Below are 72,089 nucleotides of genomic sequence, written 5' to 3'. Positions count from 1 at the left end.
GTTCAAACATTAGAATGGTGAAATTCAAACAATGCCTTGAAAGGTTTAGTGATATTGATGCATCATGTGGGTTGTGTCTTGATATCCCTACAAGAGGGAACTCAACTTACTTGATGATTAAAAGTGCTCTTAAATATCAACGTGTTTTTGGAAGCTTGCACTTGGTTGATGAATCTCATAAATATTTACCTTCAGAGGAAGAGTGGGAGAGAGTTAGAAAAATTTATAGGTTCTAGTTACCCTTTTATGATATAACTAACTTGATTTATGCTATAAGTTATCCTACTTCCAACTTGTATTTTTTACAAGTTTGAAAAATTCAATGTTTGTTGATGGAAAATGTGAAAGATGAAGATGCACTAATTAAGAACATGGCTAAATTGATGATAGTAAAATTTGAGAAATATTAGGATGAATATAGTGTTGTACTTGAATTTGGTGTAATTTTAGACCCAAGGATGAAGTTATAAACATTGGATTTTTGCTTTGAAAAAATTGATTCACTTACTTGGGAGCTGAAATTGGAAAAGATTAAGGAAGAATTATACAAACTTTTTGTTGAATATTCTACCAAAGGTTTGACAACATCATCAAATTTTTAAAAGCATAAGGAAGGACAATCTTCATCCTCGTCTATTTCTAAACCAAGTTTTTTTATGTAAGTTGCTTACTTTAATTTAATTTGTTTTTAGTTTTTGTTGCAGTTGTCCATTATGCATGTTACTAACTTATTACATCATAATAGGAATTAAAAATGCACAAGCTTCAAGTAGCTAATAAAGTTGGAAGGACACAACTTGACACTTATTTGGATGAACCAACTTTGGATTTTGACTTTTTAGAGAAAATGAATGTGTTTGAATGGTGGAAAAATAATAGTCAATGTTTTTCAGATCTTGCTTTAATGGTTGGAGATTCGTTGAGTCAGAATCTGAATTTAGCATTGGTTCTCGAATTCTTAAAAATTATAGGAATCGTTTTTTGCCTGAAAATGTGGAAGCAATAATTTGTACTTCTAGTTGGAAACATAAATTTTCTAAGGGTAATTCAATTATTTTAATTGATCCTATTTTTATTGTATTATTTTTATTTTAAATTAATTATTTCATTGTCATTGTTTTAATATGCAGATGATGGAAAAGATTATAATTATCAAAAAGTGGATGGAAGTTCTTCTAAGGATGCATCCAATGTTCTTGAAATGGAAGAATATTGATGTTTTTGAATTGGCTATGTTTAATGTAGTGGTGTAGTTGTGTTTCATGTCATTTTGGTTGAATTCCTTTATATTTTTATCTTAATTTGAATGAATTGAAACATGGATGAAATTTTAATTTTTCAGTAGCAAACATAGGTTTTTTTATAATGAATTATTTTTATAAAAAAAAAGTATTGTAATGAATATGTGTATCTCACAAGTCTTCAAGATTGTAAAAATCACCTTCATGCAAGAATAATATTATCCAAAGGTGACAAACCTCTTACTCATATGGATATGTGCAAAAAGTTAGATCTTGCCTAGAAATCTTTAGGATCTTGGAAAGTTATTCATATGGGAAAATGGTTTTATAAATTTGTTTTTTCTTCCTTTGAAGACTTGCGAAGAGTCCTAACAATGGGATCTTGGAATCTCAATCCAAGTATCTTGAGAGTCTTTGCTTGGGCTAAAGACTTTGTGTCATCTTCCATGAAGCTCACCAAAACTCAATGTTAGGTCAGGATCCACAGTCTTCCTATGGAATATTGACAACTAAAAACAATTTTCTCTATAATTAGGGGATTTATACTCTTCTTTCTTTTGATGAGTGCACTAAGGGTGGGCAAAAAGTCCAAATTGTCAAATCCAATTCATAATTATCCAAATCTATATTACTTTTAATCCATTTAAATAGATTTATCTAAAGTCCAAATCCATGTTTTTTGTATTTTAAGTCCAATCCATTTAATTGGATATGAATTAGATATAGATCGGATACATTTTTGGATTATCCAAAATCAATTTTGGGTTGGATTTTGACTTGGCCCGGGTCCAGGTTGAGTAGAGTCAATCCGAGCCCAAGTTGAACAAAGTCGGCCCGAGTCCATGTTGAGCCGAGTCGGTCAGGGCCCAAGTCGAGCCGAGTCATTCCGGGTCAAAATCTAACCGAGTTGGTCCGGGCCCAAGTCGAGCCTAGTCAGCCCATGCCAAAGTCGAGTCGGCACCGAGCCCATGTCGATCCAAGTCAACTTGGGCCCATGTCAAGCCAGACCGACCCCGACCCATGTCAAGCCCAGTCGACCCGGGCCCATGTTGACTCGAGTTAGCTCGGACCCATGTCGAGCAGAGTCAGCCCAAGCCATGTTGAGCTAAGTCGGCCCGAGACCATGTCGAGCCAAGAAGGCCCAACCCGATGTTGGCCTAGGCCCATGTCGATCCGAGTCAACTCAGGCCCATGTTGATCTGAGTCGGTCAGAACTGATGTCGAGCCGAGTCGGCCCAGGCCCATGTCGAGTCAAGTCGAGATGAGTCAGTATGTCGAGTCGAGTTAACCCAGGCCCATGTTGATTCAATTTGGCCTGGTCCCATGTCGATCCGAGTCAGCCCAACGTATGTCAAGTTAATTCGACCCAAGCCCATGTCAAGCTATGTGGGCCCAGACCCATGTCGAGCCGAGACGGCTCATGCCCATGTCAAGTCGAGTCAGTCTAGGCCCATGCCGACCTGAGTCGCCTCGGGCCAAGGTTGAGTCGGCACCAGGCCCATGTAGAGCCAAGTCGACCTAAGCCCAAGTCAAGTTGAGTCGGTCCAGGCCCTTGTCGAGCCAAGTCGGCTAGGTTCCATTTCGAGCCGAGTGGGCCAAAGTCCATGTCGAGCTGAGTTGGCTAGGATCTAAATTGAGATGGATTTAATCTAACAGATAAAGTGAATTTAATCTAATTGACAAAGTGGATTTAATCTAATTGACAAAGTGGATTTAATCTAATTGACAAAGTGGATTTAATCTAATTGACAAAGTGGATTTAATCTATATTTAATCTATTTTAAATGGATTTGAAAAAATCCAAATAAATTTGATCTAGTTAAAATGGATATGAATTTTAAATCCAATCCATTTTATTGGATCTAAATTGGATTTTGAAAAATCCAATCCATGAACACCCTTAGAGTGTAGCATGAAAAATTTAGAGGTTTTTTTGCTAGAGTGTTGGTTGATATTGATATGCTATCTATTTTGCCTAATCAAATTTTGGTGGAAAGATTTGGTTTTGCTTTTATTGCTGATATTGAATTTGAGAAGTTACCCCCATTTTGTTCTTCATGCAAAATGATAGGGCATGATATTTCTAAATTGCAAATGGCATTTTGATAACTTTAATAACATGACCAAATCACCTACTATTTTGTCCAAACATGCAACTCTACAGTATAAACATGTGATGTCCAAATAAAAAAACTAATGATGCCCCTCACAAGGAAGTGGTTGGTGTCACAGAGAAACATAATTTTGAAGTAGAGGTACAAATATATGATGTACCTGTTTGTAATGCAAGGGTGTTGGAAGTTGAGGGAACTTTTATTGATCATGATACCTTATTGAAGTTGTTGTTGGCCAGGTGGAGTGTGAATCTCTTGTTGTCAAAAGTTTAAGAAATCAGCTGAGGATATAGGGGCTGGTTTAGGATCTCAGGATGATATTTTTGCTTATATGCCCTCTTTGGAAGATGTCCATGAATTAGATGATTTGCTACAATAGAAGAATTCATTGCCTCCTTGAAATTTTGGTCTTTTAGAAGGTTTCTCTAACCTCAAATCTGCAACTAATGCAACAAGTCCTAATTTAATTGTTGTCAAACAAGTTTCTTTTAAATCTGTTTCTCAAGATTTAGTCTTACAAAGTTATTTTGAATCTCTTTCAAGGTAATGAACTGATGGAAACCAAGTAGAGGAAGCTCAAGCCCATGAAGCCCAAGCCCAACAAGGGGCCCAAGCCCAAAGGATCACTAGGAGCATGGCTAGAGCCTTGGGAAAAGAGCATCAAATGATGACTCTTCTTATTTCTCTTGTATAGTTGTAGGTGGTGTGGATATTAAATAAATAGGTGTGAATGTATAAAATAAAGTCACATTGTCCATGTGACTTAGGGGGGAGGGTGTAGGCGTATTATAAGAGGTGCAAAAACTAGAAAGTAGCTCACACCTTCTTCAAGCTCTAGTTGGCGCCGAAATTTAGTGTTATTAGAGGGAAATTTGAGTTTGATTAGCTTTACATTTCAGCACCTCTTAGGCTATAAATAGAGGTGTGTGCTCTTTTAAAATTCAGATTTGGATAATTGATATAGAGAAACTCTACTCATTTTGAGAGAGCATTTGAGAGATTTTGATCTCCTTACCATAGTCTCATCTTGTGTGCTATTGGAGAGCTACAAGTGGCAGCTTACCTTCACTCATCTTGGAACTCCATCACCAAGTGGCGTGATCATTCTCCAATTTCATTCCAGTCGGTCTTCAACCATCTAAGTCACATTCCTTTCATCTCCTTTGTTGTTTTCATTCGGTAGTTTAAGTTCCTAAGTCTTGTTCTTCAATTTGTACCGTTTAGTTTGGTTCTTGTGTTGTTCTTGAGTTTCTAATCGGTTCATTGTGTTCTTTAGATGATTTCAATCGGTAGATGGGTTTCCTCTTTCAATTTTGTTCAGTTTTAGCAATTTACATATTTCAATTGTGTTTATATTCAAGTTCTTGAAGTTGTTCTTGTTTTCCTTTCAATTCCACCATATGTTTGTGTTAAGGACATGGCACTCATTGTTCAAATGAGTTTGGCTTCTCATTTGGATGGCATTATCCTCCATTGAGATGACCTTAAGCCTCCTTGAATGTTGTATATCTTATTTAGTGTCAATCCAACTCATATCATAAAGAAAAGGCTCAATACTCATATCCGACCATCTTGCCAAGAGATGCAGTTGAATCTACTCCAACTGGTATTTTCTTAGAAGAAACAAATTTGGTCTCTAAGTTCTAAGCTGAAAAGATGGAAAGATGTTCCGACCGGTTGACCTGGGTCGTCTTTATGTGTGGCTTGTCCTCACGAGCTAGGGCACCTTCGTTCTGCCTCGTCTATGAGTACCTGAAAAAAAGAAGAACAAAGGGGCGCCCTCGCGGCCGTTTGCACTCCGACGATCAAGTCAGCTAATGAGAAACACCAATGTGATTGAAAACTGTATGATAATTTCAATGACTGGAACTGTGTGGCTAAAACTGTGTTGCCCTAATTGCCTTGTGCTCACTGTGGGGTGCTGTGAAGACAACTAGGGTTTGTGCTCTGAATGGATATGAGAATTAGGTTGAAACCTGTGTAAATGTGAAAAGCGTACCTTACTAGGGTTCTTCGTGCCCTTTATATAGGCGAAAGCTAGGGTTTACCTTCGCGCTGCTGCTATTATCTAGGGTTCCTTGGAGAAGGTCCTTGCGCCGCTATTCCTAGGATCTGAGCGTATCTGGCACATGGACTTCCCTTATCTGGAGTGCAATGAATAACCTTGTGGCCGCTTGGGTTCTAACTTGAGCGTTGTATCTCTCACCCCATCATACTTCGTGGGTGCCCTAATTAATCACGTGTCATGCATGCAGCCTTCCTTGGAGATCTTTAATGAGCACGTGGGCATTGTCACGTGCCCCTTTAACTTGATCGTTTATTCTGTGCGGAGGGTCCCACAGCGCCGCCACCCAACTTAGGGTTATTCCATCGTGTGGGCCCTCTTCTCTGCGAAATGCTTCTGTCACGCGGGTTGACTCTTCGAGTGATGTCTTATTGGGCCGACGTCCTTCTATGTGTTGATTTTGACTTTGACCTTTCGTCGATCACCCCGGGACGGTACACAAGCCCCCAGTCTTAAGCTGATGACTTGCTTCAGCGAAAAGACTAAGGCCTCGCCCTTGTTGCCCTCGCGGCGATTTGACGACGTGTCACTCCCCGATTGGTTGACGTGACATTTCCGCGTCGCCGGCGTGACGTACCCTCAAGGACTCTGACGATGTGATATTCTCTGAGCGAGAGAGGTGACACTTCAGTTCGCACCTCCATTTCGTGACACGTGGCTCAATCGTAAGACGTCCGCTTTAACGCCCTTTACTGTTTCAACTGTGACGCTCGAATCTTTGAAACCCCCGTACCTTAACTCACTGTCTTTACTTCTTTCGCATCTTTCTTGCGATATTCATCTTCTTCTCAAGAACTCCTTATCCCGTGTTCTTTCCTTGCAAACTTTCCTTCTATTCTGCTGCTAGATCCTTCTTCCTTGACCTTCAGTTTTTTCACTGACAGCTACGTACTAAAATGTCTACCAACCCTTCCTCCTCCAGAGTGGGTCACAAGGATCTTTACCCCTGGGCTTCGAGTGAACTTCTTGACGAATGCTCTAGCCTACTTTCCACCAAGGCCCTGAGGGAACATGTGGGGGAAGAGTGTTCTTATGATCGTCATGCCTTCGCAAAGATGCATGACGATGATATCGTCGTGCTTCCCTGCACCCTAGGGGAGCCGGTATGCGGAGACGAACGGGCCAACAATGGGGTCCCCTTTTTCTATTTTTATCAGGTGGTTTTTAAGCGCGTTGGCATGTGCCTCCCTTTTTCTAGGTTCGAGAGAGAACTGCTGACAGAGATGAACGCTGCCCCAGCCCAACTGTATCCTAACAGTTGGGCCTTCGTTAGGGCCTTTGACATTCTGTTTGGCTTACTTGGATGTGCACCCTCTGTAGACATCTTCCTTCACTTCTTTGAGGTGAAGAGGCAGAGAAACAACCTCTGGGTGACTCTCAGCAACGTCCCCAGTAGGATTCTTTTGACCCCTTTCCAGCAAACCTTCACAGGGTGGAAAGGAAGGTTCTTCAAGGTGTGCAGTTCCAGCCTGGTGCCCTCTGCTCTGGACGGCTTTCCTTTGTATTGGACAAAGGACACCAGAGCTTGAAATCTAAGCCCCTTAAGAAGCTGTCTTTAAGGGATCAGGAAGCTTGCAAGATCCTGGCGGGTGTTGGAGGTTTTGACGCGGCTGCCTTAATAAGCTTAGAGTATAATGCCGAGCTTCTGAAAAAATATATATGTGCGTGAGGCTTTCCTTATGACCCTCCTACTCTCTGTTTTTTTTGGATTTCTTGTATGATTTTGCTTGGAAATACTTTGTTTCATGTCTGTCTCTTACTGTACTTTACTCCTTTTTTACGTAGGTTCGAAGATAAACGATCATCAGAGGACACTGCTGACTCAGGCTTTGAGGTTCGGAGACGGGGCTTCTTCGTCGTATTGCTCAAACTCTGGGGCCACTGATGAGTGATATGTTTTTGCTTCCCGCGCAAACATTAGGATGTGTATAGGATTATATTTTCATCTTGCAACTGTTATAAACTCCATTTGTAACCCTAACGCTGAATTTACATTTTTCTTTATGTTGAATGTTGTCCAACTTGTTTTTGCATGCTTGCGCTCCTTGCTATGCCGCACGCGCTACTCCCAATATTCCCCCTCGTCACGTTTGGCATGAATTCCTTAGATAGCATTTACTCGCCTCCCCACTCCTTCCCTTTGGGCTGCAGTGCACACCCTGCTTCTGATCATTTCATTCATGGCTTCGCTTGGCCCTCGTATTTGTGAGGGATGCTCGTTCGTTTGAACCTTCTTATTTGAACCTCCAGCATCTTTGCCTCGAGCTTTTTGGAAAAGTTGGCGACGTGCTGCTTGTAACGATGTCGGACCGCCTGGTCTTTTACTTTGGTGACGACACAACCAACGGTCTTGTGTGTTGCAGACTGCCATCCTTGCGATCGGCGACCATGCGCACTTCTTGATCGCGTCATTGCTCTTGATGACCTGATCGGTACGCGGGCTGTGATTCTTCTAGTAAAGAAAACAAGTTAAACTTCGACGATCTACGTGGCTTCTCGCGCTAATGCCCGGGTCATCTACTGATTTGACACTTCACCAGCCCCCTTTCGCGAACTGACATGTGGACTCATCAACGGCCAACGTTTCTTGTCGCTTGCGCTTCTTGTAACGTTCGAAATTATTAAAATTCTCGCGCCACTCCACTGTTCCATTATCTTCTTCCTACTTCCAAACTCTCGAAACGCCCTGGTGGACTCTTCGACTTCTTCGATCCCCCCTTTGCTGTACGCTCCTTCGATCGTCTAAAGGTACCTTTTTTATCACTCTTACCGGTATTTGCTGCATTTTGATCGGTTTGCATCATCCAATATTTGTCTGGAGCATACGTTGTGGGATGTTTCTCTGCTTCGTTTTCCTCTTTTCTGCGTTTAGGGTTTCTGGACCTTTCTCTGCGAGCCCCCCTTGTTCTTCCCTCTTCTCTTCTTCTGTCGAGTCTTTCTGTTTACGAACACTCATCCCTTTTCATCTTCTTGCAGCTTTCTCGATGACTCGTTCAAAACTCACACCAAACCCTCCTTCATCTCCTCGCAACCCTCCGGCGAAAACCTGTAGGGCCAACCCCTCTTCTTCTCGCGACCCCCCAAGGGGTCCCAATGCTTCCTTCGAACGAGTCGCGAGACCCGCGTCTTCTTATCGTAGCCAACCGCAACCAAACCCACCACAAACCAGTGTGGGGGTAGAACCCTTACCAGATTACAAGCGGTTATACCCGTGGGCCTCCGCAACCTTGTTGGGCGAGCCTCCTCCGTCAACTCCGATCTTGACGTTGTTCGCCTCAAGAGGGGTGACAAGGCAAACCTCTCCTTCAACAAAGAGCATGATGATAAAGTGGTTGTGCGGCCTTGTCCTCCCAGCGAGCCAATCTGCACTGATGACCAGGGGAGCGACGACACCCCCTTCTGCTTCATCTACACCACCATGTTTAAGAAGGTCAAACTCCAATTTCCCTTTACGCGTTTTGAGAGGGAGCTCTTGACCGAGCTCGACATTGCTCCCGCCCAGCTCCATCCCAACAGCTGGGCGTTCGTGCGAGCTTACCAGATTATTTGCGCCCACTTGGGGCTCCCGACCTCTGTGGACGTATTCCTGTATCTGTTCGAGGCGAAGAACCTGGGCGATCATCTATGGGTTAGCCTTAATGGGATCGCCGGGAGGTCCATTCTTTCTATCTTCCAACAATCCTACAAGGATTGGAAAGGGAAGTTTGTACGTGTGTGCTGCAGCAATCAAGACCCTTCTCTTCTCGACAGGTTCCCCTTGTACTGGGTGAACAAGGGGAAGAAGGAGTCAAGTTTCAGGAAGGCCAGGGGGCCGGAAAAGATGGGGGCCCTTGACAAGGATTTGTGCAATTTTTGGAAAGGAGTTGCTTCCTGCAACATGGTTCTCCCCACCTCCTCCATTATTTCTTATGAGTTTCATGAAAGCCAGCTAGACGTCCATATAGGTTTGTCCTTGAGCTTTCTCAACTTACACTTGTGTCATGCGACCTTTGGACCTTTGTCCCGTGCGTAATTTTAGCTTCCCTATGTGTTGTCTTTCATTACTCATCTTTCTTTGCATTGTTAACCACTGGACTAATCATGGGCCACTATGCAGACATGTTGTTGGGAAAGAATAAGATAGCTGAGCTACGTGCCATAGCTAGGCGCCATAAGCTGGCGGCGGGCTCCCAAACGGTTCCGAATTCTGTTGCGGAGATCGCCGCCGCCCAAGGCCAGTCTCCGCCAGCCGATCCACCCGCAGCCGCCGCTCTTCCAGCCCCTCAACGCAAGAAACTACCCCTCAAGAAGGCCAAGAGGAAGGCCCCTAGGGTAGTGTCTGATGAAGAGACGGATGAAGCCACTGAGGATGGACTAATCTGTAAAAGGAAAAGGGTGGCAGTGGTAGAGCCCCCAGCAATTGAGAGTGTCGCTCCAAACTTCGTTGAGAACCCCCCCAGCGCCTCCACACCATTCGAGTCCGCTAGGGAGGTTCCACTTTCAAACGCTTCAGTTGCTGAGGCCGCCCCCGAGCAACTTGCTGACACACAGGCCTCCATCCAAATCGCCGAAGAGCTGCCCAACTCACCACCACGCCTCGAAGCTCCCCATGCAATCCAACCTTGTGAGGGTGGCGGTGAGCACCAACCTCCACCTCCTGCAGCGACCTCAAGCCTCCCAGACGCTCTTCAAGAAGCTTTGAAGTCCTTTACCGTGCGCCTAAGTGCCATGGTCGACGACTGTCTTCCTCAGATCGTCGGCGAAGGGCTCAAGGATTCTTTGGAGAGGTTCGAACTTGATAACCGGGTCTACCAGGAAGTGGCAAGCACTGCGAAGCTGCGACCGAGAAGACCAAATGCGACATGCTGATGCAAGGTCTCGAGTCTTCGCGGGTCAAAAATGCCCTCAAGGACGAGCTCCAGAGCGTACGCAAAGACAACAAAGACCTGCGCAAAAAGCTTCATGACAAACTCCAAGACACCGTCAAGTTGGAGAGCAAGATCGTCCCTCTGAGGGAGGAAATTGTCGCGCTGAAGGAGGCGAAGGTGACTGATGCCGAGAAGGTGGCCAACTTGGAGAAGAGGTCTGTCGAGAGGGAGACTCTTCTGGGAAAAGTTGAGCAAGATCGGGATAAGGCCTCCCAGGAACTAGCCGAAACTGCTGCGGAGCTTGCTCGAGCTCATGAAGAAAACACCGGTCTCAAGAAGAAAACTGACGAGCTCGATGAAGAGAACCGCGGATTGAAGGCAAAGGTCAACGAGCTTCAGCTCGATGCTGCCCAAGTTCTCACTTCCGGCTTCGGAGCAGCTCTGGAGCAGTTTGCTTGCAAATTCCCCGATCTGGACCTCTCGGAGTTTTCTGTATACAACGAGGTGGTGGATGGCAAGATCGTCCCCCCCATCGATTTATCGCCTTGAAAATTCTTGTGCTTAACTTTGGTCTGTACTTTTCATTTTGTTTGAACTATCTGATACTCATGCGCATGTGTATATATAACCTTCTAACTTATCCGTCATGCAACTTGTTTAGCTGCACGATTTTTTCTCAACTCAACATGCTTTGTATCAATCGGTACTTAACTTTCAACAAACCTTCTTAACTTAAACAAACGGTTAACTCGAAACAATAACGTCTAACACAACATCACTTACTCGGTAAAAAAGGCTTAGGTCGACCTTGATATCTGTACCCTTTCTCGCCCAATCTACCAAGGGCCAAAGGCATTTCTACGTCGTCGCCGGGAACTTTGCTGACGTGGGCCCTTGCCATGCAATCCTACTCTTTTTCATTTTCGTGCAATGGGCTTCTGGCGACGCCACCTTCTTCTTAACTGAGAACGTCCCCACGGGACCACCTCCTGATTTTATCTTTGCTCATCTGGGAGGAGAGCTGCCTTTCGGATCCTTCTCTACCTCCCTGAGTTTCAGAATAATGATTTGGGTGGTGGGGTGCCCTCTGCGAACCTCTCCTACCACCCTTTAACTTCTAACTTAACTGGTCTTACTAGGTCAATATTGGTGTCTCACTCGAGGGGACAGAGTTCTTCTCCAACCCTCCTTTCTCGTACTTGAGACTGTCAACACCTCTGACCTTTCGGTTTCATCTCGCCTGAGCTCACTCGAGGGTGAGAAGGACTTTCTCTGGCGCCTCAACTTGCCCGGGGGCTACCTTTTCCCTGGATGCACTGAGGACTTTCAATCTCATCTCGCCTATTCTCGCTCACGGCGAGTAGGTCCCTTTTAATCTCTTCTCGCCTATTCTCGCTCACGGCGAGTAGGTCTTTTAATCTCATCTCGCCCGTACTCGTTCGTGGCGAGTAGGGCTTTTTAATCTTTTCTTGTCCGAACTCACTCGTGGGTGAAAGGGACCTTTTGCTGTGCCTCAACTTGCCCAGGGGCTACCTTTTCCCTGGATGCACTGAGGACTTTCAATCTCATCTTGCCTCAACTCACTCGAGGGTGAGGGGGATTTTCTACAGTACCGGGGCTAGCTATTCATACTTGAGGAGGGGGCGTCCCGAAGGAATTCCTTAACCCCTACTCAAGGACTAGGTGCCCGGATCTTAACTCGTACTGGACATACTTGTCATGTTGCTCTTAACTCTCGCCTATACTCGTTCTTGGCAAGTAGGACTTTTAATCTATTCTCGCCTATACTCGCTCTAGGCGAGTAGGACTTAAAACTTAACTCTCACCTCCGATTGCTAGGTGGCAATGAGGGTTTAAAACATTATGCTTTAAAACCTTACACTGGATGCATGCGATTTGAACTTGCCTTAAATTAAACAAAGATGATGAAGTTTCTTTCCAAATGCTTAAAAACGATAAGCATGCAAACTTAACAACTGGGAAACTTTAAAACTTTACTAACTTTTTTGAAACCTTCTTTATTGGGTGACCTCGTTAAAAAACCCTCTTCGGGGAAAAAGAGTGCCCCCTTGAAAAACTGTTTTATTGCTACTTACAATGCTTCAACTGTAATAAAACTTGAGATGAGTGGCGTTCCAAGTGCGAGGAATCGCCCCTCCTTCCAGTGTTTCTAGGCGGTAAGCACCGTTTCCGAGTGCTTCGGTTACTCTGAACGGTCTCGTCCACTTGGGCGACAGTTTGTTCTGCATCTCGTACTGGTGGGTCTTCCTCATCACCAGGTCGCCATCTCTGAATCGCCTTGATTTCATCCTAGAGTTGTACTTACGTTCCACTCTTCTTTTTACTGCTTCAACTTTTACCCTTGCCTCCTCCCTGACCTCGTCCAGCAAATCCAAATTAATTCTCCTTTCGGCGTTCGAGTCTTCTGCCACGAAGTTCTGGAATCTTGGCGAGCTTTCCTGGATTTCGACTGGGATCATCGCGTCGCACCCATATACCAAGCTAAACGGGGTTTCGTGGGTTCCCGATTGCTCGGTAGTATGATATGCCCACACTATGCGGGGGACTTCCTCAGCCCAAGACCCCTTGGCTTTCTCCAACCTCCTCTTCAGTCCTCTCAGCAAAATTCTATTGGCCGACTCCACCTGCCCATTCGTTTGTGGGTGCTCCACAGAAGCAAACACCTGCTGCGTCCCAATATCCTCGCACAGCTTCTTCAATAAGTGGCTCGCGAACTGGGTCCCATTATCTGATACCAAACGCTTGGGCACACCAAAACGACACACGATGTTCTTCCATACGAAATTCTGAATCTTGTGTGCGGTGATCTGGGCTATTGGTTCCGCTTCGATCCATTTCGTGAAGTACTCGATCGCTACGACTAAGTACTTCATTTGCCTGATCGTTGCCAGGGCTCGACCTCCGATGTGGCTTCCGCAGATTCCCTCGTGGAGTTCAATCATAATTCTTACGCACTTCTCTCCATGCACACATACTAACAGGGGGTGTGTAAATCCGAACCTGTACAGCTCTCCATCGATTAAGGTGAACTTGCTGGAGCTTTTTTTTACCTTTCTGGCCTCTGTCGGATCTACTGGGAGGACGTCGTCTGCTATGTACCGCTGGTATGGTGTTATCCATGTATCTGGTTGGTAAACGGCGCAAACCCGCGTTGTCTTCGCTTCCTCTACTGGGTGCGCCCTAACTTTCGGCGCTCTCAAGGTTTCCTGAGTTAACGATCGATGACTCCTTGTTATCCCTTCCGTTGACTTGCAAACTTGAAGAACCTGGTGGTCTGCTGCGAACGCCCGAGGTGTCTTTAGAGTTTCTTGTATGACAGTCCTCTGCCTGCCCCCTTGCCCGAACTGGCGAGCTTGGCAAGCAAGTCAGCTCGGGCATTCTGCTCCCTTGGTACGTGCACCACTTCGAACAAGGCAAAAGAACTTCTCAGCTCCTGTACATACTCTAGGTAAGCCGCCATTTGTTGATCCTTGGCCTGGAATTCGCCAGTCACCTGCCCGGTGATCAGCAAAGATTCGCTCTTGGCCATCAGTACCTTCGCCCCCATTTCCTTTGCCAAAAGGATACCGGCAATCAATGCCTCATATTCCGCCTGATTATTGCTGGCTTTGAAGGCAAACCTCAGGGATTGTTCTATTAACACACCGTTGGGTCCTTCCAAAATGACTCCAGCCCCACTACCTAGCTGGTTGGACGACCCATCAACCGAGAGTACCCAACGATCATCACTTTCGGCATTATGCATCGTTTCAGCGGACAGCTCGACCACAAAGTCGACGAAGATTTGCCCTTTAATCGGTCCTCGGGGTTCGTACTTGACGTCGAACTCTAACAACTCCACCGCCCATTTTACCATCCTTCCAGCTACATCCGGTGTCTTTAGAACCTTTTGGATGGGCATGTCAGTCATCACCCATACTTCGAAGCTCTAGAAGTAACGCCGCTTTCTCCAAGGCTTGGTATCTCACTTCCGGACCTTGTAACACCTTACTGACAAAATAGATAGGTTTCTGAATTTGATCTTGTTCTTGTACGAGCACCGCGCTCAACACCCTTTCAGTAACGGCGAAGTATAACTTGAGGGGCGTTCCCACTTGGGGTTTGCACAGAATCGGCGGGCTCGCCAAGTACTCCTTGAGTTTTACGAAAGCCTCTTCACACTCTCTCGTCCAAACAAACCTGTTATTTCTCTTCAAACACTGGAAATACGGGTGGCCTCTCTCCCCACTGGCAGATACGAACCGTGACAGAGCGGCCATCCGGCCTGTAAGCTGTTGTACCTCCTTGACAGTGGCAGGGCTTCTCATTGCCAGGATGGCAGCACACTTATCAGGATTCGCCTCGATTCCTCTTTCAGTTAAGAGGAAACCCAAGAATTTTCCCGCTTCTACACCGAAAATGCATTTCTCGAGGTTTAGCTTCAGCCTATACTTAGCTATTGTAGCGAATAGTTCCTCTAGATCGGTAACGTGCCGATTCTTTTCCGGGGATGTCACGACCATGTCGTCGACATAAGCTTGTACGTTCCTCCCTAGCATGGGCGCGAGCACTTTATCCATTAGCCTTTGATACGTGGCTCCCGCATTCTTCAGCCCAAAGGGCATCACCCTGTAACAATAGCACGACCTTTCCGTCATGAAGGCAGTTTTTTCCTCATCCATGGGGTGCATCTTTATCTGGTTGTATCCCGAGAAGGCATCCAGGAAACTTAACAGTTTGCACCCTGCTGCATTGTCTACCAGGGCATCTATGCTGGGCAAAGGGTAGGAATCTTTGGACACGCCTTGTTCAGATCTGTGAAATCGACGCACATTCGCCATCTCCCGTTGCTCTTCTTTACCAACACAACATTAGCAAGCCATTCCGGATACTGCACTTCCTTGATGTGGCCTGCGGATAGGAGTTTCTGTGTTTCCTCCCTAATCGCCTGCCTTCTTTCTTCATTGAACTTCCTCCTTCTTTGACGGAATGGCTTGACTTGGGGGTCCATTGCCAAACGATGGGACAAGAGGTCGGGATCAATCCCCGGCATATCTGAGGCGGACCACGCAAACGCATCCAGATGTCTACTTATTACCTTGGCGATCTGGTCCCGCGTTTCGTCATCTAGGGTTTTTCCCAGCTCGAATGTCTTTCCGCCGATCTCCTTCTCGAGCCAATCCTTGACCGGCTGGGGCCTCCTTTCATTGGCGATGACCGCCCTTGCGATTCCTGACTCCCTGGTGGCCTCCAGGCGGTCGCCTTCTTCCTCTATCTCTGCGATGCTCGCCATATCTAGCATCGCCGCATCCCCCTCAGCGATTACTTGAAGTGTTGTGCATACTCGTCGGTCCTCCTGGCGAGGACCTGCACCAGGGGGTGGCGTTGTGCTTACTTGGCATACTAATCGCCTATTTCTAAGGCTGTTTTCATAGCACTTCTTTGCCTCCTTTTGATCAGAGCGGATGGTGATAACCACCCCTTCCGTCGAAGGTAGTTTGACCTTCATATGCCTAGTGGAGGGCACAGCTCCTATCCTGTTGAGCGTTGGCCTTCCTAACAGGATGTTGTATGCTGAAGGGGCATTCACGACCAGGTACCTGATCTTCTCTGTTCGCGACACTGCCCCATCTGTGAATGTCGTTCTTAACTCAATGTACCCCCTGACCTCCACTTGGTCACCAGCAAAGCCGTATAGGCAGCCCCCATACGACCTCAGATGGTCTGGGGACAACTGTAACTTTTCGAAAGTTGGCCAGAACATCACATCTGCCGAGCTCCCTTGATCGACCAGTGCTCGATGAACCATCCTTCCTGCCGTGACGAGTGAGATCACGATGGGATCGTTGTCGTGGGGCACAACGTCCCTGAGGTCTTCTTTGGTGAACGTGATGTCCACATCGGGCGAATGATCCTCAAAAGCCTCTACTGACATTATGGACCTAGCATACTTCTTGCGTTGCGACGTCGTACATCCATCGCCCGAGAACCCACCCGCTATGGTGTGGACCTCGCCGTGGATGGGCACCTCGTGGTGCTGTCCCTCGCCACTTGCCGGTTGCGAAACTGACGATTGTCCTGTCTGCTTCTCCACCAAGTAATCCTTCAGGAAGCCATTCTTCACGAGTTCGTCCAATTGGTGACCCAACGCTAAACAATTGTTAATATGATGCCCAAATGCTTTGTGGAATTCGCACCACGATTCCTTGTGGGGTCCTAGCATCTTGTCAGACTTCACCGGTGGCCTCAACCTGTCGGTTATGTTGGGCACCGCGATCAGATCTTTGAGTTCCATCACGAAGTTGTGTCTCGGTGGCCTGTTCCCTTCTCTTCTTTCCTCTGCTCGACCCCTAGGCTGGGTCCTCCTTGGCTCGTAGGCGCGCTTCCTGTCTAAGTGTTTTCTCTCCGTGGCGGCTTGGTGAACCCTAACAGGTTGCGTATGTATCTGTGCCTTGGGCCGCGCGGGTGCAGCGGTCGTGCACTTCTCGTATGCCTCACCTTTTGAGGCAATGTGCTCTACCGCTCATCGCCTTATTTCAGCGAAAGTTTTGGGGCGACTGCAGTTGAGCGTTTTACTAAAAGATCCGGGACGTACCCCCTTCCTGAATGCGTACACGATCATGGGTTCCTCCGTGGTGCCTACTTTCACCACTTGTGCCCCAAAACGGCTTATGTACTCTTTTAGGGTTTCGCCTTGGAACTGCTTGACGTCGAAAAGATCATACGAGACTCGGGCGGGAGTTCTGTTGGCTAGATACTGCTCTCTGAATAGTTGTGAAAGTTGGGCGAAGGACGTGACGTGGCCCTCTGGGAGGCTGATGAACCAATCCATAGCCATCCCCGTCAAGGTGCTCATGAAAAGCTTGCACCTCACGGCGTCTGAACCGCCTACCAGCAACATCTGTGTGTGGAACGCCGTGAGGTGTGCCTCAGGATCCTCCACCCCTGTGAAGGTCGCTTTGGGTCCCGTGAACGTATTGGGAATTGCTGTCTCCAGAATTGCCTGTGAAAACGGTGTTGTGAATTCCCTGGGTGGGGATGCGGCCTCAGGCTCGTCTCTGTTACGCCATCCACGGCGTAACTCCTCATTGGCACGGTGGAGCTCGTCGTTTCTTGCTTGAGAGGCTTCCAGATCTGCCTGCATGCGCTCCTGCTCCACCTTTGAGGCTGCCATCGCGTCCTGCAGCCCTTGCACCATACCCACAAGTTGTTGCAGGGTCATCTCTTCACTCCTGGCGCGCTCTGGTCGGGTGGTCATGGCTTTCTAGAGATCCTTTCAACTTATCTGGGTTTCGAGAACTAGAACTGAAAGCTTGTGTGGTGGAACCGATGTTTATATCGGCCCCACGGTGGGCGCCAGATGTTCCGGCCAGTTGACCTGGGTCGTCTTTATGCGTGGCTTGTCCTCACGAGCTAGGGCACCTTCGTTCTGCCTCGTCTATGAGTACCTGAAAAAAAAAAAAAAAAAAAACAAAGGGACGCCCTCGCGGCCGTTTGCACTCCGACGATCAAGTCAGCTAGCGAGAAACACCAATGTGACTGAAAACTGTATGATAATTTCAATGACTGGAACTGTGTGGCTAAAACTGTGTTGCCCTAATTGCCTTGTGCTCACTGTGGGGTGCTGTGAAGACAACTAGGGTTTGTGCTCTGAATGGATATGAGAATTAGGTTGAAACCTATGTAAATGTGAAAAGCGTACCTTACTAGGGTTCTTCGTGCCCTTAATATAGGCGAAAGCTAGGGTTTACCTTCGCGCTGCTGCTATTATCTAGGGTTCCTTGGAGAAGGTCCTTGCGCCGCTATTCCTAGGATCTGAGCGTATCTGGCACATGGACTTCCCTTATCTGGAGTGCAATGAATAACCTTGTGGCCGCTTGGGTTCTAACTTGAGCGTCGTATCTCTCGCCGCATCATACTTCGTGGGCGCCCTAATTAACCACGTGTCATGCATGCAGCCTTCCTTGGAGATCTTTAATGAGCACGTGGGCATTGTCACGTTCCCCTTTGACTTGATCGTTTATTCTGTGTAGAGGGTCCCACAACGCCGCCACCCAACTTAGGGTTATTCCATTGTGTGGGCCCTCTTCTCTGCGAAATGTTTCTGTCACGCGGGTTGACTCTTCGGGCGATGTCTTATTGGGGCGACGTCCTTCTATGTGTTGATTTTGACTTTGACCTTTCGTCGATCACCCTAGGACGGTACAAGTGTCAATCCAACTCATATCATGAAGAAAAGGCTCAATACTCATATCCGACCATCTTGCCAAGAGATGCAGTTGAATCTACTCCAACTGGTATTTTCTTAGAAAAAACAAATTTGGTCTCTAAGTTCTAAGCTGAAAAGATGAAAAAGGAGAAACCATTAAGTAAAAAATGGCGAATTAATTCAAATAAATTTATTCATTGAAATAACACTTGCATAAAATAAATTTAATACCACACATAATTTAAAAAAAACAAATAGCATCACGCTCATTCGAACATGTCCTTGTCGTTTAGGTAAATCTCGAACCACGTCTCTAAACATTATCAAGTTACTTAAAAAAAAAATCGTCTACAAACTTACTTAAGTAAAAACCAGAAAAAAATCATTATTATTACTCATTAAAAAAATAAAGCAGTAACAATATCAATCTAATATACATTTCTAGTTTTTTATTATATTAGATATTAAGGAAATACGATATTTTAGTTTGGCAGACCAAAACTTGTGTAGAATTTAGACGAGGAGATAGTGCAGCGGGTTAGTTATGACTTTGCAATGCGCATTTGGTGGTGGCCACAAAAGCACCATCAACATCAACACCAGTACTAACCACCAAGCTCAAAAGCGACACCAAGACGTGGATGTACCTACACTAGTGTAGATGGTAGGGTCATTGAATTGAAGAGTTGCAAGTGTTAGCTATTGAGATTTTTAATAATGTGGTACAATTTTCTTTTATAATTATTAAAATTAAGTAATTCTTTTCAAAAATTAACAAAATAACATGTCATACCCTATATTGATACAATTTTAATTATGTTACTCTTAGAAAGATGAGACCTAGAGAAATGTTGACTGACTTCCTCCTTCCTTCTTATCGAACAGTCTAATAGAACTTCAGTTTGCTCATTCTCGCTTAGTGCTACTCCTTTAGGTCTCAATCGCTTTATCTGAGGTGATTGTCAAATGGGATACCTGCAGAAGACACTCTGACGCTCAAGTCAGCAAAAGGGGTATTCGACCCTCGGAAGTCTACAGTGATTAATGACGTACATTGTTATTGTAATATGCACTATTTATATTATTTTAATGCACTTATCTTATTGAGTCAGATTAGTGGAGTAGATCACACTTAGAGGCATATTACCTAATTCTTAATGGTGGTTTGACTTTACTGACTATGATTTGAACGTTAATGGATTGAGTATGTCGATCGGCCTGCATGAACGTGCTGGACTCGGTCAACTCGATCAAAGAGACCAAATTATAGTATTGACCGTTTGGTCCATACCAGTATAAATTAAAATTTAATTATGTAAAAACCGTGTTAATTTAATATGATTTTCCTTAAATTATATTATTTTGATAAGATTTTGTTTTCAATAAAATTGTGAGACATTCATGTGATGTATCCATTTTAATAATTTTTATAAATTTTAATAATTAAGAGATAAAATATAATTATTTATATATTTAAGTAATGTTATGGCCCAGGTCACCGTGTGAGGATTCACCTCATTTATCATTATTCTTTTAAGCTCCAATAACTATTTTCTGCTAATCAAAATTCATTATTCTCTTACACATTTTCAATCTTTATCACATTTTTTTTTATAAAAACATCTTTTCAGGGAATATTCATTTGTAAACAAATGAAGATTAAATATATAAAAAGATATTGTATTCAGATTCAGTTGTTAGAAAACTGCAACGAATCATCACGCAGCACCATCATTAAGTCAAGTATGTCCAACGCGAGAAAGGATTGTTCACGTATGTAATGTGGTCACACATTTTTGTTCTTTTGTGTCAGGGTTCTTTTCAATTCGTTTAATCGAAGGATGTTCTAATTGTGGTACTACTTTACTACCCCACTTGATATTAATGAACCCTCCTTCTTCTTTCTTCTGTCTTCTGTAATTTCTATCGCTTCTCACCTTTTCTATCTCCTTATTTTATTCCTTTTTTGTTGCTCAGATTTTCTTCATATATTATACTATTTCACTCCACCAGTCGGTTCTTCCTGTTCCTTTCACTTTTATCCGACGTTCTATGTTTTCCTCTGTTCCTTTTGTCAGACCCTTCTGATCTCTCCCAGTGGAACAAGGAACAATGCTTCTCCTTCACCTGCAAAGCTGTCAGCCATGGATTTTACCACCAACATACACCCATCTCTCTTCAACCACTTGCAATTCCAGGTAAACCCTTATGTTCTCTCTTTCTCTCTGCACACACATATAGATATCATCAATAGATTTGCATGTCCTCAAAGTCTAATACCTTAGAATTGGTCATATAGGTTTAGATGAGTGTGTTATATGGAGAATTTTCTTTTTAATGGTTTGTGATGCTTCACAGGATGTATATGCCCTGTCACTTCAGCTGGGTCAAATCCTCAGCATTACACATGCGTGGTCCTAGAGGGCACGCTGAAGGTGAGCCTCATGAATCAACTGCTGCTTTATTGAGTTTACAAGATCTTAAACTTGTCAATTTTAAGTTTCTGTAGGGTAAGATGTTCTTGACTTGTTTATCGTTAATCTGAATGGAGATTTAATGTCCTTTGTGCCACCAAATTTCACTCAAACAAAAGCTTTAATTCAATTTTGTATATCTAAAATGGCCTAATTCCTTTTTTCCTAATCATTTCTCCCACTTCACGAGTTCTTGCTTTGTCTCAAGCTTGTAAACTCAGAGTTTTACTTGGTTTGTGTTCACTGCTCTTATGTTGCTCATTTCCTAATCATTAGTATTTCTTATAATTGGCTGATGAGATTCTTTCTTTCACTTTCTTTGACCCTGTTCTGCTTCTGGGGTCATCATTTAACTCTCTGACCGGCCGCTACATATAGTTTTCTTCCTCTGCTCTTCTCTTCTTTTGTCAACAAATATTTATGTAGAACTTTTAGTTACATGAATACAGAATTTTTTTACCAACTGATAGTTGTATTGTGATATACATAATTCATGTTTCATTTAGGAGGATGACTACAGCTTTCCAGTGTTTGCAAACATTTGAGATTAACAAGACCATTATTTGTCATCATGTGAAGTAGATAATATGTCATGATACTTATATGGGATAGAGTCAAGTCTAATATTTGTATACCGTAGGATAGAACCAAGTCTAATTATTGAATTTAGTCTGAAGCAGAGGTAGTACTTTTCTTACTTATCTGCTTACGTGCTTCTTGTTGCTCCTCTATAATTTTTTGTGAAGGCTTTTCCATGTGGTTTGATAACTTAGTTACTTGTTCTGTGACCAGTTCTGATGTATTGTATTCTTCTCCTTTTCTAATGTTTCTGAAACTATAAAACAATTGATCCAATTAGGGTCACAATTCTTAAATTGGTTACATCTCTTTTATTTTTATTCTATCTAAGGTTTCAATTGATTCCTCAACTATGTTGTACTTTAAGCTTTAGTTTGTTGTGGTTGTTTGTCTGTTTATGACGAAACAGACGTTTTTTTGCTGTTTTTACTACACATATTAAAATCTCCTGTTTGAGCCTTTTTTTTCTGTTAACAAGGCTAGCTTCATAAGAAAAGAAATGAGAAGATTACTTCCAATTGCTTTCGACTGTGCTCATGATATATACATATAACACACCAAGAATTTCAGCAAGTGTGAAAAGATTAGTGATTCACAATGCCAATACCACAAAACTTCATTTCCATCATATATTGGGCTATATTTATTTATTTTTGGTGTGTGTAGATGTTAGGTTCCCAAACAGTAAACCCAGAATCCCTCCCAAACACGGCAAGAAGAAAGAAAACTTTGTTTTATTACAGTACAGAACAGAACTCCCAAAAGAGTTACAAAGGAGAATAACTCCTTTCACACAGGTTTATTCCTGTCAACTTTACACAACAAAACAGCTAACCCTTCCCCACAACAGGTTGGTCTTTATTTAAAGACCCCCTTCAAACAACTAACTAACCCGCTTAACCCTTACTTTTAAATTTCCTTCTATGATACACCCTCCAAGTGTTGTCCTTATTTTCCTGCCTAACATTACTCCCTTATGCCAAAACAACCTTGTCTTTTAAGGTTAAAATCGGGAAATTGCTCCTTGATGGTCTCCACGTCCTCCCATGTAGCAGTATCATTGTCCCCTCCAATCCATTTAACTAAGATTTGTGGAACGCATGCTCCTTGCGTTGTTACGTCATGTCTATCCAAAATTTCTTTTGGATAGAGGTTCGCAGCCTGTCCCTGAAATTCTAGAGGCAATTCCGGATATATTTGGTGTTGTCCCACTGCCAACTTGAGTTGAGACACATGAAAAACCGAGTGTATTCAAGCTTGTTCCGGTAATTGTAGTCGAAAAGCCACCGGACCCACTTTTGCTATAATTGAAAAAGGCCCATAATATCTAGCTGCCAATTTAGGATGCAATCGACTAGGCATAGATAGTTGTCAATGCGGACAAATTTTCAAGTATACCATATCTCCCACTTTAATTGGGGAACTTTTCCTGTGGCGATTAGCGAACTTGGACATTTGATCCTGCGCTCTTCTTAAATGAAATCTGAGTTGAGTAAGGGCCTCATCCCTATTCATTAAATCTTGTGCCACCGCCTCCACCATCATTTCCCCTGGAACAAAATGAGCCAGAGAAGGAGGAGGTTGTCCATACACCACTTCAAAAGGTGTACACCTTGCTGCCCCATGAAAACTGGTGTTATACCAATATTCTGCCCTAGGAAGGAAAAGTGCCCACATTTTGGGCTGCTCTGAGCTAAAGCAACGAAGGTACGTTTCCAACGTTCTATTCAACACCTCCGTTTGACCATCCGTTTTTGGATGATACACTGAACTCATCCTCAACGTCATCCCCTGTAACTTGAATAATTCCTTCCAAAACAGACTTAGAAACGTTGAGTCTCTATCACTGACAATGGAGGCTGGAATGCCATGTAATCTCACCACCTCTTTGACAAACACATCTGCGACTGATCTAGCCAAATACGGATGCTTAAGAGGAATGAAATGTCCATACTTACTAAGACGATCCGCTACCACCAAAATCGCATCCTTCCCACCAAATTTAGGTAGTCTAACAATGAATTCCATATTTATCTCTTCCCAAATTGCTTTTGGAATCGGCAACGGTTGGAGCAAACCGTGTGGGGAGCATGCTTGATACTTGTTCTGCTGGCACATCACACAGGCCTGGAGATATTTCGTGACGGTCTTCTTCATGCACATCCAATGCAAGGACTGAGCTATTCTTCTGTAGGTGCGGAAAATTCATGAATGTCCTCCCATAGGCGTAGTGTGGTATTCTTGGAGCAGTTTGGGAATCCAACTCAAAGATGATGATAAAACCATCCTGCCCTTGTAATGGAGTTTTCCATTTTCCAAGGTATAATTCCCATGTGACTTCGGATTTCTCCTTAATTCTTCCATGATTTTCTTTAAAGTCGGATCTTGCTGATTTTCTGCCTTTACTAATTCAACATCCTGCCAGTAAGGTTTGTATAACACATTGATCTCCACCCCTCCATCCTCCTCCTCCTCCAGCCTTTGAGATAACGCATTTGCCACCTTATTAGACGCTCCCGGTTTATACAAATTATCAAATTCATCTCCCAACAATTTGGCTAACCAATTTTGTTGGTTCTGGGAGGTGATTCTTTGTTCCAGTAAATACCTTAGACTATTCTGATCCGTGTAAACCGTAAATTTCTGGTCTATCATGTAAGGCCACCAATGCTGAATCGCTAATACCAAGGCCATTAATTCCTTCTCATACATAGACTTTATCAACGAAGTCTCTGCCAAAGCCTTGCTGAAAAACGTAATAGGTTTTCTATTTTGGGACAATACCGCTCCCAACCCAATGCCTGAAGCATCGCAGTCAATGCAAAATGGTTGGCTGAAATCTGGCATCATTAACACCAGAGCATTAGTGACCGCATTCTTTAACTACTGCATGGCATTAGTACTATCCTCCGTCCACTCAAACTTCCCCTTTTTCAACAACTGTGTTAGGGTCTCGCCATTCTTCCATAGTTATGGATGAATCTTCTATAATAACCCGTGAGGCCTAAAAATCCTCTCAACGCCTTCAATGATTTGGGCGTGGGTCATTGCATGATAACTGAAATCTTCTCACGATCCATCTGAACTCCCTCTCCTGAAATTACATGACTTCTCGTTTACCAAACTCACATTTTTTGTGATTTGTGTAAAATTGGTGTTGGGTGAGAGTCTTTAGAACCTGTTTCAACTGTGTAACATGCTCCTCCCAAGTTCTGTTGTTTATCAAAATATCATCTAAGAAAACCAGCACAAACTTCCTCAAGTATGAATGAGGAATGTTATTCATGGTGCATTGAAAGGTAGTCAGAGCATTGGTTAGCCCAAACGGCATAACTAGCGATTCATAATGGCCAACCCGTAAATCCACCTTAGAGAAGTACTGTGCCCCAAACAATTTGTCCAACAATTCCTCTATTACAGAAATTGGAAATTTATCCGGAATTGTTGCCTTATTCAAGGCCCTATAATCCACACAAAACATCCAGCTGCCATCCTTCTTTTTTACTAGGATCACAAGGCTTGAATACGGGCTGTTGTTGGGTCTGATTATCCCTGCCTTCAGCATTTCATCAACCTATTTCTCTATCTCCGTTTTTAGCAAATGTGGGTACCTATACGGTCTCACATTAATCGGATCTATCCCAGCTCTAATTGGGATTTTATGATCAATCTCCCTATTGGGTGTCAATTGCTTGGTTTCTTCAAAAACCCCTACACATTTCTTCAAAACATCTTTTAATTGTGTTTTTTGCTTCCCTGTTAGCCCCATAGTCTTCTTGTCACTCTCGATCTGATATGCGTTGGGCTGGTCAGCGCTCTCTCTTCCCCATATGAGGGACACCACTTCGATCTCCGTCTCCATTTTTAAAGATTTAGGAGTCACCAAAGTCCTAGATAACTTGGGATCTACTCTAATTTGCACATGCTGGCCGTTAATGCTGAAATTCATTGTCAACATTTTCCAATTGACTTTCACATCACCCAATGTTGCCAACCATGCTACTCCCAAGATCACATCCACCCCTCCTAACTCAAAAAAGGAAAAAGGTCTTGTCAAACCTATAATTTCCCAGCTTCACCTTCACACCTTGACAGCACCCACTCGCCCTTTTCTTATGGCCATCACCTAACCTCACATTATACAACGGTGTGGACTCAACTGGTAATCCCAATTGGCTAACCAACTAGGCAAATATGAAATTGTGGCTATCCCCACTATCAATCAACACCAGCGCTATACTTTCCTTCACTTCCCCTTGTAACTTCATAGTGTTGGGTTGTGTTAGAAACCCCAGCAGAAAAAATGGATAAATCCATTTGTAGATACTCCCTCTCCTCTTCTTCTTTCTCCAAATTTTCCTCAATCTGTCCCAACACACAATGATCCACCTCTGTAGGGCCTCCTCATCTTCTGCGCAAATGATTACCCTCAAATTCTTTTCAGGGCAGCGATGCCCGAGATCGTACATCCCTCCATAATGGAAACATCTTCCCTCTCCCCTCCTTCTCCTGGCTGAAACTCTCTATTGGAGGAAGAAGACTCCTTCCTTGCAGTGCTAGCCAAACTTGACGAGATTGGCCCACTATTTCCCTTATGCAAATCTGTGTTGCCTGTTATCCCGGAACCTCCTTGATAATGCCCAAAAGAAGCATTATTCCTATACCCAATGCTACCAGTTTTTTCTTCTTTGAATGACTCCTCAACATCCAGCGCAATCTCCATGGCTCTCCTCAAGTCTTTGGGGTCATGCGGTCTGATTTGGTTACAAATCTTGGACTGTAACTTAGCAAAAAAATAACCCAGCAGTTGTTCCTTCCTTGTTTGTGGTGCTTGTGACACTAACAACTCAAAATCTTGAATGTATTCATCAATTCTTCCATTCTGTTTGATCTTTGCCAGCTTTTCAAAAACAGAACTCCTCTTCTTTCCCCCAAACCTCCTATTCACGCCATGGAAAACTCTTCCCAAGAAGGATTCTTGGAGTTGTTTCTCCTTTCTCCAAAAACTGAACCAAGGACTGGCACTTCCCTCCATAGTGATGAAGGCCAGTTTTAATCTTTCCCTAGCCGTCACATTCTGCACGTCAAAAAATTTTCAGCTTTGGCTAGCCAACCCATTGGGTCCACGCCCTCAAAAACCGGTAGTTCCACTCTCCTAGTCCACGGCTTCATCTCTCCTTCATTCTCCTTATCCCACTAGTTATCCTGTCTTGATTGTTCCTCCCTTCTTTCATCACCATTCTCCGAACTCTCTCCCCCTTCTGACCTTCTGTCTCCTTTCTTGAGATCCTGTAACATTTCTTTCAACTCCAGCATGCCTTTTTTCAACCCCAAAATTTCTGCTCTTATTTCAGAATTCCATTTCCCTTGTTCACTGGTAAATTTCTCTACTGCTGCCATCCTCTGTTCCATCTTTTCTTCCTCCCTCTCTGTTTTTCAGATCCGGCAGGTCGGACCAAACTGTTAGGTTCCCAAACAGTAAACCCATAATCCCTCCCAAACACAGCAAGAAGAAAGAAAACTCTGTTTTATTACAGTACATAACAAAACTCCCAAAAGAGTTACAAAGGAGAATAACTCCTTTCACACAGGTTTATTCCGGTCAACTTTACACAACAAATCAGCTAACCCTTCCCCACAACAGGTTGGTCTTTATTTAAAGACCCCCTCCCAACAACTAACTAACCCGCTCAACCCTTATTTTTAAATTTCCTTCTATGATACACCTTTCAAGTGTTGTCCTTATTTTCCTGCCTAACAGTAGATCTTAGTGGCTTTTTCAAGATTACTTTTTTATAAGTTCAATTTTTTTTTCTGGAATTTTTTTTCCACAAGCTTCTACACTGTCTTAGTGGAAGTTTTTTTTTTTTATATCTCTAATCAACAATGTTTATTCTTAAATCCTTCTTTTCTTTAAGGAGAACTTAATTTTGTTGGTTCAGATTTAAATATTTTCCTTTTTGGCGTCCATCTTTCTGTTTCCTATGATCTATTCTCTTTTTTGTTTGATTTGAAATCATTTTTGCGGATTAATTTTGTTGGCTTTTCTTACCTAGAACTAAAGCTGAATTGATGAAATCCATGTAGGGAGATGGGAGGTTGATTCTCACAGTTCAGAAGTTAAGTCATGTTCCAACACTTACAAACATGTCCCAGAAAATTTGGGCACCAAGGTTTTTTGGATGAAGAAAAATAATAATAGTTCTCAGGTGAGAAATGTATGATCAAACTTGGAAAATGTATAGATTTGTTATAGTAACTGTGTTATTTTCATCTGATTAACCCTTCTGTTTATGCTTCATATATACCTATTTCAATTTTCTTTTCAAACATGTGTTCAAGGTTGTATTTGATGATGGATGTTATTTATTGTTAAATTGTTAATATTACCGAATTTTCTCTTTTTCCTTATTTTGAGGCATGTTGTGCATGAGAAGAACAACTATATTTCAGTCACTGAAAGTCCTTTACATTATTCTTGTCAATAGTGCTTGACAATGGGGTAAGTAAAATCGATGATAGTGATATTGGCTAAAAGAAAATCCTTGTAAGATTGCTTGTTAAATATATTCCGTGAATCACTGTTTCGTTTGTGCAAGTAAGGATTTTTGAAATAAGTTTTCTACAGATTATTTGTCTATGTCAATATCATGGTTTTATCATGGTCAAATGTGTTGGATAAATTGATGTATTATTTAATTTGGCTGGCTAGACTTTGCAGCACTTAGTGCTAACTAAATCTCTCAAAATACAATATGTGCTGCAGGGTCCACAGGCTAGAAGCATGATACAAATTATGTCTTTTTACATCATTCTGAGATTGACCCATAAGCAGTTGTGTGATCTGATGATAAAAGCTGGCCATGCACTTCTTCCATATGTGTGTCAGACTAATATTGCAATGAGCTTGCCTCTTGCTTGTGTTTCTAATGCCTTGAATAAACCTAAGCCTCTTAATTTAGATGTGTCCTTGCCTTCTTTTCATGATATTAGATGGAGCTTAGCACGGTTGTTATACTTATTTAACATACAGCTTGAAAGAAATGTTGCCACGTAAGTCAATCACTTCATTTATTTGTCTTTGATCTTTCTGTTTTACTGGTTAATAAATTTGAAGCTCCTCACTTGATTAAAGCCTTTAAGTAGAATTGATTACATATTTTAGTGTGTTTGTCTTGGTATGAGATGAATATATATATATATATATATGAAGTCTACCATTTTATCATTAGTTTTGGTGAATAATGTTCACAAATTTACTCTAAACAGAATCCAACTTTCTCTGAAATCTTTTGGGATTTATGGTCATCTATTCTTGCATTAATTGTTAATCTTGGTGGATTTGAAATAGCTAGTTTGTTTTATATTATAAGAAAGTTTACTGGCAGCTTTTAGTAAAACCGTTGAGCTCTTAGGGGAAGAAAGCTGGATATTCTCGAGGAACATGATTAGTTTTCAGGGATTTAGTGCATATGGTTAGGGATGGAGAGGAACACAAAATTGTTGAAGGAACTATTCATTCTTCAAAAATAGGGTAGGAAATTTTGCATTGCTTCCTTGGGTGCTATGGTTTTGAACACCCTCATTACTTTACTACAGCTATCCAAAGGACTAAGGAGCTTATTTATTTGTGGCCAAGAAGGCTAACTGGAAAATTTTCTGAACACTTTCCAAAGTATGTAAATTGAGTGACTTCATTCTATGAATGGAGCTAGTGGGTCTTGTTTACGTTACAAACTATTTACAGGTATTTAAAAAACTAATGATATGTACATACTTGTTTGAAACAATCATATGGACTCTTTCAGGTTCTTAGTGGTGCTCCTAGTGGCATGCTTCTCATTTGTTATTGTTGGTGGTGTCATGTTCTTCAAGTTAAGGTAATCATAGATTGGTCACTGTTATAAGAGTGTTCTGACTTCCAAGTTCAATTCTTATTTCTCTCCTTTGCCAACAACTGTATTAGATCATGTCATGACAGCTTAAATTATGAACTGTTATCTATTGTTCTTATCTATGTTTGTTAATCTAGGTCATTTTAAATTATCCAGGGGTAATAAAAATTCTCTGGAAGATTGTCTCTGGGAAGCCTGGGCATGTCTTTGTTCATCATCTACTCATTTAAAAGTATGTTGGTTTTCTTGTGGACTTTATAATCTGAGTTTTTATTCACCCCTTTTACATTGTTTATAAGCCTTTAATGTGTAACCAAATAACATACTTTTTGTTGATCTGCAGCAATCAACACGTGTTGAGCGTGTTATTGGTCTTCTTCTGGCAATATGGGGTATATTGTTCTACTCTCGACTTCTAAGTACGATGACTGAATAATTTAGGGTAAATTCTGAAGCATTAAGCATTCATTAAGCAATATTTTTTGTGTGCTAATAGTTTTCAGTCTTCTTAACAGAGTAATATGCAAAAGCTCAGGGAGGGTGCCCAAATGCAAGTTCTGGAGACTGACCATATCATTATCTGTGGGATGAATAGTCATCTTCCCTTCATATTAAAGCAGTTAAATAAGTATCATGAGTTTGCTGTTCGCTTAGGCACAGCTACAGCTAGGTAAATGGTTCAGACAAGGTAGTTGCCCATTGCCCTTATCTTGTGTCCTGATTGCTGGCTTCTGCAATATGGTTTTTCATCTCTATGCAGGAGGCAGAGAATCCTTCTTATGTCTGATCTTCCAAGAAAACAGATTGATAGAATAGCTGACAATATTGCAAAAGATTTAAATCATATTGATGTCCTTAGCAAGAGGTATTCATGCTGGGTAATTTCGTATTTTAATCATGGAAACACCTTTTGTAGAATTACAATTTGTTTCTGCTCTTAACCCAGCCAAAGGCTTTTCTGCTCTATTTGATTGATCTTGGTAAATGTTCCATTTAGAGAACGAAAAGTAGAGTGGGAAAGTGTGTGTCTTAAGATTATAAGATTATTATTTGTGTTTAATTCCATATTATTATGAGAGCAACTTAGTTCCTTTAGCAACAATTTTCAATTAGAGAAGTCAAGGTCATAGACACAATAATATTCTGCCTTTTGCACTTCCACTGATATCTGATTGAGAGATTAGAGCACCAAAGAGAAGCTATTAACATTATTATATCTCATCACCACAGTAAGAAGAACGAAGTACCCTAGAAAATCCAAGCAGTCTGCAATAATCATATGCACCAAAGAACCACAGAAACACTGCACCATCATGGAACGTTCCTTTTCTGGCAATTCCAATTCAAGCCTTTCAAAGTTAATTAATGAGTATTAAGAACTGTATTAAACAATTCAATGGATACTTCACAAATCGTACATTTAGAAAAGCTCTCAATTTTGTCCACATGTGGTCACAGAACTACGTAAATTTGTGAGTGTTTATTACTGTTATGTAAAAGCAAAAGTAATGAGTCGTCTATATGTTGAGTTGATTTAAAACTTATTTTCTTTCATGTCTCAACTCAAATGTTAATTAAACTAATGAACACATCATAATAGTTAAATTTTACTAGAATAGTATGGTTTATATAGACCACATTTCTAGAACTTTAATCATTCAGACCCCTAACTTCCTAAATAACTACCTAAAGACAAATATTGCACAAAGGCTAATATTTTGGGCTTACTGAGTCTTGGATTGCTTCTTATCCCTTCTCACATAAATTTTTATTGAAAGTTTTTGGCTTTACAGTTGCAGTCTTAGTTTAACAAAATCATTTGAAAGAGCAGCAGCCAACAAGGCACGTGCAATAATTATACTGCCAACAAAAGGTGATAGGTAAGAGTTGATCTACTTAGCTTGTTATTGTCAGGTGGTTATAGAGCAGCTTAAATTGAAATCAGTAGATTTGTTTCCACGAATTTATTATTGAAAAGTGTTTGGGTAGATAATGATGTTAGAGAAAATTGCTATTTTTAATTTTACCATAATTATCTTAGGCATTGTGGTTACTGGTTTGAATTTTAATTATTAGTGACTGCTAAAGTAATTATTGGGGAAAGGGTGAGAAAGATCCGAGGGAGAGAGAGAGACATCTGAAAGAGGGAATAATCACTAATTTGAATGATTAGGCACCATGGGTATGTCTTACTTTATGCATAGAGCTAGAGTCACTAGTTATATGTATGCCCAGCAGCACATATCCTGATGAATCAGGGACTAATTTGAACATTTCTTCCCAAGCTAGATCATAAATGTTGGTCAAGCATTGCTTGTTCCATCTAAACTAGTTCTAATTCTAGAGAAAGACTTTGTAAACAATTTTTTCAGTTGCTTGATTGCTAGATATTTTTTAGCAGCCTGATTATCGCTGCATAATTACACTTGTAAGGTGTTGGAAGAAAATGAATCAACATCAGCTCACAAGTTGTTTTTGCCATAGTATTATATTCAGCTTCAGCACTATACCAAGCACTGATTTTTTTGGTGCACAGGATATGTTACTAGTGAGTTCGAGATTTTGACTGGGTTGTCGATGGTGAAGACGTTACTGGGAAAATAATGTCTGACCAGATAACTGTCAAATTACTCAAATTTTTCTTAAGCCTTCATGTATTTCTTTTGGTCACTAAGTTCTGTCTCATTATCTGCTGTAAGTTTCACATGTGGTTTTGTTAGTATCTCGGAAACTATGTTTTTCAAATCATTTCAACAATGTGACATAAGCATGGTATTTATTCTTCATATTCGGCTACAGATACAAATTTTGTTGAGGAGTTTGTCAATGGATCTTTAATCAATGAGAAAATAGTGAGAATTGAACAGTTTGTAAATTCGTTTTGTTAGATAGTTATATTAAGAGTGTTGTACTTATTTACCCAGACTTGTACTAACTGTAAGACACTTGTACTACACCTTATTTATTAGTATAAATACATACATGGTGTACATTAACTATCAAGTTACTGCATCCTCCTGCATATGGCGATTCTATTCCTCTTTCTAATGTGCACACTTCAAATGGCTAAGCAGGTTAACCTTTGTCGTAGTAGTTGAGAAGCTTTTTCTCTGACTTTTCTATCTATTCAATGCGGACAAATTACATGCCACACAAAGTTCATTTGTTCATATAGATAGCACCATTTTAGTAGAATAACTACTTTTTACTTGGCTTTTGTCAAGTGCCGAGTTTCACTTTAACAAAGCTAATGGATTTCAGATTGTTTGTATGTTAGGTATGAAGTTGACACAGATGCATTTCTTTCTGTTTTAGCCCTTCAATCAATTCCGAACATGGATTCTGTCCCCACTATAGTTGAGGTTTGTTACTTATGAGCAGCTTTGTGTGAAACTAAAAAAAAAACAGGGCATTAACTATTTGAGAATTTATTAATTAATGAATATAGGTTTCAAGTTCCAAGACATGTGAGTTGATGAAGTCAATCACAGCATTGAAAGTAGAGCCAGTAGAAAATGTTGCATCCAAACTATTTGTTCAATGCTCTCGGCATAAGGGACTTATAAAGATCTACAGGCACTTGCTGAATTATCGAAGTACTGCAATTATGCTCTCTAAATTTCATGCTTGTCATGTTCATACAGATTGCTTCTTTTCCTATTTCTTTAATGTTTATTTTGTATTTTTTTTATGTTCTGCCAAAATAATTCAGAATAGATTTTTACATAAATTAAAAATGTTTTTTGATAGTTTGTGAATTGGCCTAGCAACTACCAAATTATACATTTAGCAGGTTTCTATTTTTTAATTAGTTGTTATCAATGAAAATGAACTGTTGGAAAGTTTCCTGCATTGTTGGTACTCTTAATCTTCCTAAATTGAGGTATCTTTGGGGATTGCTTTAATTGCAGTTTTCAAGGGATTTGTTTAGTCTAACCATGCTTAGAGTATATGACTTAAATAGAGTGAATAAAGTTTAAGCTATTATCACCTTATAATCCAATTTTATGGAGTTAAGCTCAAAACCCAAATTCTAAGATGATATTGGAGTCTATATTATATCCATTGCTGGACCACTCATATTGCTATACCCCAGCTTCTAAGACGATATTTTAACATGAGGTGGTAATTGTGGTTTCTTTGGGTACCTTAATTGCAGTCTCAAGGGAGGTGTTTAGTTCCACATTACTAAGATATCCGACTTAAACAGAGTTTATAAAGCTCGAACAACCCTTATTTTTTATAAGTTGGTTTTGAAAATTGATTTTGACTCTAATTTCAAATTCTAAGATAAGATGAACATATTAAAGTGTATTTTATTTTTTTTATTTTTTTTTCCTCTAATTTGGTTTGGAGTTCCATTTCCTAGTTTACTTGGTATTGCACTAAAGTAGACTGAGATATTTTCCTTATATTTGAAAAATGGTTAAACCTTCTATGATATTTTTCAGTTGATTTACATGTGTTTATTCTTAAATTCTGATTTTTAGTTCCACTTGCAGAAAATGTATTCAATCTTTGCAGCTTGCCTAACCTAGAAGGAATGACTTATGGGCAAATAAGACAGAGTTTTGAAGAAGTAATTACTTTATTCAAATGTAATTTCTTGACAGAAGTAATTACATTATAGATTGTTTAAGCTTTTCTACCTTGATACTATTTCAGGTCGTTGTATGTGGTATTTACCGGAGTGGGAAAATACACTTTCACCCAAACGATGGTGAAATTCTGCAGCAAACTGACAAAGTATGTAGACTAATACATAACTCAGTCTAATTCTCGTATATATGATATCTTTCCCCTTTTTGTGATGAAATTTATGAGAGTTTCATGGTTAATGGCCCATTTGTTATTAAAGCTTAAATGTGACTCTGATACTTTTTCTTAAACTACTAATTTTCACTTATGAGAAAACACTAAGCAAATTATTTTTCTTAAAAAAATTATGCAAGCATTATAACTACTTTTAAACATATCCTTTTGTTGAAAGAAAACTTATTCTTCAAAAAAATAACTTTAACAAATGGTTGTTCTTCTAATAAACAAGAGTGTTAGAATATATAAATTATGATAGAATATATTATATTTTTCTTTAGTATTAGATTTTTATTTCCTATCTCCTAGGATTGGTAACCATATTTTCTGATCTCACAATTTGCTTCCATTTTAGTTAGGATTGCGATTAGAACAAATAAGAGTTAGTGCACTAGGTTTTACAATCTTATCATGGCATATTGTAATACATCACATCATATCAAATCAATCTCGTGGTATTTGTTCTCTATTCTCTCATTTCGCTTCCTCTTTTCTTAAAACTACATAATTTCAACAAAAGGGACAGGTTATTGTTCCATACCTTTTTCACCAACAATTATGCGCAGAAGTTGCAATAACAAGAAATTCAATGATCAAACAGCTGGTAAACTGGAAGAAGAGAGTTGGCGTTAGAAATTGGACTAGTTTAGGACACAGTGCATTTTATGTCCCTGACTCCTTGGTATGAACGAAAAATTTGTTAACTTTTTTGACAATTTCACCTAGGTTGGCATGTTTATTACAAATTAACTTTGCTCTATCTATATTGTATAAATATGTAAGGAGAGTGGGAGAGTGTTGACTCATTTATATGTTATGATTAGAGTTGTCAAATTGGTCTGATCCAAATGGATCAACGTTTAAATTTTTAAACTAGAAGGAGCTAAACTCTAATTATGTCTAAGTTACTCTGTGCATGACAATTTAAACCCTAATCTGTCTTTGGGTTTTAGAAATGTATTTTTGTGAGCTTCATGTCATTTTACTATAGATTTTTCTTTTTCCAGTACATCGCGGTCATATAGAAGTGAAAAATAATTGAGTTTATCTTAAAAATTTATTTTTCCTAAATCTTCATTGCTTTAGGTTACATCCTAATTCAGTAGATTCTTGCAGTTCAAACATTTTAATTCAGTAGATTCATGTAGTTCCAATCGGATAGTAATCTCTATTGATTTCATGAGCAAAGATGCGTGTTACAGATACTATTTTCAAACTTAACTGTTGCTTACCTGAAATACTGGCTGGATATCAGGGAAGGGGATAGGGAAGAGAGAATATGTAAGGGAAAAATTGTCAATGGCTGGGGCAAACCTGATCGCTCCCAGAAGCCATCCAGTCGGCTTACAGGACAATGACATGTTGAATAAATTTTATTTTACATTAGTCAATTGTCAAAGCTTACAAGCATACATTATCATACCGCTTACCTCTTTTGGTAGGTATTGTTTATTGGATCCCTTCAGAATGCTAAAAATCCAGAAGTAACCCTAAATGCGAAAGAAGGAACACGTGTAATTCAGAATGAGCACATACCTGAAAAGGATGAGGAACATGCCATCAAAATGAGTAAATTTAGACTTGCTAATATTGTAAAACGTCCTAATAGATCAGGTTCCAAGGTATGGCACTTCCTGTTCTCTGTTGTGTACATTTTTGACTGAGCATGATACCATATGTACTATTTGAAATGTCAACCTTTATTGGTTATTGTCATGTAGGCATCAGAAGGGAATGTTGGCCCAAAAGAATGCATTCTTTTACTTGGATGGCGCCCAGATGCTGTAGAAATGATCCAAGAGTATGATAACTATCTTGGTCCTGGAAGTGTTTTGGTATGTCCTTAAATATCTGAGAATCTTTGTTGATTATACTTTTGTTTCTAATTTGGGAGAAAAAAACATAAATATTCTTCCCCATACCCCATCCCTCGAACAATAATAATAATAATGAATGACTAATCTTGATATAGCCTGGAATGTTTTGGTATATTCCATATATTTGAATCTCTAACATGGATAAGAAAACTGAATACAATTTTATAATATTTTGTAATATTTCCAGTACAAGCTCTAATCTATATTGATAGGCTAAACTTATTTAAGGAAAAAAGAAAAAGAAAAAACATAAAATCTATCCTGATAATAACAAATATAATTTTGAAATTTTGAATATATACCAGGAATAGTCTATCCTAAACTAATACCTATTTACAAAACCCTCTGATGGAGCTTGCTCCATACTTAGATGTGTTTTGCACCGAAGAATGGAAGAGGAATGACAGCGGAAGGTTTGGTTTGAAATGGAAGTAGTTTGCATGGAGCAAATGTAAGGTTGCTTCGTGTTGAAGCTACTTGGAGAAGAGATTCTTCTTCTCGGCACCCTAGGCTAGGAAGTGAGCTTCAAGCGAGGATTAGAATGAGACTAAGGAGTGTTTGAATCTGTATTTTGACAGAGGTTCATTACTCAATATAAGTCTGAATACACAAGTGGTATAGGACTCTATTTATAGCCATGGAGGAGGAGTGGACGTGCAAGGTAGCTTCCCTAACCCTAGCTTGCATGGCAAGTTAGGGTTTGTAAAGGTGGCTGTTCACGTCCTCTTATCCCTAGGTTTAGAGTTTGCTTTCTATTGTACTCTTCACCCAAAATACAAGGTGGAAAAGGAAATTCCCTATTTCTACTTTTTACATTTTATACAAGGCTTAAGAAAAAAAAAAATATTCTTTTGTGGTGGTTGGCTTTGTCTGAGATGGATCTCCATCACCCTCTCAAGTTGGTGAATGAATGTCGAACATTCCCCACTTGCTAGCAAGTTCTTGGAACCTCACTGTGGTTGATGAATACATCTACCAATTTAGACCATGTGATTCTAAGGTGGTGTTTGCCATTATCCTCTTCTGTTGCACCATTTCGGTAGAACTAAACAGTTCTATTTTCCAACATTTGGTCTTATTAAGGAGGAAAGAAATAAAAGAATTCATTGAATCAAGATGTATGTTTGCAGAGAAGAGAGGGCTATATATAATAGTATGAACTAACAAACTGAACTGTAAAGAAAACAGAATAATTGGTTATATATAATATCTAATTGTATTTGATTCTAGTATGTCCTTTTCGAAAAAACATATAGTATAACCCATGTAATATGTTCCAATCCCATTCTAATATGTCTGCCAAATGCTGCATGTGTTGCACATTGATTTTGCGAATCAAGTTGGAGTTTCACTTTTAAGGATCTAAGCCGGTTTAGTGCTACTATATTTATGTTAATCTAAAATGCATTATCTCTCCAAACTACATACCTGTGCTGCTGACGTGTATTCATCTTGAGATTGAACTACCAGAAGATTCATGACATTGGAGATTGTTTAGGGTGTAAGATACCGTTTGTGGTGTTATTTTTACGTTTTCCTTCTTTCTACGTTATATAGGCATTCTCTTGGAAGTTCAATATTTACCATTTCTGGCTGCAAATAATATGCAGGAAGTGTTATCAGACACACCATTAGATGAAAGGATCACTAAGGCGAGCAACATCAATGGTCATAACAAACTCAAGAATGTCCGAGTTTCTCACAGGGTATTTTTTTGTGCTGTCAATTAATGTATTCAAATTTCTTTCAGTGTGGTGCTGTTTTTTACGAGATCTGTCACTTCTTTCAATTTTGGCAGATTGGAAATCCCATGGACTATGACACCTTAAAGGAAACCATTTTGAATATTCAGAATTCTTTGAAGTATGATGACCTTCCTTTATCGGTTGCTGTCATATCTGACAGAGAATGGCTTCTTGGAGGTAATTATGCATAAAATTGTGACTGAAAATGGCCTATGATTGACCAATATGACTATTTTTTTCAGATCCATCTAAGGCAGACAAGCTGTCTGCTTACTCTCTTCTCCTTGCTGAAAATATCTGCAACAAACTTGGAGTTAAGGTGATATTTTTGCCTTCTATTTTTTGTGCTGACAGCAAATGTTCATTTTGAAATATTTGTTATTGCAAGATGGATAGTTGGGTTGAATTGGATGTTTTGTAGGTGCAAAATCTAGTTGCGGAAATTGTTGATTCAAAATTGGGGAAACAAGTAATTCTTTTGTTTTGTTTAACCTTTCAAATTTATATTGTGGTATCTTTTGACTATGACACTGTATAAAATGCTGCAGATTAGTAGAATCAAGCCATCAGTGACTTACATTGCAGCAGAGGAAATAATGAGCCTTGTAACAGCACAAGGTCATTAATCTTTAATCTCTTTTTGGTTTTGTTTGAATATATGTTATCAATTTTAAATTTATTTTTCAAACTTGAATATCAGTGGCCGAGAACAGTGAACTAAATGAAGTTTGGAAAGACGTATTAGATGCAGATGGAGACGAAATATATGTCAAGGTAATGTTTGTTCATGTTGTGATACTTCTTTTATGTAAACATTCCTCCCAATAAAGGTAATACGTATGTGATGTTGGTGTCATGCTTTCTTTGAATTTTCCTTCCTAAATAATGCATCTTACAAAATGAAATGATATAAATTGATTTTTTTCCCAGTTTGCTTACAGCATCAACCAATGTGTATGAGATAGACATTTTATTATAAAAGTATCTGGGTTTTAAATTAGAACATGAGCGTCAACCGACTCTATAAAAAACAAACAGAAAAGCAATGCAGTTGACTCTTTGTTTTTTCATTGCAGAGTATTGGCCTATACATGAAAGAAGGAGAGAATCCATCATTTTATGAGCTTTCTGAGAGAGCATATTTGCGGAGAGAAATAGCCATAGGATATGTGAAGAACAAAAAGAATGTATGCCAACAATAGTACAAATTTAATTTTAGTATTTCATTTGAATCAACATGCTACTCACAAAACCCTTTTCCACTTTCAGGTAATCAATCCAGTTCCCAAGTCTGAATCTCTCTCTCTTGAAATGACTGACTCCTTGATAGTCATATCTGAACTTGAAGGAGAGCAACCAGTTGTTTTGTAATGCTGAATCATTTTTTTTTTTTAATTCTTGTCCCCAAAATTTGGGTCCATTGATTCAGTGATTGCATCCACGTGAATGATTGTTATTGAATAAATGGACTTAGTTCATAGTTTTTGTAATGTTATTCTGATATTATTTTCATCTATAAATAAACAACCGTTTTTGTTATGTTATTTTATTATTATTTTTATCTATAAATAAATAACTTTATGTTTATATTTTACACAAGTAAATATTCTTTTATTTTTAATAATTGATAATGAGGATGATTGAATAGTAATGTGTTGTAGGATTTGACTAATAGTGTCACGTTCTAGGAAATAGAAGGAAATTGAAAAATGTCTGTTCTTTGTGTTGGATCAACTTCTTTGTGTTGGACCAACTTTTGAAGACGAACTAGTCCTATGGTTATAAATGGATCATGGAAATGCAACACGAGTTTAGGTTTGAGTTTAGCTGGAAGGATCATGGAATAACTTATTAGCTTAGATACTCAACTTTTAAGTCAGAACATCTGGGGGAATCGAATCCACCACCACAATTGGCTCGGCTCGAATTGAAGCGTACCTAAAATGGGCAATTGCAAGTAAGAAATGAAGTGAAATAGCAAAGGGTTTTGGCAGAGGAGCAAGTAAGGAAGAAGGGAAGTGAAGGGAGAGATAACGAAGCACTCAAGCAAATGAAGCAATTATAGCAATTGTCATTACTATACAGAAAAAGAACCTGGTAAGGCACGATGATTTGAAGGGTTTAAACATTGAAAGAACGGATATGGAATGTGTTAGAATGGAATTAAGCCTTTTTGCCTCGTGATTGCCTCAAGGCTTGGGACTGTAAACCTCTGTAGTACAGGATGCTCAAACTTAAGTCAATCATCTTTCTCTCCACCAACTTCTTTGTGTCCAACCAATCCATCAATATCCCTATAGGCCAAAGGTTCATCTCAGTCTTTGATTCATTATATTTGTAACAACTCATCAATTTTGTACCCATATTGTTACAAATATAATCAATCATTGAATTATATAAGGATTTAGTAAAAATTTTTGTTAATTGATTATTTGAATTAACAAATTCAGTTTTGATATTTATTGATAATCTTTTTTCGAATAAAATGACACTTCATTTCAATATATAGTCATTTCATAAAGAACTGAATTGAGCTAATATGGAGAACAAGAAACAAAGTGCTGTGGAGTGCAGAAGTAAAATATAGAGTTATGATTTCAGAATGACACTTATATGTGATGTGACCAAACATATTGAATTTGATTGTCATTTTATTTGAGAAAAGATTGTATCGAAAGAAATCAAGATTAATTTGTTAATTCAAATGACAATTTACAGCCATTTTTACTAAATTCTTACATAGATCTAGGATTGATTTTATTTGTAACAAGTTGAATACATATATAAACATCAATTTGAACGGAATGTTATATATTATAAGATATTATTAAATATTATAAATATTATCAGATATTTCTGTAATGACCTTAAACCATATATTTTATATTTTCTCTCTATATATAAACATAATGTTATGAATTTAATATATACAATAGATTTATCCTATTTCTCTTTTTCTTTATTTTAATAGTTATAAATTGATCACAGAAAGGCAATTTGTTACTAAATTTTGCAGGATTAACAAAATAAAAGCTAAAAATGTCTCCAAAAGATAAAATATGGTACCTTGGACCCTTGTTAAGTGGTTTAAGAAGAATACTCCCTTTTAACCTCTATAAATATTACGCGAGTTTAGTTAAAAGGATCATCATGGAATAAATGAGTGGCTTAAATACTCAACTTTTAAATCAAAACAATTTTAAACTAAAAATCAATTTTCGGAGAGGCATACCACGAGAGACTGGAGTCAAAGATTTTCTTATTAAAATGTTTGACTCAATAGGTTCGATTTTGTGTTTATATCGGTCAATGACTTATTATGACATGAATGGACTAATAAGGTTTATTGAAAGGTTAAAAAGAATAATTTATAAAATTCAAAAAATAAAAATTTAAATTTGGGGAAATATAGAGATTGAAGGGATAAAATTGTATTTAAGCCTAAATTTTAAAATATTAAAATATCATGAATTATTGTTTTAATTTAGGGTTTTAGGTTTTGCTTAAGATGATTTTGTTTTAATTTTTAAATGGAAAAATGCTTCTATTTTTTATTTGTAGTTTATTTTAAAAATTTTCGTAAATTTTAAAATTTTATTTATGAAAGTTCACTAAAATGATGTAAGATTTTTTTTCACTATAAATAAGGAAAAACAAAAGACAAAAATCAAAACATTTAAAAAAACTTCATCCAGTTAGGACTTTTAAAATGATCTCAAGCCTGATGAAATTCTAGGCTGTACGAGTTTTTTAGCCTAATAATTTTTTCATCTCTAAAAAGTAAGTTAAATTAGTTTAAAACCATTTAAACATATTTTATTTAATAAGATTTGTCTTTAAAGTTATATTTGAAAGGAAAAATAAGGAAACTCAATTTTATTAGTTTTTTTAATAAATTTTAATTAGTAATAACAATTACCGCGTTAAAAAATTAGTATTATTGAGATTTCTATTATTAAAAACAAAAACCTTGTAACTTATTAGGTTGAAAAAGAAATATTAAATTTGTAAAACGTTACATATAAAATTGAATCTGAAATTTCAGACCGAATCCCTCCATGAGGGTTGAGCGTGCAAGATAAGAGGGAGTCGAGACTATAAAAACAAGATAAACAACAACACTCAGAAAAGAGAAATGGCTCACGGCGCTTACAGCAAGCGGCGCGTGAGCGCAACGCGCCGATCCAACTCCAAGCCTCTCGGGGTTGCCAAGAAACCCAAGGCCTCCGTTTCCCTCAAAAACCAGATTCGATCCTTAGAGCGCATGCTCCGAAAGGTAACCCTAACCCTATTCCTATCCCTATTTCATCTTGTTGATTCGTTTCGATTCATTATCGGAATTGCTGAAGCAGAATCTGCCTCCCGAGGTGAGAGAGGCGCAGGAACAAAAATTGGAAGCACTGAAGAAGCAGCAGGAGATTCACACGCGCCTCGCCGCGGAACGCAAGATTTTTTTACGTGACCGGAAGATCAAGTTCTTCGAGAGGAGAAAAATTGAAAGGCGAATCAGACGCCTCGAGAAACTGCACCGTGCTTCTTCTTCATCTTCTTCTTCTGCCCAACCTTACTCTGACCAGCTTTCCGCTCTAAAACAAGATCTTCAATATGTCATGGTCCGTGTTCTGTGCTCTCTCTTTTTTCTTGCGTTGACATCACGAAGAATATTGACCGAAGAAATATTGTTATTCTTGAATCAATTTCAATTTGCAGTACTTTCCAAAGAATGAAAAATATGTTCCCTTGTTTACCGGCGGTGATGATTCGGAGATAGTTGACAGGAGGAATGGACTGCGCAAGCAGATTGAAGATAGGCTGGTTGCAGCTGCTGCAAGTGGCAAGGATTTAGAAGGTTCATTAATTGTGAATTTTTTTAATACTTATTGTCATCATTTATATGAGTTTAGAATGTTGGCGCTCTTCAAGAGCTTGGTTTTAGCTGTGTGAGACCTTTTGACTACGAGTTGTCAATAAATAAGGAAAACTAGGTTGAACTCTGCTTTATATTTTTTAATGTCTTTTATTTATGCCACATTTGTGTCCAATCAAATGCCAACAAGATTCGTGTTGCTGTGGCAGAGACTGGCAGTGAGGATGACGGTCTGTTGGATCTGAGTGATGATGATTTTTTCCTTGCTGGGAGTTCTAGTGATGAAGCAGATGCAGATGATGAATGGACAGACAAAAGTGCAAGGTCAGTGGAGGGTATCGATGAGAATTCGTATATACACTGTGTGCATGATGGGGATTAGAATGTTAGGAGAGTAGTAGAATCAACCTTCGTTGTTTGTGATGTTGGTATTGGTAATGGTGAAGAGGAAGCCAGGCTTTCTGCTGTGAAGCCTCCGGCATTTGTGCAACATTATGCCAGGGAATTTGCAATTAATCATTAAGATGCTGCAAGCATGTTTTATTTTGATGAAATCTACTAATATTAAATTTTTTTGTTGGTTTCAGAGAGCAGGCTTCTAGTGCTTCTGGGAAAGGTGTGTCTGGCATGTCCAGTGATGAGAAAAATCAGGTCTGTAGTAAGAGTAGTAATTTTGTTTGTTTTAATTTGCAATATTGCATACCATGAAATAGATAGTGACAAACTATTTTCAAATTTTGAATATCTCGGCCCTTTTTTATAGAGGCAGATTTCTGCTAGAGCTTTGATGCCTCCTCCTCGCCCTTCAAATATGAAATTGTCAAGGTTTGGGTCATCTTCTGGCCAAAATTCATCTATACAGAGATCTGATATTTCCACATCAAGCAACACGTCAAATAGCAAAAGCAGCTCAGACTTCAAAAGGGGACCCTCAAGATCAGGGACAGGCCACGGAAGTAGTTTAAGCTCCAACTCTGATGCTCACAAGCCTCGAAGGAAGAGAAGACCTAAGAAGAAAAAGAAGCAGGTTTATTACCTATGCCTAGTCTTGGGTTTTATTAACCTTGGTCATTTATAGCAAATTATCCTCTTATTCATTTGCTGATTGGTAGGTTTGGAAGCATCTTTACACACACTCTTTAGTCTTTCACGCCTATTTAGTTTCTTCTCTTGCACATATTCAGCAAGTCTGATTATAGTTGTCAATTATGGTGCTATCACACTGCCACTGCGAGTTGCACACATCCCTCCCCTCAAGTCATGTTATGATGGAGTGTAGGCAGGAATTGCAGCAAACTGCCGTATCGCACCAATTTGGGGCGTAAAAACTCACTTTGTCGATCTATTTGCTATGTCCCTTAACAATTTCTCTGCCTCAATTTTGAACTTCCAGCAGAAAACCCCTCCTAATTCCAGCAGCAGGCTGGTCTCCTGGCTGAGTGAGCCTGACATTTTTCTTTTTAGTTTCTAATTATCTGGCTGTGAGCATTTTTTTGTCAGATAATTCTCAGATTATCTGCAGGCTGCAACCCACTGATTGCTTTTCACCCTCTGCTTATTCACACAATATCAGACTGGTTTGGTTCTGATTATAGTTGTTCTCTGCTACCTTATCTGTCGTAGGTCTGATTCATATACATCTCAGTTTTGTGTTGTGTTCGTCACAGTTCACAGCTCAATAATTTTGAGGTCATGATTTCATTATTTTTCCCCTCATAAATTTCCTCCTGTATTCCTTCCTCTCCTCTTTTATGCCCTTGACCTCTGTTGTGGTTAACTTGTTAATCGTGCTCTAGATTGATTGTGGTTGTCTGTATAAATCATTACTTTTTTACTATAAATGAGAATATGCATTTGATTTTGATTGTTCAGTTTTAGAACACAGCCATTCTACTGGCGTTAAGATTGATAACCTTGTTCCTATCAGGGAATACTCTTCAAATAAGTATAGGATAATAAAATGATGCATTATAGCATCAGTGTGTGCGAATGATGTCTTGTGCAAGTAGTTTGTTGATCATCAAATAATTATGCAATATTTACTTTCCTTTGTCTTCATTCTGTCTCTAATAGTGATAAGTGGTTTTTTCTCCAGCTGTAGGTGCGGTGAGCATCACCATCAGCAATTGGATTTGTCATCACATTAATTCGTTATCTTATCTGGTGGGGAGCCTGTTCCACACTGGTCAATATGATGATCATTTATGTAATTGACTTGTTAGTTTAGATACAAAATTGTTACTGTAGATCTTTTTTCTGTTGTCTCTTCATATTTAATCGTGACATACTGTAAATTATATTGAGTTTCTGATTTATCTAGGGATAATATTTTATCTTTTCGACGTACTGTCTCGTTGGCATTCCGCAAATATGGTGTGAAACAAAATTGGTGCGAAGATAATGGTACTATGTTTTAGTTTAGGCTTAAAATACAATTTGTTTTAATAGTAATTTTTTCTTTTTTTTTCTTCATTGTCCTGAACTACGCTATTTTTTATACGAATGGTTGTTCTGCAAAGTAATGAATCAACTGGAATTTTGACACGGAGCAAACTATGATTGTCATATAAAAGTTTCAATTACAAGGCTAATGGCAGCACTAAAACTTTCCAATTTTAATATAGTATTATGGATTAAATGAAATTTTGATTGGAATGAAAGACATAACTATAGGGTAGTATTGTGTTCTGGAAATTCAAAACTATTTAGATTTAGGATAATATGTTATTAATTTATCAGTTAACTGACACTAACAGAATTTAATGATTTTAACAATACATCTAATATATATGTATTTTAAGTATAAAACACCGTGTGTTAATCAGAAATATTTTTTAAATAAGTTTAATATCTATAATCTATATAGGATTTCTCCATTAACTGAATGTTTGTGTATATAAATTTTTTTTTCATTTTATCCATTTAGTATATTTCATTGTATTATTTTATAAAAAATATTTGGTTATTTAGTCATTACCCTAACAAAATCACATTTTATTACTATTTTGAAGTTAGGTTTGGCCGAATGAAAGTGTGGGAAAGAAAATGGAAAAATATAAGGAACAACATTTTTCTCACGCTTTTTCTCACGCTTCCTTCTCTTTTTTGGTGTCGATCTTCGATTCAATTTTCAGACTAAGATCAGAAACCTTAATCTTTTCAATTCACAAAATGTCAAAACATTGTAAAGGTAATCACAAAACCGCATTCATATTCAAATTAAAACCCACTAATAATTGCATTCGTTTCTTTGTTTTTCTTCTGTTGCAGTCTCTCTATATTCAGTGCTCAGATTAGATGCTGAAGTTTTCTTTTACAAAATCGAATTCTAAGGTTTGGGTTTTCGTTTCAGTGTAGAGCTATGGAAGTTGCAGTGGTCGACCTCCTTAAAGTCGGTTTTGCAATTCTCGATCAACCGCCATAGTATGGTGTGAATTCTCACCTGCAAATATTTTTTCCCCTTTGCTTCTGTTTTCATTTCTCAACAAAAAAAATATACCCAATGTATGTTATCGAGCCTCTCTTTATTCTATATTTTAAATTAAATAAATATTTTGACTTTTGTCTTCCGTTTCATCTTTTTCTCTAAGTTTCTTTATAATACCGAAGTTTTTACATACAACTAAATTATTTTTCCTTCTTCTATGTGATTTTTTTAATCCCAATTTACTGAGATTTTCACTTTTTTAAATGGAATGCATTTTAATCTTTTAATTTTATTTTTGGTTGTAAAGATCTCAAAAATGAAAACTTTTCTTGATTTTTAAAGAATTTTTGGTAATGTCATTTTTCTTACTCTTTTGTTTGAGTTTTAATTTTTAATTTGAATGTTATAAGAAAAATTGAGGTGATCCTATCATTTAAAAGCTATATTAGGTTTTAAGGTGAATATTTAATTATAATTAAAAACTACTATGGAAGGTAAAATATTCAAAATTGAATCAATTCAAAAAGAGAAATATTTTAAAACATTTTAAATACTAATATATTATGATTGACCAAAATAGCTGATAAAAAAATATTGACCAAAATAGGTATTAATATAATGATTCATCATATATTATTTTTTACAATTAGCAATTAGTGCTCACAATAAATTTCGCATTTAAATATTTTACTATAAATTATAATAAAATTAAATGACTTAACGTAATATTTTATTATTATTTTTTACTTTAAATACACAATAATTAAATTTCATACTATTACCTACATTTCAAAAATTTATAACTGCAACAAATAAACAAAAAAATATTAATAAACAATATTTCATTCTTTTCTCTAATTAACAATTTTGTCATTTTTGCTTTTTTATTTTTTTATAATTGTTTTCATTAACTGTCATTCAATTATATTAATTAATATCAATCAATTATATTAATTATTCAATTATATTAATGAATAGTAACTAATAAAAATTTAAAGATCACTCACTAGCTGTTACCAAAATACCTCAATATGTTTTTGTCAAATTTTAACCATTAAACTAATGAACTTGCCAAATTTCAACCATTAAACCAATGACTTATTCTTGCATCACGAAACCATCAATTGTTGTACCATAGTTCAAATAATCAAATGTACCACGATCCAATTAAGAAATAAACCAAATGCACCATGGTCACCCAACTCGTTTACAACTCCTAAAAAAAAAGTTGAATTTTTAAATCAACTGGACTTGTGTAGGAGAAACACGTTTTTTCGAAACTTGGAGTCATTCTGCAAGTCCGCGACTTCAATTAATTACCGCGACTTCAATTACTTAATTTCTAAACATAACAAACTCGTGGAGGTACCCCACAACTTTATAATAATAATCAAAATCATTATTCTATCTAATGACTTCGTTCTCGTAGATATGAGATCATACGAGTTTGAAACAATTTCACCAAATAAAGTTGTTTCCTATACCCACGACTTACCTATATACATAATAAAAAAATACCCATGAATAACAAAAGTAAATTGCACCATTAACGTAATTTTTTTTTATATGACACGGTTAATTCATATGACTTACCATATCAGATTATTTTTCAAACCGCAGACAAAGTCATATGAACTTCCTTCGACTCTGACCACCTGAATAATAGAGTCAAGATCGTTACTTTCATAGAGTACTCACAAATCAATACACCCTCCTAATAGTCTCAACAAACTATTTCCTTTCATGAAAATTCTATGTATCGATTACAAATTTCACATCTCACGTTATCCAAAATCACACCATTTAATCACACTAAAGCTAAGAAAGCAAACAACTCAATTTACATAAAACACATAAAAACTAAAGAATTTTCAATTAACTACATAATTAAAATTCACATAGAAATTAATTTAAAACAATAAACAATAATAAACCGAAACACATAAGCAAAATTTAAGGCTTTTTATTAAATTTTTTTAGCTTGAGCAAAAATAATCTCATTTGAGTGAAAATGGATATGAGAGCATCCTATTTTTCACCATTATCTCAAGCGAAAATAGGTATGGAACTCACGAGAATATTTTGCTTAAGCCAAAATATCTCGCTTGAGTAAAAAATACATAGTAAAATTGCTCAAAACTTATATATGCATGATCACACTACAATATTTACATTTTAACTTTGGTTTCATAAGACCTATCATATTAGAATATCAATTCAGTTTCCTCAAAGTTGTACAAGTACTTTCAATGAGTTCCTATGTCAACCTATACTCAACCATTCATAATTTTCTAAATCAATTTCAATATTCAAATTCAACTATTAATATCTATCAATCTTTACACTTCAAATGCATCATAATACAACTCAAATCATTCATACACTTCCAATCTCAATCAAAACACATTCAATAAATTATTCACAACAAAATCAATATATAATATACAAAATACCCAAAATAAACCATTTTACAATTTAAAATTCAATCAATATACTATTTCACTAAAAAACAAACAATGCTCCAAGAAAATTGAAACGGTTGACCACGTCATCCCCACATCTAGATCTTATAAGCTAGGATTTTATTTAGAATAAAATTAGTTTTCCTTACTTGAGAAGAAGTAAATCACAAAGAGCTCCAATCCTACAAACTCCAAAGGTGGCTTAACCAATTTCATATAGTTTTGATGAAAGATCTAACTATATCAGTGAGATTTTGAACTAACATAGACTAATCTTGAAGGTAGAAACACCACATGCAAAGTACATACAAAAAATAATCTAATAAGTTCAAAACTAACTAAAAAAAGGAAAGAACAAAAATGAATTTACTCGGTTTAAAACTCTAATCAGGGTAGTCTTATAATATTTGCGATTAGGAATTCAATGACGGACTCCGATCGTCAGTTTGATGACAGGAGATTCAGAAAATTAGACAGAAGACAAAAAAAAAGATTAAAAAAAAGTTTAAAAAAATAATGTTTCTTTTAAAATGAAACTCGAATAATAGATTTTTTTTAAGGATTTAAGGTTTTATATATATATATATATATTACTTTAATAATAAAATATTTAGGTATCATTTAAAATATACTACTTCTATTCTAAAGTTATTTTCTAGGTCCACACACATATATTAAATTATATTATTTTAATATTTTTAGTTATTTTTTCATAAAAATAGTAAACTTATATAGTTTTAATATAATAAAAATATAAATATACATGCGTGAAAATAAATATTTTTGAAAACTATATAATATTCTTTATATTATTTTTATAAAATTATAAATATGTATATATATATATTAAATTGTGTTATTTTTATATTTTTAAATAATTATTCATGAAAATAATAAAATTTAATTATTTTAATATAAGAAATATGAATACACATGCTTAAAAGTATATATATTTTTTCTATGAAAAATAATAAAATATATATATATATATATATTTTAATATAATAAAAATGTAAATATATATGTGGAGAAGTTTATGTGTTTATGAAAGTTATATAATTTTTATATAATTATACTTATATGTGTATATATATATTAAATTGATTATTTATATATTTTTAATTAATTGCCATAAATATAATAAATTTATATTATTTTAATATTATAAAAATAAAAATAGATGTATTTTTCCAACTAAAAATAATAAAATTATATTCTCTAATACAATAAAAATGTAAATATTTACGCGGGTGTTTAGCTAATAATAATATTTTTTACATTTTTTTTATCATGAAAGAAAAAAAGCTGAAGTTGTTTGTACCCTAATTGTCATAAAAATTACCAAAGATCACAAAACACATTGCATTCGGTTTTTATTTGTTAACATTTATGTTCTGACTGTTAATTTATCCTACAATAAAAGACTGTGAATTTGACCTGATTCAGTGGAAAAGTTTGATGTGAAGAAAAGGGGTGTTTATTGGTCTGTAATTGGTTGTGGAGGGTTTAGGATTAGATGAAACAAAGAGTAAGAAATTGAGTAGAAAAGGAGAGGGAGAAAGAGAAGGAACGGAGACTAAACAAAGAAGAATAGTTAGTAGTAAAGTAGTTAGGAAGTAAGTTGATAGATGTATCTGATGATGATGATAGAATTGAATTGATTGAAGTGCAGTTAGCTTAGCATAGCATAGCTTACGAGCGGTGGAGGGAGCGGCGGAGGAAGCGGTGGAGGAGAAATGAGAGGGACTCAGATCCGCTCAGTGTTGCTATTCTTATTATTGTTCTTAGCAGTTTATGTCTCTCTCGGCGACGGCATATCTCCGGAAGAGGCGAAAGAACTGCGAGAAGAGGCTCGTGAAATGTTTTATCATGCTTTTAATGGCTACATGGACAACGCTTTCCCCCTCGATGAATTGAGGCCCCTTTCATGTGCAGGAGAAGATACGCTCGGTGGCTATGCCTTAACATTGGTTCCTATTCCCATTCAATCGCTAATCAAATCTCTTATTCTCTTCCTTTTTTTATTTTATTCTAATTCTAATTCTAATTCTAATTCTAATGTATTCATGACATCAGATTGATTCCTTAGACACTTTGGCTTTACTTGGAGACCGCCAACGCTTCGCAACCTCCGTTGAATGGCTTGGTAAAAATCTTCGCTTTGATATAGTGAGTAGTCACCCCCATCCAATCAAAATCCAACAACTTTTATTTTTTATTTTTAGGCAAATGCTAACAGGTGCCATTGCCCTTAAGGAGAAAGCTTTCATATAATGTTTTTATTTGCTTATGATTTATTCTACTTTTGGTTGGGTTGCAGAATAAAACTGTTTCTGTGTTTGAGACTACTATTAGGGTTCTCGGAGGATTACTTTCCGCACATCTTATTGCCTCTGATTATGCTACGGTTAGTATTTCAATGTCAAATTTTGTACAATACACATGATTGCATTTAAAATTCATGCATATCTTATATTTTGTAAAATTTTAAAAGTGAATGGTGAGGACACTTTAGGTTGATGTTGTTGTCAGTCGGATGTTGTTGGTAGGAAACTTCTATAGAAGGATCAGATTGGATGAGGTTATCTATTTTATAAATGTTTGCTCTTCTGTTGTTCTCAACTGCTTTCATGATATTTATTTTGAAAAATAATTTTGGTTAGATGGTCTGGTGATTCTGACCCTGAGTAATTAGATTTTTTCTGCTTTCTTCTTGTGAAAGTAATTAGTTTTTCACCTATTAAATATTCATGGATTTTATTTTTTGGCTGTTTTTATCATAGAATTTTGGGAGCTTGAGCTAAAAGAAGTGTTATAAGTCAGGGTGTCTGGGGTTAGTGTTGGAGTCATAGGTGGTTTGGAGAAGAGCTGTAGTTTCTCTACTAAAGCGAGTAGATGAGATGGAAGGTATGCTGTATGCCTGCTGCTAGAGGTAAAGGGAGACAAAAGACTATACGGATAACCGTTGAGAGGTTCAAGAGGTCATTGGTTTGTTTATAGATATGATTCACCATTGAAAATATGTTTACAGATTTGATCCATGTGGCCTACTCCATTTAATGGGAAAAGGCTTGATTGCTGGTGCTGTAATATCTATGCATTCCCCGCATTCTGATTTGGCATCTCATGTCATGACTCATTTTTCCTACTAATTCATATTAGAATATATTTGTACATAGTGCTCTATAGTCATCAACAGTTATCTTCACACTTGTTGTCTGCAGGGCATGAGAGTTCCGTCATATGATAATCAGTTACTAAACTTAGCTGAAGATCTTGCCAGGAGATTGTTACCTGCATTTGATACCCCAACAGGTATTACTCAATCATACACAATTATGCTTGTCTTTTAGTCACTTTGCTCTCGTAATCATCTTTCTCAATCCAAAAAGGATTAAGTGGAACGTTTTTAGAATTCAGTATATTATCTTTTAAATTCTCACTTTTGATGGAGTTTTATACCACCACACCAGTATTATCAATTATGAATTACGGAAAATGGCGGAAAACCATTATACCATTGAGGGAATAGCGTTGCGGGCAATTAGTAGAAGTAGCTTAGAAGTTGAAATATATGGCAATGATCAATTAGACATGCAACAAATTATGTTAAATGTAAATAAAAGTAGAATGCATAAAAATTGGGGTAATATTACCTTGGAAGTTCATTTGGATGGAGACTTGCCGGAGATAACAAGAGGATGACTGCTGCAACCATGACTTTGACACCTATAGCAGCTGCAATCGCAAAAAGTTGCAAACTTGCAGTTGTCCAAGGAATTCTGCAATTCAATTATTCTATAGTTCTGCTATTGCAGCTATTTAACAACACTGACATGCGTGGTAAGAATGATTTGTGGAGATAATACTGTGAGTTTATATGATGTTTAAATTACAAGGATTGAAGTTTGGCATGAATTTTTTGAAAGAGAAAATTTTAATCAGGGAAAAATCAGGCAAGTACAGTGAAGGTGTGTAAGTTATACTGCAAATTACAAAACATTTAAAAAAAAAAAAAGAGAACTAATAATTCACCAAGGCTCCTTATCTTTGCAGAAAGAAGAAATAGCCATGGGAAGAACATCAAATAGAAGCTCCAAGCATAATTCTATTCCATAACAGCAAATTTAATAAAACACCCTTAAATATCCATGCTTTCTGCTTCAACCAAGTGTACCAAATTTCATAAACTGCACATCGTATCAGGATTTTTTCTTCGTTGTTTCTAATATGACTTACATACCGACCTCCCTAGAAGGAAATAACTAGAAACTATTTTTTTTATTTTGTTCACCCACAACAGATCATTGGAAAGCCCTCATAGTTCTTAAGACCAGATATAGCTTCAACAAACTAAAACATTGAACATTCACAAAAAAATGTTGCTATCCTTCTGCGAGAAGAGAGAGGCATCATTCAGTAAATTGAAGGTTGAGCTCTCATCTTATTCTTATCAACTCTAGTACCTGTAATGAGATCCTTATCTAGAAAGCATTTGACTTAGAATAAAAAAGGGACATCTTTTCACCTGCATATGCCATACCTGAAACCAAGATTTTCACTATCTGCAGTCACAGTGTGATGAAGTGCAGTGAAGAGGCAACCTAAATCACAATCCAAGCTATTTACTTATCTTGATGCAAAATTGCTCACTTTTAGCTTAGCTTGTTAGAGAATGTTGTTTTAGACCCCACCCCTATGTTTGGATAGAGGAAGGAATCAGGAAGGAAAGTTTTTCTTAAATTTATAAACTTATGTTCTTTGGTTGAAGAGGCAGAAGAGAGAAAAATGGACTTTAAGAAACAAATTTCAATTTTGTTTTCTACTTATTTCCTGTCATTCAAATTTCATTTTTTTTTTCTACTTATTTCCTGTCATTCAAATTTCAAAGTTGTATCCTCTCCCTTATTTCCCCCCCTCATTTGAACAAAGGGTAATAATAGTTCATCGTATGTTGACTTTCATGTGCTATGGTTTTTTTTTATCAGGAATTCCATTTGGATCTGTAAATTTGTTACATGGAGTTGATAAACATGAAAGTAAGGTAAAACAACCTTCTCCTATATACTTATTACTTTTAGAATATGTGGGTCTTCAACCTAGAACCGATCTGCTGCCTTAGCTGATAATTTCAAGTGATATATTAGAAACAAAATGGGCAAAAATTAGCTCAGAGGTGGTTTAGGATCTGTTGCTCCACTATTTTCTTTTTGAAAAACAGAGAATATGTCCTGAGTTCTGTTCTCTCATCTTGTTTTCTTTATCGGATGTCTTCAACCTATTTTTGAGTTTGTATTGTGTTAAAATTAGTACTTCTGTGCTTTAGATAACCTCAACAGCAGGTGGTGGGACCTTGACTCTTGAATTTGGTGTTCTAAGTCGTCTAACAAATGATCCTAGTAAGTTTACCATTTTCCTTTTGGTCTATTACATGATGCAAGGAGTGTGAGTTATTGTCATTGAGAAGATATATGAACTAAAGTTCTAAACAAATGAGAACTGAAGGACCAACCAAGTGCAATCTTGTATCCACTGTGAAAATAACTCTAAAAGTTATCAAAGATATTCACAAGTAAAAATATGATTAAAGTAAGGTCAGCAAATGACAGGATTGTATTGATGGCTTTTGTTTAGTGTTCTAATCTTATTTCTGCAGGTTTGCTGTATGTTTGCAGTTGCGTTTTCCTTTTGTTATAAAGAAAACAATGCGAGAGAATGGAACAACTATATTTTGTAGCACAAAATTTATTCCTACTCCTCTTTCTCTTTTGATAGGAAAAAAGTTATTACTACTCTTCTCTCTCTTCTGATAGCAAAACAATTATTTTCAAGCCATTTTGCTTTATTCCGTTCTAACTCATCCACGGAGCAAGCATATATGGTCCAGAAGTTGTATTTCATCTCTTCCTTCTTGTATTATGGGGGCTGAATGGGGGAGAGTATTGTTAGTCATTTATATGGTAGATCATGTGGGAAATAATAACATGATTAAAGGGGTAGATGAGGGATTTTGGTTTGATGAACCTTGCTTTTGTAATAAAGAGGTTAGGAGGGAAGGGAAACTGTTAGAGGCAAGGATACAAGGGAGAGAAAGGGGTAAAGGCAGGCATTCACTTTTGTAGTTTTGGGTGTCTGTTGTCATAGGCAGAGAAGGCATCCATCTCTTGATATTTTCTTTTCTATTGCTGCATTTTGCTTCTTCATTTTCCAACTATGGTTTTACTATATGCTTTGAATTTTAGCCTTGTATTTTTTACTCTATCATCAATTTTTTCTAGTCTTCACTTTCTTGGGTAAGGTTTACATGCCAATATGGTCTTATTACTTATAATCCTATCTGTTTGTTTCTTTCACATGCAGTTTTTGAACAAGTCACCAAACATGCAGTACGTGGACTTTGGGCACGGCGTTCAAAGCTTAATCTGGTTGGTGCTCATATTAATGTTTTTACAGGTGAATGGACACAAAAGGTACAAAGTATAATTTATTTGTTGAAATATTCATATACAAATACATACTTACATATTTCTGTGTGTGTGTGTGTAATGACACTTTCTTATCTGTTGTGGCCTTGTTTCTTTTTTCAGAGAGCAATTTTTTAAAAATGATAGAGCCATGAAATACACAGAATGTGATGCTCTACTTTCTGTACCAATCATAGTGCCTATTATTTGTACTTGTGTTTTAGCTAAATGTGTACTACCCTGTAAAACACTTATACATGCTCTATTCCTCTGATCTAAATAAATAAAAAGGGACCCTAAGGCCAACCTAAAGCTATGTTAGTGATTTCTGTATAATTTTCTCTCTGTGTCATCCTGGTGTCAACTCTCAGGGGATGATGGGTAGTCAACTTTGAATTAAACCCTATTTCTTCAGCCTTCTACTAAAAGATATTGTAAATAAATTATTTTCTAGACTATGGATGCGCTTCCCATGCGTTGTGAGTTGATGGATTCTTTCTAAGGAGTTGAGGTTTGACTCAGGTAGAAGTGTGGTGCAACTTGGCTAGGTGACTCGTCAAGCATTGCCAAGCGTGATGAAGTCCACATAAGTTTGGTTTTAGCTGATTTTGTGTTGCTGTACCCCTGGCTTAATTAATTTGATGTTTTCCCTCATCCAAATTGTTTCCACTGTTTAGAGGAGTGTTACCATTCTCGATAGCTCAATTTTTTTTTATTTGGTAGTGTAAGACTGAAATAATTGAGACATGTAAGTGGGAGGATACTCAACGCTATATGTCTAGTATACAGTGATGATTAACATCAACTTGCCTATGACCAATCAATGTTAATCATCAGTGTTAGCATGTTAGACACATAGTCAATATCCTCCCATTTAGATGTCTCAATTGTTGACAAATTCTGTCACTGAACATTGTAATACAGTTACAGAATTGTGGTAGGGTTTGTAGTTTTGGTGTCGTAACAAACATGATTTAGAGAAAACATAAGCAGCCCGCTCCTTAGTCTTGACGTGACGAAGAAATAAGTCTTTTGTCAGAATTGTTTATGAACAAAATTTAGACCAGTTTTAATATGCTTTGTGGAGAGTTGCTTGATTGTCACACCACAATCAGTCTCAATATTCTTATCAAGTACTGACAAAATCATATCAACTCCCTTGTAGTGTGAGCAATAACTATGTCTTAGACTCTCACTCAATATAGCCACTGCACCTTGCTTCTTAATCCTTCTTAAAACCTAGTTACCCCCCATCAAGGACACAATAACTTGAAGAAGGCCTCCTATCTGGGTGATGTTGCAACAAACTATGTAACATAACATCATCCACTGAAGTTTATACATTCAGGGGAGTGTTAAGGATATAATGTAATTACAAGGGAAATGTTTTCATGGTTTAATGATTAGTTTCTTCTAGTGCGGTGAAAGAAGAGTATAGGAGTCATTATGTACTTTGAGTATAGTAATGGTTTAGCTTTGGCTTGTGTATTCTATTATTTAGAGCCATTGATGAGTGAACTTTCTCCTGCTATCTGGAACTAGAGGGGCCTTGATATGAAAAATTAATGATAAAGGTGAATGATAAATGCTCTAAACAGTATTTGTTTGTTTGAATTTTTTAGATATGTTAGGATCCTATAGATATTCATCAAATGCCTTCTGGGTTTCTCTCTTCTCAACTGTGTTATTATTTGTTAGAGGCAAACTACCTCAATATATTCAAGACATATATGGCTGAAATTCTTCTGTAATTAAGCAGAGTGATTATAAAATGAAGGTGTAAAAAAAATAGCTGACATTATTTCTCTTAAAACGGAGAAGAAATTGCAGCAAAAGGTAATAAGATTGTAAAATGTGCATAATATTAATGATTGTAGGATTCACGTTGAGCTTAAAAAAGGTTGCTATTGATGATGGTTGACTTTCCTCATGTTCTCAAGTCTTGATATTGTTATTTCTAATTTCTTTGGCAAGTAAATTACTTAATTTGCAGGGTTTGTGTTGCTTCTCAACTAGATATTGCCTTAATAAGTTATTGCAGCATTTGATTTGTATATGTTAAATAATTATTTATTGTTTCCTATCTTTAATTTGTATATGCGAAGAAGCTAAAAGTAGGAAAAATGTGAAATTAATGTTCTTTTACAGTTTATATATTTCACATTTGTGTCTCTTTGTCCCACTGGCCTTTCTCTGCCTAAACATAAGGACGCAGATTCTTCTAATTTTTGTGTATCCATCAACAGCTACTGCATTAATCTCTGTCTTTTTGCAGGATGCTGGAATAGGAACTAGTATTGACTCTTTCTATGAGTATCTGTTGAAGGTTAGTATCAGATAGTAAGTTGGAGTCACCATGGATCTATTTGTATTGAAAAGTTAATTCCTAAGCTCCTATGATTAGGCATGAGAACAAGAGTTGATTTAATTTTCTTAGAATTTGGGCTTAGGACCTAATTCTATCATACAAAACCGGCATGTAAGATAAGAACTAAATTTTATAAGCTTTATTAAGTCGTATCGTTAGTCATGACTCATGAGACTAAATCGCCAATCTTGAGGCTACAAATAAGGCAACCAGGTGGATTAATTTTGTATGGAATTCCTTTTTTTTTTGTCATTTTCCCCTTTTGGGGCATTACTTTATTAGTTGATATACATCAAGTTCTCTGATTTCTTTTTCCGTGCAAATAATGACCTTCAGGCATATTTATTATTTGGAGATGAAGAGTACTTGTATATATTCCAAGAAGCTTATGCTGCTGCTATGCATTATCTTTACCATGACCCTTGGTAAAAGCTTTTGGCTATGTGTGCCACCCTGTAAATATATTTGACTACTATTTTTCTTTGAAATGCATCAGTATGTATTTTTTTTAAATGTATTTCAAGTTTGAAACTCAGATTTTTGTTTATGCTTCAAGGTATGTAGAAGTGAATATGGATTCTGCTGCTATTGTGTGGCCATTATTTAATAGCCTGCAGGCATTTTGGCCCGGTCTTCAGGTTTCCTTTTGCTTGTTTTTTATATATAATAGTGTTTTTACTCTGGATATAATAACATCATGGAGGGGCTAATTGAAAATGTGTATTTTTGCAAGGTTTTAGCTGGAGATATCAATCCTGCAATTCGCACCCATGCTGCCTTCTTGAGTGTCTGGAGAAGATATGGTTTTACCCCTGAGGGCTTTAATCTTGCTAGTCTCAGTGTTCAGGTATAAGTATTCCTAACACCTGGAGGCCATATAACTGTAAAAATGATGCTTAATTATAGCTTCAGCCTTCTTTCTATTAGTTGCATTTTTAGGGTAGAGTAATTGATGGTTTGTTGCACCCAAATTTAGTCCTCTTAAATGCCTTATATCTCAAAATCTCTATTCTTGTTATAAATCTCGTTAGAGAGACAATAGGAAAAAGTCTCCGTGGGGATATCCTCCAAATAGAAATGTCATGATGAAAAGGGAAATTAAAAATCAGAATACGACAATGCTGTCCATGCTGTGTAAGAAATTAGATGCTCTTCTTGGAAAAGCACAAACAGGGCTCTGAAGAAAAGCAATGAACTAAATTCTATCCACAAGTGTAAAGCCAATTCTTAGACAGCGTTAAGATGTCCCACATTGGCAAAGAACATGGTTGAAATACTTCTTTTAAGACTTGGATAATTTTCCTCCCCTCTGTTAGCTTTTAGGGTCAGTTGATTTTTGGTCAGGTATAAGAGCGTGTCCAGTCTTGATGCGTTAGCTTGTGAAGTTGAGTCACACTTTGTGCTCTAGTTGTCTAGTCCTAGGTGTAAGGTGTGTGCTTTAAGATGGCTTACACTGGCTAGGAATATGGGCATAACACCTTTTGCAAGATATAGGCAATTGTCCCCTTTGAGCTAGTATTGGAGTTGAGTTGGGCTAAAGTCCATATTTAAACTGCAACTTGTAAAGCATTTGAAATGAATCATAAAGAACTTATATGTAACAAGACACACCCTTTGATTATCAGGAGGCATGAAATAATTGTTCCATGGGAATATAGAATACTTACTATGATCTTTTTTGGTAACCATTTAGTTGATCATCCCTAATATGAACTTTATATATGTATTTTTCTCGCATTATATCAGCATGGGCAAAAGAGTTACCCGTTGCGGCCAGAGCTAATTGAGAGCACGTATTGGCTATACAAAGCTACCAGAGATCCTAGGTTTGCTTATACATTCCTTTAAATTGTGTCATGATTGTAAAATTTGGCTCCTCATTTCTGATTTGGTAATATTATTTTACAGCTATATATAGCCCTGTTTTCTCTCTCTAAAGATCTTCTTTGTTGCTTACTTCTAAATTCTAATACTTTTTCCTCCCTTTTCTTTGAAAAGAAATAGGAAATTGGGATTACTTTTCTTGTCAAACTTCTGTGAATCTTTTGCTGATAGTTTTGATGTAAGTTTTATTAGCAACTTTGGCTGACAATTTAACAAAAAACTTGATTCTTTGTCGGTGTTTCTTTGTAGATATCTTGATGCTGGGAGGGACATGATTGCTAGTTTGCAGTATGGAACACGATGCCCTTGTGGATACTGTCACATTTCAGATGTTGAGCAACACAAACAAGAAGATCACATGGAGAGCTTCTTCCTAGCTGAGACAGTAAGAATAAATTCATGACATATTTTGAGAACACAAGCCCTAAACCTTAACAAAAGAACACAATCTCGTCAGTTGTATTTTATTGAAGTCTGTTGTAATGTGTAACTATGTATAGAATATTTCCTTATTATTAGGATAATGTTTTCCTAAATTCCCTTACATATTACTATGTATTCGTTTGAAGCCCAAAATCTATTGGTTTGCATTCTTTATTTATTTTTGTTGTGTGTGTGTATATATATACATCTGTTGTAAATAATCAGAAAGTTAGATTGATTTTTATTTAGGGCTCCAAGCAGTCTCTATAATAAGATCGACAATTGTATGGGATATATGATTTTGGATGAGGCTCTTATATTATGTCAAGGACCATGTTTCTTGGAAGCTTAAGCTGTCAAGTGGAAGTCTGGGAATGGGTTTTATGTCTATCAATTTCATTTTGTTCAGTTTATGCTTTTCTTTCTTTTATCAACTATGCCTCTTCCAACCATTAACATTTCTTTTCTTGCCTTTCATATTTTGTCTTCTCCCCCCCGCCCCCCTTATCTATTATTTTTAAAGAAAATTGGTGCTAACTAACATATACTACAATTAGGTCAAGTATCTGTGGCTGCTGTTTGATTTGGCTGTGGGTCCTGATAACCTTGTGGAAAAAGGGCCATACAAGTGAGTGTGAGCTTATGCATTTACAATTTAGTGGCTGAATTTTTTTCTACAATAAAATTAAGGTACCTGTTTCCACATTTTTCTGAGACAGGTACATATTCAGCACTGAAGGTCATTTACTGCCTGCTACTCCTCAAATCTCCCTAGTGAGGGAACATTGTTTATACTATGGGGCTTATTGTAGAAGTGGTGATTTGAGACAAACTTACTTTGTGCCAAAGTCTGACAAAGATAAGAAAGAATCCAATGATACTATATTTTATGATAGTTGGACTAAAGATACATATTCTTCAGACTACACTACTTTCGAGCCAAGTGCCGTTTCAGGTTCAATTAAGGTATTTGGTAGTCTTTACCTCTACCACTCTTGGGCTTCTTTCTCTCCTTTTAAAGTATGCATATTACTTGTGCCAAATATTACACTTACACCTTCTATTTCCGTCCTCATTCATGTTGCTATAAAGGTGCTGTAGGGATATCGTGTGCGGAAGCGTGATAATTTCAACCAAAGATTATGAGAAATTAAAGTAACAAAGAAAATGAGAATGATACCAGAAATTTTTAGGTGGAAAACCCCTTTGAATAGAGGTAAAGACCACCGGCAAGAGAGCCAAAACTTCCACTATAATGGTACTGGAAGTACAATGAATTCCTCTCAGGCTAATAGATAAATAGCTCCAAAACAAATTCTCTCTATACACTTACACCCAAGAGAAGAAATAGAGAGTATAGGAAAAGAGAGAGGAAACAAGTGTATGTGGCTGTTTATTGTGTGTTTTACATTGCTAGAAGGAAGGCACTATATATAGTGGTTCTAGGAGATAACAATAATAAAAACACTTAATGGTAAATAACCTCCCTTTAATAAAAACACTTAATAAAAACACTTGGTCCTTGAGTGATACTTGTTGTTCCTGGTTAAGTGGACAACACTCTGACTATCACAAAATATAACAAGAACATCTTGTTGAAGACCAAGTTCACTTACCAAGCCTCGAAGCCATATAGCCTCTTTCATACCTTCTGTAGCAGCGATATATTCTGCTTCAGTGGTGGACAAAGCCGCAATGGCTTGAAGTGAAGAATACCAACTGATAGCAGACCCATATAGGGTAAAAATATAGGCTGAAAGTGACCTCCGATATAAATCACCACCATAGTGAGCATCAACATAACCAACTGCTCCTCCGGGATCGGCTCTATGTTGATCAAATATCAAACCAAAATCTGGAGAACCTTTCAGATAACGAAGTATCCATTTAACGGCTTCCCAGTGTGCCTTGCCTGGATTATGCATGAACCTGCTGACAATGCTAACAACATAAGCTAAATCAGGCCTAGTACATACCATAACATAAATGAGACTTCCAATTGCATTTGAATACGGGACATATGACATGCGCCTTTTGTCCTCGTCTGATTTTGGACACTGATCTGATGACAACTTGAAGTGGGCGGCAATTGGAGTATTAACAGCTTTGCAATCTCGCATTCCAAATTTATCAAGCATCTTAAGAACATACTTCTTTTGTGATAGAAAAAGTTTTCCAGCTTGACGATCTCTGTTGATCTCCATTCCTAAAATTTTCTCGGCAGGACCTAAGTCCTTCATATCAAATTCACTACTAAGCTGGGCCTTTAACTTGTTAACTAAAGATTTATCTCTTGCGGCAATCAACATATAACAACAAGTATATAAATGACCCATCGGATGTTTTTTGAAAATAGACACAATTATCATAGCTACTTCTGGAGTAGCCATGTCCAACCATGAAAGAATCAAACCTCTTATAGCATTGTCTTGGTGATTGCTTCAAGTCGTAGAGAGATTTCTTTAAACGACATACATGGTTCTCCTTTCCAGGAACAACTAACCCCTCAGGCTGCTGGATGTAAATCTCTTCCTCAAGATTACCATGAAGAAAAACAGTTTTCACATCTAACTGTTCCAGCTCCAAATCATAGAATAAAACTAAAGCAAGTAATATACGTATTGAAGTATGACGAACAACTGGAGAAAATACTTCATTAAAGTCAATACCTTTCTCTTGATCAAAACCTCTTACAACAAATCTTGCTTTATTCCTTGTACTCTCAACACCAGGAATCCCTTCTTTTCTCTTAAAGATCCACTTGCAACTAATGACTTGTTTTCCTTCTGGTAACTTCACCAATTCTCATGTTTCGTTTTTTAGAAGACTCTCAACTTCTTCTTGCATAGCAGCAATCCACTTTGTTGAGTCATCACTAGAGATAGCTTCAGAGTAATTCTTGGGTTCACCTTCTTCACCCATCTCTTGTGCAATAGTTAAAGCATAAGCAATATTGGCAGATTCTGCAATTAATCTTTGAGTCGGTTTTTTTGGTCTCTGTTGTGGAAGTTCTTGAGCCATAGACCACGGTTGTGGTAACCCTCGTCGTTGAGGTGGACATTGCTCATGTGGAGTCACATGTTCATTTGTACCATCAATAACAGTGACTTGATCATCTTGTGTACTAGAGGAATTGGGAACGTTTTCCTCATGAGCGGGTGTTTTAATCTCAAACTCCACCTTCTCTCGAGCATCTTCCTGGTCACTTGTATCAATTGAGGAAATGACAGTATCTTTTACAGAAGAGAGCATAATATTTTCATTAAAGGTCACATTCTGACTGTGAATTACTTTGTGAGATTTTGGGTCATATAAACGATAGCCTTTAACCCCTGAGCCATAACCCAAGAAAATGCACTTCTTAGCACGAGGTTATAATTTCCCCTCGTTTACATGAGAATAAGCAGGACAACCAAATATTAAGTTTAGAATAATCAACAAGGTTACCTGACCAAACTTCTTCTGGAATGTTGCAATCAGTTGATCTGTTAGGAGAGCGATTTATCAGATAACATGCTGTTGAAGCCGCTTCAGCCCAAAAAGATTTGCTCAAACCAGAATGAGAGAGCATGCAATGAACTCTCTCTAGGATAGTTCTATTCATTCTTTCTGCAACCCCGTTCTGTTGTGGAGTACTTGGGATGGTGAGGTGTCTGGAAATGCCTTCTTTCTTGCAGAAATCATTGAATTCATTCGAACAGAACTCAAGGCCATTGTCTGTCCTTAGCCTTTTTATCTTCTTTCCAGTCTGATTTTCAATCAATAATTTTCACTCTTTAAAAGTGGAAAATGTTTCATTCTTATGTTTGAGAAAATACACCCAAGTTTTCGTGAGAAATCATCAATAATTGTCATCATATAACGACATTTACCTCTGGAGGAAACTTTTGACGGACCCCAAAGATTCGAATGAATATAATTCAAAGTACCTTTTGTTCTGTGTATGGCTTTAGAAAAACTAACCTTATTCTGCTTACCAAAAATGCAATGTTCGCAGAAATCAACCTTTCCAGTACAGTGGTTACCAAGGTGACCCTTCTTTTTGAGGATTAGAATTCCCTTCTCACTCATGTGGCCTAATCTCATATGCCACAACTTGGTGTTATCTTTGTTGGGTGAGGCAACAGCTGCAGAACCTGTAACTGTTGAACCCTGCAGCACATACAAACTATCTCATCGAATTGTCTTTAGTAACACAAGAGCTCCTTTAGACACTTTTAAAACTCCACCTTCAGCTGAGTATCTACACCCATGAGATTCAAGGGTGCCTAAGGAAATGAGATTCTGTTTCAACTCAGGGACATATCTGACACCTGTTAAAGTTCTAACAATTCCATCATGTGTTTTGATTTTGATCGTTCCTTCACCAACAACTTTGCATTGAGCATCGTTTCCCATCAAAACAAGACCATTATAAACTGGTTCATATGTGGTAAACTAGTCTCTATTGTGAGACATGTGAAAAGTACAACCAGAATCAATAATCCATTCATTTTTAGACCTTTGTTCAGTGTTGGAAGCTACAAAACAATCCCCATCAGATTCAGTTTCAACAATACTGGCTTCGACATATTTTTCTGGTTGTTTACCATTTCCCTTATCTTCTCTATCTTGCTTATTTTTCAATTTAGAACTTTCAGAGATCTCGTGTCCCTTTTTCTTGCAATAAAGGCAATATTTGGAGTTCTTGCCTCTAGATTTTGACCTAGATTTATACTTACTGTTCCTACCTTTCTCTTGGTTTCTCCCTCTAACTACTAATCCTTCACCAGAACTTTCAGAATGAATTTGAGTATCAAATTTTTCTTTGGCTAGTAAATTAGTCTTGACATCATCAAAGCTTAAGGTAAGACAATTACCGTATAACATAATTTCTTTGAATTGTCGATGCGAGGGTGGTAGAGAAACAATAAGTAGAACGACTTTATCCTCATCATCAATTTTAACATCCAAATTTTCCAAATCAATTATGATGGAATTAAATTCATCAAGGTGATATTGGATGGGAGTACCTTCGGACATTCGAAGTGTAAAGAGTCGCTCCTTTAACCGAAGTTTGTTTGCAAGACTTTTGGTCATGTATAGAGACTCCAATTTACTCCATATGCCTGCTGTAGTTTTCTCGTTGATGACCTCACGACACCTCATGGGACAAGCATAACTGGATTGCAGACAATGCCTTTTCATCCATCTCATCCCACTGCTCCTCCGTCATAGTGGTTGGCCTCGTCATTTTACCTGCCAGAACTTTCTTTAAACCATTCTGGGTGAGAACAGCTAGCATCTGGACTCGCCAGATAGCAAAACTGATTTTACCATCAAATCCTGGTTGAATTATCGAAAAGCTCTGATGCCAATTTGTAGGGATATCGTGAGCGGAAGCGTGATAATTTCAACCAAAGATTATGAGAAATTAAAGTAACAAAGAAAATGAGAATGATACCAGAAATTTTTAGGTGGAAAACCCCTTTGAATAGAGGTAAAAAATCACCGACGAGAAAGCCAAAACTTCCACTATAATGGTATTGGAGTACAATGAATTCCTCTTAGACTAATAGATAAATAGCCCCAAAACAAATTCTCTCTATATGGGTTAAACACTTACACCCAAGAGAAGAAATAGAGAGTATAGGAAAAGAGAGAGGAAACAAGTGTATGTTGCTATTTGTTGTGTGTTTTACATTGCTAGAAGGAAGCCACTATATATATAGTGGTTCTAGGAGACAACAATAATAAAAACACTTAATGGTAAATAACCTCTCTTTAATAACAATTAATTGTGAGCGGTAAGTAACTTTCCAATAATTTCAATTAATTGTCAACGGTAAGTAACCTCCCATTTATGCCAAGATAACGGTAAAGGTGAGTCATAACCCACAGGTGCAATGGATAAATTTCTTAATGCTTGTTTCATTTAAAACAAAAGTTTAGAAATCAAGTTATTTTGTTAGGATTTGAGGTTCACTGCATATTTTCTATTTCTTATTCTGCATCTTAGAAGAAAAAAAGGAGATGTAGTGTTTCAGTATTTGTTATCCATTCTCTCTTCAACGTTCAAACTTTGATTAAAATTGTGAAACATCACTATGGCCACTGTGTTATGTTTGACAACTCTGGCTTACGTTGGGCTGGGAATTTTCTACAACTTGTATATTGTATTTAGGTGCTCACAGCAGCGAATCAAATAAAACAAGTAGTTTATTTTGTCTGATAACATTATGACCTGATCAGACTTTTTTGGTTGCTGTATTACCGTCCCATTCATTTTGGTCTATAGCCATGATGCCATACTCCATGTAACCTGATGCAAAATGGAATGAAATATGAAATTTCAGTATTGTCTCTAACATTTTGCTTACTTTGTTCGTTGCCCCATTGCCAGCCATATCGTGTATAATGCCCCTCTAGCATGTTTGAACCCACAAGTAAATGCCAGTGGATAATGAAATTACGGATACATCCAAGAATAAGTAGCAAATAGTTCTAGTGTATTTGTGTTCTCTTGTATTGTGGGATTTTTTAATTTATTTTGCAATTCAATTTGGAATAATTCTTTCATGTTGAGTATTTTTGTTATATTTCTGCAGGGTTTCTGCCCAGGATTAAATCATGGACAGAAGTTTGGTTTATTATATGCACATTCAACTGATGAACGTCAGGATTATGAGACCAACCAAGTTCAACAGAAGGAATCAACAACCGTGGAAAGCCATTCAGTATTGGTTCTACGTGGCCAGAGTTCTGACCATTTGGTACCAGAATATGGCAGTGACCGTAATGATGGTCAGACACATGAATCAGACGGTACCCCTTAAAGTGAGGGGGACTTCTAGTAGAAGCCAAGTTGCTGATCCCAGCAAGGTAGGAATTACAGTATCTCAGTTAAGCAAGAGGATTGGCGAGGAAGGAAATTATAATTTCAACTTCAAAGGGTTTTACTTCTCGAAGTTGTGCAGGCTCAGCCACCTGAAATTTAAATTCGAGTTTTGTTAAGTGTCCATAATTGAGAAAGCATGCATTTGATAACTTTGGCAGCTGTTGTTAGATTGAGCATGGAGCTGAAAGTGTTAAATTATGGATGAACTGACCCGTTAGTTCTAATGTTGTGCTATTGGAGGCAAAGCCATTACCATGCCTTTGATTGGGCACGTGTAAACGAATGTAATATCATTATTTTTGTTGTATAATTTTTCCTGAGGCTCATGTAAACCTATTGTCAGAGGTCTAATCAGTGTACATGAGATAGGTCTTAGATTGCAATTTCAATTGCTCAAAATTCCAATCATCCGTTACATTAGAATACATATTATAAGTAATATATATATATATATATATATATATATAAATATAATATAATATAAATAATTTTTTTACTTATTTTTAAAAATATTTAATAAGCTTTTTATAGTTTAAAACTAGTTTATTTTTTGTAAACTAACTTCATTTGAATGGATATTATACATTTAAAATATAAACAATTGTTGACTGTAAGATTATCATATATTTTTACAAGTGCTTATCTAAATTTTGTGGCCGTGATCATTAAAATAATATATGATTGAATGCTTAAATTTGATAAAAATATATCTTATAACAATTATTTAGTAAATTAAGTGTTTAATATTTAGTTTTAAAATGATGTGTCCGAATGGACCCAAGATTTCTATCGCAGCCTTTTTTAAAGGAATGAAAAAGAATATATAATTACTTTCCTTCCTAAAATAAACTATTTTGTAAAAAATATTATGTAATTAATAATTATACAAATATCTCTAGATTTCCAACTTAGGATTTGTTAGTTTAACAATGGTACAAAGTATTTATTCCCTCCGCATTGTCTCGTGAATATTTTACTTTTGTGGCAATACATTTTTAAAAATATTCTTAAAATCGGACCGTTTATTAAATCGATTAAGAAACTTGCTTATTGAACTGATATTAATAAAATTATTTTAATAATTAACAATACACTGAATAATTTTTAAAATATATAATGTCATAATTTTGTAATATTAAAACTAAAATAAAATATAATTTTAAATATTCTTTACATTTTAAATACATATAAAATTGAAATAAGAAATGTATAGTATTTAAACTAAAATTTCAATAATATATAAATATTTATTTTTATCATAATAAATTTATATGTCGAACAATAAAAATATTAATATACTTTAAGAAAAATAATTAGAATTAGAATTAATAATTATTTTTGTTGGACGGAATTTTTTGACCACTTGTTTCCACCGATTTGATAACAATTTTGTGTATCACCAATTTTTCACCTTAAATAAATAAGACATTAGTTGATTTTGATTGTAGTCCGTTTTAATGAACATTTTCTAAGTCAAAATATAGACAATTGCTTTCTGTACCCAATCAATTTTTACTGGCACCCAACGAAAATTTTTAAAATTCAATTATGCCCTTTTCACACATTTGCTTATGGATGCCAATATCTGGAAGTGATTTTTATACATTCTGGATTTCGAATCTGGAAGCCCATTTTCATATTTCATTTATGCTTCTTGATGGTCATATCCGAAAGTGAGTTATGAGTTCTGAATTTTCATATTCGGAATGGTGTGTTGTAAATGGTATTGAGGATTGAGATTCAGAATTCATTTATGTTTGCTTACGGATCTTGACATCCGAAAGGTCATTTATGTTGTCCAGATAAGCTTTCAGATGGTGAAATCCAGAATCGGAAGTGACATATTAGTTCCAGATTTGTATATCCGGAACTTTGTAATTTGACTTACGAATATGAATATCCAGAAGAAATTTTTTTTAAATCATTAAGGACAAAATGGACATTTCACGTCAATGTGTTAGGTGCAAATCTGAATTGCTATTGTGCAGGGAGAATCAACCCAAAATATTTTTCTAGGTATAAAATAGGCTATTTGGTCCCATCCAGTCCAGTTCATCACAAGTTACTTAATTGGGACTGCTTCTTCCTGCACCTCCATGACTTCTTTAACCACCCCCATAAACTTTTAAAATACCGAAATCACCCTTCAGTAAAAAAGATAAAAATAGAAGTTTTGTTTTACATTTTGTTGCTGAGTGAAAAAAAAGGTGTTTGGTGCTTGATGTTGTTGTGGTAGTGGTGGCAGTGCTCCTTGTGGTGGTGCGTTGTGGTGGTAGTGGTGGTGGCGACAGTGTTGCTGTGGTGATGTTGTTCACGGTTGGATCGTTATTCTCAGGTAAGTTCTTCATTCAAGCTGGTGCCTTAAATACTTATTTCAGGATTAGTTAATCTGCTGGATCAACGAATCACACAATTCGTAATGATTTATGCGAAGTAATCATGTTACGGATTACATAATACAAAATTCAGTTTTGAATCCGGAATAACATTCTGGATTACTCAATTCATAATAGAACATTATGTTTCGCATTATTGTAATATGGAATGTTTTTCCAATATGAAAATAAGTTCCATATTATATAATTTGGAAGAGAAGCACAAAACTAAAATGTTCTGGATTAGGTAATCTGTACGTACACTGAATCTGGAACAAACCAAACTCACACTTCTGGATTGTGTAATTTGGTACTAAATGAACTATGGATTACACAATCCGAAAGTCATTTTAGAACTTCAAATATGTCTTACGAATTACATAATTCATAATTATTTTGCTGTTAAAATTTGACTTACGGATTACGCAATTGAAAAGTCATTTTTAAGTTGGCAAATGCTTTACGAATTACCCTATCTGGAAGGTATTTTTGTAGTTATTAAATGAGTTATGGATTACACAATCCATTAGGAATATTGAATGCTGTTTTTATTTTGCATACTTGTGTAAATTAATGAAAATTAGAATAAAATGGAAATTTATGTTTTATGAATGAAGGTCTTAGTATGGACATGAAGGTTGGATTGATTACAAAAAGATCTGATGAAGTAGAAACGATATGTAGTATGGAAGAATTAATGAATTATGTGCATTAACATGAATTGGTTGAAGAGGACTATAGTACCCATTTTACAATAGATGAGGTGTTTCCTTCGTGAGAAGACTTACTTGAATGAGTTCATAGGTTCGTTATGGACTTGGTTTTGTTATTGTCATTATTAGGTCTGACATAGCAAATAGAAAGAAAGGGAGAAAGACATATGTCTTGTTAGGCTGTGAAAGAGGGGGGGGGGGGGGGGGGTAGTTACAGAAAGTACAAGGATAGTTTGGAGGTTAGTGTAACTGGTACTCGAAAATGCCAATGTCCCTTTAAATTGCGAGGTAAACCCATTAGAAAGGGTCAAGGTTGGGTACTTAAACTAATATGTGGTACTCATAATCATGACTTGTATGATATATTTGTTGGTCATCCATATGCAGGCAAATTAAAAGTGAATGAACATTTCATGCTTGTTGATATGACTAAAAGCATGGTTAAGCTGGGTAACATACTACGTACTTTGAAGGAGAATAATGAGGTTAATATGAAAATAATAAAGCAAGTATACAATGAAAGATACTCGTACAAGAGATCAGTTAGATGACCAAGGATTGAATTACAACAGTTAATGATGTTGTTAGACTGTGACAACTATCTTCACTGGAGTACGTGTCATCAGTCTTATAACATTGTTAGTGATATTTTTTGGACTCATCTTGATGTTGTGAAACTTTTGAATGCATTTAACATTGTATTCTTGATGGATACGACTTTCAAAACAAACAAATATCGAGTGCCTTTGCTTGAGATTGTTGGTGTGACTTGTATAGATTTGTCCTTTTCTGCTGGTTTTGTGTTCTTATCTAGCGAGAAAGAAAAAAACTTCATATGGGAACTACACAAATTTAGAGGCTCACTTTTGACATCGCATGTGGGGCCTAAAGTCATTGTTTGTGACAAAGATCTTGCTTAATGAATGCCATCAATATTGTGTTTTCTAAAGCAACAAATCTTCTTTGTCGGTTTCACATCAATAAGAATGTTAAAGCAAAGTGTAAAACGTTGGTAGATTCTGTTGAGGCTTGACAAGTATTGATGGATTTATGGAGGACTATAATTGACTGTATAAAGATGGCTAAATTTGTTGGGTTTGTTAAAATTTTTGAAACTATTTATTGACCATGACCATTACTTGTTGAATATGTGAAGAACACATGGATTATTTTGCACAAAGAAAAGTTTGTAAAGTGTTGGACAAATTCGTTAATGCATTTGGGAAATATAACATCAAACAGGTATATCAAAATATGCCTTTACTTTGTTTAGAATGTGTATAACGTCTAATTGTTTTATGTTTTATACTTATACATGGTTGAATAAGCTCATTGGTCTTTGAAACGAATATTATAAAATATCACGGGAGACCTATGCTCGTGTTGGAATGCTATCAAACATGTTATTATACTTCAACATAACGAAATCAATGCATCCTTTCAAATGAGTCTAAATGTCATAGGACACACATTCAATGTGCATTTGTATAAAATGTTGGTTGACTTTGTATTTAAACATGCTTTGATTCTCATTGCTAAAGAGTTTGATCGAGTCAATGATGTGGGGCTTGATAGTGAACGTTGTGGATATGTACTTAGACTGACCCACAGATTACCATGTGCTTGTCAGTTAGCCAGATAGGCTATGGGTGCATCCCACTTAATGAAGTTCATGTTATGTGGACGAGACTGAGTTTTTCAAATTTATCTGAATGTGATTCATCATCTGAGTTGTCAATTCAACAAGAATGGGATGTCATTCTATCCCGATTCAAACAGGTTAATATTTGTGGTAAAGTGACAATTAAAAACAAGTGCGTGAAATTGCCTATCTGGACATGACAACATTATGTGCACCACTTAATGCAATTAAGACAAAAGGGTCCCAAAAGATTCAATCAAACAAATTTTAAGACCCCTAAGGGAAAGGTTAAGGTGACGACCAACACCAATGCAATTCCCATGCTTGATCAATTTCATCCGAAATGTCACTATTATATTTTGGATGTCATAGATGTCAAAGCTGATGAACATTGTGGGTTTCGTGCTATTGCCTCATTGCTGGGGATGGGTGAAGAGTCATGGCCACTCGTCACAATGGATTTATTCAAAGAAATATCTCAGTGGCGTGAAGAATATGCGACATTGTTAGGTGGTCATCAACAAGTAGAAGATAACAAGAGGTCCCTACTAGTGGATGAGTTGTTAGTGGTAAGTGAATATTCATAAGAGTCATGTGCATTGATTAATTGAACTTGTATGCTATCTAATTTCATTATTGTATTTTGCAAGCTAGTGTTGAGAAATGGATGACAATACCGAATATGGGATACTTAATAGCAAGCAGATACAATATTATCTTAGTCTA

At 37.2% G+C, this 72,089-nt stretch overlaps 3 protein-coding genes across 13 annotated transcripts; all 3 read left to right on the top strand.

Annotated features, from left to right (window-relative positions):
* Positions 1-20,392: 20,392 nt before the first annotated feature.
* Positions 20,393-39,400, top strand: LOC137807308 (ion channel POLLUX-like protein, putative (DUF1012)). The gene is given in 24 exon segments (XM_068607901.2): positions 20,393-20,674; positions 20,835-20,911; positions 27,617-27,738; positions 28,296-28,582; positions 29,338-29,409; positions 29,581-29,656; positions 29,768-29,866; positions 29,940-30,094; positions 30,185-30,289; positions 31,218-31,304; positions 32,702-32,786; positions 32,873-33,020; positions 33,927-34,003; positions 34,090-34,170; positions 35,682-35,861; positions 35,961-36,074; positions 37,727-37,822; positions 37,915-38,038; positions 38,104-38,180; positions 38,283-38,330; positions 38,410-38,479; positions 38,562-38,635; positions 38,938-39,048; positions 39,131-39,400. Coding segments are annotated over 24 exon segments (2,553 nt in total). The 5' UTR covers positions 20,393-20,588; the 3' UTR covers positions 39,233-39,400.
* Positions 39,401-41,868: 2,468 nt separating this feature from the next.
* On the top strand, positions 41,869-45,070 carry LOC137807307 (uncharacterized). Of its 2 annotated transcripts, none has more exons than XM_068607896.2 (7): positions 41,869-42,137; positions 42,214-42,474; positions 42,572-42,710; positions 42,938-43,052; positions 43,316-43,379; positions 43,492-43,755; positions 44,824-45,070. In XM_068607896.2, the coding sequence occupies exons 1-7, from the start codon at positions 41,997-41,999 to the stop codon at positions 44,827-44,829; spliced, it is 990 nt and encodes a 329-aa protein (XP_068463997.1). In that variant the 5' UTR covers positions 41,869-41,996; the 3' UTR covers positions 44,830-45,070. The 2 variants fall into 2 exon arrangements, with proteins under 2 accessions (XP_068463997.1, XP_068463998.1); XM_068607897.2 differs by having other exon boundaries at positions 41,870-42,137; positions 43,498-43,755.
* A 4,875-nt stretch (positions 45,071-49,945) lies between these two features.
* LOC137807305 (Glycosyl hydrolase family 47 protein) lies at positions 49,946-67,041 on the top strand. Of its 10 annotated transcripts, none has more exons than XM_068607894.1 (16): positions 49,946-50,587; positions 50,694-50,786; positions 50,938-51,024; positions 51,842-51,932; positions 53,606-53,661; positions 53,944-54,016; positions 54,978-55,087; positions 57,357-57,407; positions 57,786-57,874; positions 58,006-58,087; positions 58,183-58,296; positions 59,196-59,275; positions 59,583-59,718; positions 60,314-60,384; positions 60,476-60,722; positions 66,344-67,041. In XM_068607894.1, exons 1-16 carry the CDS (start codon positions 50,354-50,356, stop codon positions 66,569-66,571), a joined length of 1,842 nt encoding a protein of 613 aa, XP_068463995.1. In that variant the 5' UTR covers positions 49,946-50,353; the 3' UTR covers positions 66,572-67,041. The 10 variants fall into 10 exon arrangements, 9 of the variants coding, with proteins under 9 accessions (XP_068463995.1, XP_068463996.1, XP_090161144.1 ...); XR_016523293.1 differs by having other exon boundaries at positions 50,033-50,587; positions 58,190-58,296; XM_090305018.1 differs by having other exon boundaries at positions 50,062-50,587; positions 50,694-50,763.
* The last annotated feature ends 5,048 nt before the right edge of the window (positions 67,042-72,089 follow it).

This window comes from Phaseolus vulgaris, chromosome 7, assembly GCF_051622355.1.
Source record: "Phaseolus vulgaris cultivar YP4 chromosome 7, ASM5162235v1, whole genome shotgun sequence".
Taxonomy (NCBI): domain Eukaryota; kingdom Viridiplantae; phylum Streptophyta; class Magnoliopsida; order Fabales; family Fabaceae; genus Phaseolus; species Phaseolus vulgaris.
This window is presented reverse-complemented; position numbering and strand designations above follow the sequence as displayed.

What these genes read in the sequence shown, in the direction of transcription:
- LOC137807307 (XM_068607896.2), top strand. Translation starts at nt 41,997, where the DNA reads ATGGCTCACGGCGCTTACAGCAAGCGGCGCGTGAGCGCAACGCGCCGA. An exon ending in AAGATCTTCAATATGTCATG is followed by an intron (nt 42,475 to 42,571) that starts GTCCGTGTTCTG and finishes TTCAATTTGCAG; the next exon opens with TACTTTCCAAAGAATGAAAA. An exon ending in CCAGTGATGAGAAAAATCAG is followed by an intron (nt 43,380 to 43,491) that starts GTCTGTAGTAAG and finishes CCTTTTTTATAG; the next exon opens with AGGCAGATTTCTGCTAGAGC.
- LOC137807305 (XM_068607894.1), top strand. Translation starts at nt 50,354, where the DNA reads ATGAGAGGGACTCAGATCCGCTCAGTGTTGCTATTCTTATTATTGTTC. An exon ending in TTGCCTCTGATTATGCTACG is followed by an intron (nt 51,025 to 51,841) that starts GTTAGTATTTCA and finishes TGTTGTCTGCAG; the next exon opens with GGCATGAGAGTTCCGTCATA. An exon ending in CAGGTGAATGGACACAAAAG is followed by an intron (nt 55,088 to 57,356) that starts GTACAAAGTATA and finishes GTCTTTTTGCAG; the next exon opens with GATGCTGGAATAGGAACTAG.